The sequence below is a fragment of the Helianthus annuus genome, chromosome 5, assembly GCF_002127325.2.
Source record: "Helianthus annuus cultivar XRQ/B chromosome 5, HanXRQr2.0-SUNRISE, whole genome shotgun sequence".
Lineage (NCBI taxonomy): Eukaryota > Viridiplantae > Streptophyta > Magnoliopsida > Asterales > Asteraceae > Helianthus > Helianthus annuus.
The window spans coordinates 167,496,929-167,569,017 of record NC_035437.2 but is presented as its reverse complement, the minus strand read 5'-3'; the positions used below and the strand labels follow the sequence as shown (position 1 = coordinate 167,569,017).

General features: G+C 35.6%; 3 protein-coding genes and 3 long non-coding RNA genes across 6 annotated transcripts; 5 read left to right on the top strand and 1 right to left on the bottom strand.

The window, feature by feature from the left end:
* The first annotated feature begins 28,322 nt into the window (after window positions 1-28,322).
* LOC110939291 lies at window positions 28,323-29,304 on the top strand. Its single transcript, XR_002592142.2, has 2 exons — window positions 28,323-28,503; window positions 28,932-29,304. It is a non-coding gene; the product is annotated as an uncharacterized LOC110939291 (long non-coding RNA).
* A 1,613-nt stretch (window positions 29,305-30,917) lies between these two features.
* LOC110939292 lies at window positions 30,918-34,085 on the top strand. Its single transcript, XM_022181002.2, has 4 exons — window positions 30,918-31,139; window positions 31,699-32,804; window positions 32,906-33,372; window positions 33,442-34,085. The coding sequence occupies exons 1-4, from the start codon at window positions 31,076-31,078 to the stop codon at window positions 33,959-33,961; spliced, it is 2,157 nt and encodes a 718-aa protein (XP_022036694.1). The 5' UTR covers window positions 30,918-31,075; the 3' UTR covers window positions 33,962-34,085.
* Window positions 34,086-42,545: 8,460 nt separating this feature from the next.
* LOC110941580 (RHOMBOID-like protein 12, mitochondrial) lies at window positions 42,546-52,491 on the bottom strand. Its single transcript, XM_022183218.2, has 8 exons — window positions 51,953-52,491; window positions 46,200-46,323; window positions 45,781-45,900; window positions 45,569-45,679; window positions 44,633-44,677; window positions 44,443-44,547; window positions 43,709-43,750; window positions 42,546-42,824 (listed from the first exon to the last, which is right to left on the bottom strand). The coding sequence occupies exons 1-8, from the start codon at window positions 52,309-52,311 to the stop codon at window positions 42,735-42,737; spliced, it is 996 nt and encodes a 331-aa protein (XP_022038910.1). The 5' UTR covers window positions 52,312-52,491; the 3' UTR covers window positions 42,546-42,734.
* A 5,057-nt stretch (window positions 52,492-57,548) lies between these two features.
* Window positions 57,549-58,209, top strand: LOC118479323. The gene is made up of 3 exons (XR_004893563.1): window positions 57,549-57,613; window positions 58,012-58,040; window positions 58,161-58,209. It is a non-coding gene; the product is annotated as an uncharacterized LOC118479323 (long non-coding RNA).
* Window positions 58,210-58,900: 691 nt separating this feature from the next.
* On the top strand, window positions 58,901-59,415 carry LOC110941581. Its single transcript, XR_004893562.1, has 3 exons — window positions 58,901-58,981; window positions 59,054-59,149; window positions 59,270-59,415. It is a non-coding gene; the product is annotated as an uncharacterized LOC110941581 (long non-coding RNA).
* An 8,661-nt stretch (window positions 59,416-68,076) lies between these two features.
* LOC110870316 (ATP-dependent DNA helicase pif1-like) lies at window positions 68,077-70,293 on the top strand. The gene is made up of 2 exons (XM_022119503.1): window positions 68,077-68,542; window positions 68,630-70,293. Exons 1-2 carry the CDS (start codon window positions 68,077-68,079, stop codon window positions 70,291-70,293), a joined length of 2,130 nt encoding a protein of 709 aa, XP_021975195.1.
* Window positions 70,294-72,089: the final 1,796 nt, after the last annotated feature.

Sequence of the window (72,089 nt, the reverse complement as noted above, 5' to 3'; positions counted from 1 at the left end):
CAGTGAAAGTCTTCCGGAGTGACAATGGCACATAATTCAAAAATAAGGAGTTGGATGCCTTCTGTGTGAAGAAAGGGATTGTAAGGCAGTACAGCATCCCTAGAACACCAGAGCAAAAAGGGGTTGTTGAAAGAAAGAACAGAACTTTGATTGAGGCTGCCAGAACCATGCTTGCAGATTCAAGTTTGCCATTAACTTTTTGGGCAGAGGCAGTAAACACTGCTTGTTATGTCCAAAACAGAGTTTTAATCAACCCCAGGCACAAAAAGACTGCTTATGAAATTCTGTATAAAATCAAACCACTGATCTCATACTTTAAAGTATTTGGCTGCCCATGTTTTATTTTGAATTTAAAGGATTCCATCTCAAAATTTACAGCCAAAGTAGACTGTGGTTATCATCTGGGATACTCAACCACTGCCAAGGCCTACAAAGTGTTTAATACACGGACCAAAGTAGTAGATGAGACTTTGAATGTAAAGTTCAATGAACTTTCATTAATGAAAATCACAGCAAATCCTGCTGATTTGTTTGATCTTGATAAATTCACTTTTGAAAACACTGCTGTCAAGACTAACAGTGCAGGTCCATCAGAGGATTTAACACCAGACTATGGGTATGAAATCATCATCCCTCAAAAGTCTGTCAAAATGGGAAGAGCAGCAGATGTTCAAAACAGCTGTCAAAGCTCAACCACTGCTACCTCAACAGTTGTTGACCAAAGTAGCCCATTAACCACCGCTTCCACATCATCAAACACTGTTGATAAAAGTCCTCAAACAGTGGATCAAAGTCAGCATGTGTCCACAACTTTACCTCCTATTCCACCACCTTTTGAAGCCACTACTGGATCATCAAAGTCACCAGCAGTGGCTAGCTAAGATGATTCACATCTGCAGCCTTCACCACAAAATGCCATTGTTCCATACCAGGGAGAGTTAATCTTCTTGAAATCTCATCCACCAGATCAAATTATTGGCAACATCAATCAAGGGGTGCTCACAAGAAGTCAATACCAAAACATTTGTCTTTTTGCTGGTTTTCATCACTCCATTAGCCAGTCAAGTACCAAGAGGCACTAAAAGACAACAGCTGGGTAGAAGCCATGCAAGAGGAGCTCCAACAGTTTAAAAGACAACAAGTATGGGAGCTTGTACCACTGCCAGAGGGTGTAAGTCCTATTGGCACAAAGTGGGTCTTCAAAAACAAAACTGATGAAAGGGGCATTGTTGTCAAGAATAAAGCCAGGCTTGTGGTTCAAGGTTACAGACAAGAAGAGGGCATTGACTATGATGAAACATTTTCCCCTGTAGCAAGACTTGAAGCTATCAGACTTTTTCTGGCCTTTGCTGTCAACCACAACATCAAGGTATATCAAATGGACATAAAATGTGCATTCCTCTATGGTAAGATTCAAGAAGAGGTTTATGTTTATCAACCTCCAGGCTTTGAGGATCCATTTAATCCAAATCATGTCTACAAGCTGAATAAAGCTTTGTATGGCCTGAAACAAGCACCAAGGACCTGGTATGAAACTCTTTCCACCTTTCTACTTTCCATTGGTTTCACCAGAGGCAGAATTGATAAAACACTGTTTTTAAAATGGAGAGGGAAGGACTTGATGATTGTACAAATTTATGTGGATGACATCATTTTTGGAAGCACATGTAAAAAATGTGTGAAGAGTTTAGGCAACTCATGACAGCTGAGTTTGAAATGAGTGCAATGGGTGAACTCCAGTGTTTTCTTGGTCTCCCAGTAAAACAACTGCAAAATGGCACTTTCATCCATCAAGGCAAATATGCCAAAGAACTTTTAAAGAAATTTGATATGGATGATTGTAAGCCATGCAGTACACCCATTGCAACCAATAAACTAGTCATGTCTGATGTGAAGGATGAATTGGTTGATCAGACCTTATATAGAAGCATGATTGGGTCTTTATTGTACCTAACTGCATCTAGACCAGACATCATGTTTGCAACATGTGTCTGTGCAAGATCCCAATCACCCCCTAGAAAGTCAAACCTTATTGCTGTAAAAAGGATATTCATATACCTCAAAGGTGCTCCCACACTCGGTATCTTATATCCAGCTGATGGTAAAATTGAGCTTTTAGGTTTCTCAGATAGTGACTTTGCTGGATGTGACAAGACAAGGAAGTCCACTTCAGGAGGGTGCCAATTCCTAGGCAATTGCTTAGTGTCTTGGCAAAGCAAAAAGCAAGCAGCTGTTTCCACATCCACTGCTGAGGCAGAATATATAGCTGCTGCAAGCTGTACAGCCCAACTGCTCTGGCTTCAAAATCAGTTACTGGATTTTGGTATCACTGCCTTGAAGACACCACTCATGCTGGACAGCCTGGCAGCAGAAAATATCATCAAAAATCCAGTGTCTCATTCAACCACCAAACACATCGACATCTGACATCACTTTGTGAGGGATTGCTATGAAAAAGGTTTGATTTCTCTGCATCATGTACCAACTAAGGATCAGCTGGCAGATGTGCTAACCAAAGCATTAGACACATCCACCTTTGAAAGCTTGATCTCTAGGATTGGCATGCTAAACGTGGAATAACAGGCAAAATCCTGTTTTTCTATGAATAAAAGCATTAAAATGTTTTCAGAAAATCAAAAATCCATCCTTAAAAATAGCTAAAAATGAAATTTTCATTAAAATCCTTAAAAGTCTGCCATAACCACTGATGAGTTCAAAAGTCTGTTCTACTTCAAAAGTCTGTCCACTGCTGAAAGTCATCCCCTGTTCCCCCATACTTCTGATAAGCACTGTTGTTCAAAATCAGTGTTGTATCCACTGCTGTGCTATCCAATGATAGTAAAAATCATCCACTGTCCTTCTTTACCGTTGCAACCACTGCCTTCACCAGTAGTTTTCACAAAAGTACTGTCCTTCGCTTCATCAGGGGATGGCACGTGGACAGTACATAGTGGTCAGACCTTTTGTAACCGCTGCCACGTCAGCACTCACTTTTTCTACATAAAACCCCCTTTCACAACCCCAAACAGGGTTTTACTGTCGAATTGAATTCTTAAAAATTCTCTTCTCAAAGCAGTTTTCTTCACTTTCCATCAAATTTCTTCACAAATTTCTTCGATCGTCTTCTCCAAAAATGACTAAATCGAAGCCTTCCGCAAAATCATCTTCCAAAGGGGCCTCTCAAAAGGCTACACCCACAGAAATTCCACACAAACCCTCTCATAATCTTCTGGGTCTTCTCACAAAACCCGGCACCATAGATACCTTCGATTCCATCCTCGATATGATCACTGCATCAAAGTACAAAACTTTGCTTACAGCAGATGCTCCCATCTACCTGCAAACCCAGAGAGAGTTTTGGAAAAATTGTACCCTTGACAAACAAGGTGAAGATGTCATAGCCATTAACTCTACTCTACAGGGAAAAGCAGTCCAAATAACATCACAATCCATATCAGAGGTCTTTCAGCTCGATGATCAGGAAGGTAAAAATTCTTTTCCCAAAAATGAGTTAAAAATTGACTTCATTAAAAGAGGGTATGCAGACACAATGATGAAGAGGGATACCTTACAAAAACGTTTCTTCCCTCCTGCAACAAGGTTTTTATTCCATACCCTCCTTATGTGTGTTTCAAATAAAACCACTTCTTTTAATGAAATACCATTGAAGATTCAAAACTTGGGATATGCTATTCTACAAGAAGAAAATTTTAACTATTCCAAGGAAATCTTCAATGATTTGGTTAAAAATGTTGAAACAAAATCATTCTTACTGTTTCCAAGATTTCTAAGCTATTATTTTGAAAAGAATTCAGTAAGGATGATATTTCTGTAATAAACCAAGGTGAATTTTTCCAAATGCACAGCTTAACTGCTGAAACTTTTACAAGAATGTCAACACCTTGCAAAACACAAGCAGAGGTGCCTGAGCAGAATTTAGCAGCAAACACTGCTCCTCAGGTATCTGCTGCTGAGCCCACTGCTCAAGGTGATCAAGGTAGCAAAACAACTGCTTTGAAACCCACACCTATAATCACCAAAACGCCACAGATAAAGAAAACTCAAAAACCCCCAAAACCTACCAAAAAGGCAACTCTGGAGGATGAGATACCAGAGCAACTGCCTGTGACAAAACAAAAGTCACAACAAACCACTGCTGCTACTTCCTCACAGCAGTTGGTACAAATATCTCAAACCATAGCTGAAACTCCTCCTGTCTCTTCTAAAAGAGAACAGGTTGTACAACAAGGGACACCACTCTATGATGCTCTGGAATCACTCGTTTCCATCATCCACAGCCCACTGCCCGGGGCAAATTCTCTTACTACACCCAGCTTCACATCCATAATTCCCACACCAACTAAACTTTTGTTGGATGCAATTGATTTGAACCAGGCACAACCCAGTCCTTCTCAATCACCTGTTCATGAGAATATGCCTCAACAACAGACTGGGTGTCACACCCCGATTTCCACCTGTCTCACCGGTGGGCCCGGTGGGGGATTACCGTGACGATGTTGGCAACAATATAGTCAAACCACACAATTATATAATGCACAGCGGAAGCTTAAAGATAAATAAATATATTTCAACCTCTGATTGTAATATCAAATGTATTACAGAAGTCGAATGTATCCACAGCGGATCAAAATAAATAAATATTGTTCATTCAGATACGGCATCGAGTTTGCGAGACTATTCGTGATGCTTAGGCAGCTAATACCAGCCAATTTCGTCTAGCACCTGCACTTAATCTTTTTGGGGAAAATACGTCAGTTTACACTGGTAAATACATTCAACTGACACATTTGAAAATGTTTATTAAAATTGATTTGAATGCACAAGGCACAAACTCTTTTATAACTTGGGAAAATTATAATAAAATCTTGTGAACGTTTTACATGTTCTTTTATGCGTTCAGTAGCCCGGGTCGTGCCGGGTTAAAGATTTATAGACACACCACATTGCGTAAAACCGTAGTATAAAAACCAACGGCTACGTCTTTTAAATTTAATGTCGACACTTTATACCGGGTGTACGCCTACACCGGGATGTCGATGGTCGTGGCCATTTCGTAAAATGATGCCAAGGATATCCGGGACAACGGTCATTAAACCCCCCAAAGGCTTATAAGAAACAAAACTGTTTAAATGAGCCGATCATATTATTTAATTAACCACCTAAGCGATGGAAGAATACAATGCTCAATCAAGCGGTATTAATATACCGTAACCCAAGCCCATATAGGGGAAATAAGTTAAAGTATTTACCTTTGCAAGTATATTTCCTTAATTTGGATTAAATCACCGATAGCTTTTACTGGGGCTCCTAATCTGGAACGAAGGTTTTAATTAACCTCTTAGAATCCTAACGGGTCGTTACAATGGCCGTAGCCTAGACCGGTTGGTTCCGATATATATAGATATGGTTTAATCGCGCGAAAAGGCGAAAACCGAGAATGGAGTGTGATTCTGTCCCAACAAGTTCAGAGACTTGTTTTATATGGGTTAATGGTTCACACTCTGGATTTTGGGGTTCAAATGATATTATTTGACCCGTATCGGCTAAATTATGAAAACTAGTTTCATAAGCCGAACCGTGCGCGCAATAGGCGAAACGGTTAATCATGAGAGTCGTACGCTTATTTCCTAAGTCAATATGCCTTAAATGGGTTGTGGTATCAGTAGGATACCTTCCGTGACGCCCGTAACGAGTTTAAGTTAATATTATGCCCCGTAGGGGCTTTTCGGTCATTTTAAAGGCTTTAAAAGGGCTTTTCGAGTTCTACAGGAAATCTGAGTTTCCCGAACAGCTTATAAGGCTTAAAATACTTTATTTATTATTTAAAATCAGTAGCAACTGGAATCGGGTCAAAAGACCTTGTAGAACTCATGTTTTGGCCGAAAAGGGCATATTCGGTATTTACCGAACCGTAGCCATAACCGCAGGTTATGAGCGAGGTAAAAATTATTAAAAATCTTTAAAATTCCCAAAATATTATTTTAATACAGTGGGTAAAAGTTTTGGTGACGAAATCTTGGTTTAGATAGGTGTTATGCTAATTGCGCCGTTAATTAATAAAGTTTATTTAAATTGCGCTAATTAGCATAACTCTCATTCTAGACCTCGGATTGACGTGAAACTTTAAGGACATGCTTATAATTTAGTAAGCAAGGTTCTGGTCCGTTCACGCGTCCGAAATACTCGTTTTATTTTCAAAATGGCGTTACGGTCAACTTTTAGGCGAATGACGGAAATGCGCAAAAGACTCGGATAACTCATGAACCGATCACAGAGGTTTATACCATCATGTAACCTGGTCCTAAGAGAGTCCTAAGGTATATCTATACCTCACTAAAACGGGTCAGAACTGAAGTCAATGCAAAAGTCAAACTTTTGCGACATTCGTCTCCGAACCGGGTTAATATAGCAAATGGTCGATTCAAACGAGCGCAAACAAGTTTATATACTTATTATCATGTTTTATAAGTGTCAAAACAGGTTTCATAACATATACATTACAGATTATGCATAAATCGCTAAAATAGCTTCCTGTTGACTTTTTAACCGCGCGTTTGACTCGATATTTGACATAGTTAGAGTGGTGATCAGGGGGAACCCTTTTAGAGGTTTATTACCCACATCAATACCAACTCATAACCACTTTTGATTCGTCATAAGACTGAACCAATTGCAAGTTATTGTAATGACAACCGTTAGTTACGACGGTTGTGTTTATAGGCTAAAACTATGGAAATGTATGACCAAAATGGTTATGAACGACTTACAGAAGTTGTATCTTGATTATGGAACAGAAGAGAATGCTAGGGAGCTCTTGGAATGATCAGATGGAAGTGTTTGAGTTGTGTGAATGTTGTAACCTCAACATTGCTATTTATAGTGCTCAAAGGACCTCAAGATCATCACAACTCAGCCTACATTTGATCATGGATCATGGGCAGGTGTCCCTAAGGTGTATGGGTCGAGTAGGGGGCACCCATGCCTCATTGATTGTTGTTTGGTCGTTCAAATGCTCCAAAAGGCAAGTAGTTACAACTTTCTGCATCTGGGCGTCTAATGCGGCCCGCATGGGAGTTCCATGTGTTTCTAATGCGGGCCACCTGGGATTTAAATACCAGGCGAGTAAAAGAGGAGGCTCGCGGCCCGCCTCAACTTAACCACAAATGCAATGCGGGTCGCGTGGGGCCTGTTTTTCAGATTTTTAAAATCTTTTGAAATGATTACGAAATCCTGGTAATTAATAACGAAATCTTTCGTAATGATTTACCTGACCTTTCGGGTTTGAAGGGGTAACTTTGCGGTTTGGCCCTCGGTTATTTACCGATAGGGGCCTCGTGTTATTTACCCGCATTATAAAGTCCCCGGTTAATTTATTAATTATTTGGAAAGCCTTAACTTTCACTGTTGACGCTTTTAACCCTTCTCATACGAATTCGAGTATAACTCTCTCCTTTTAAGACGGAACTTCGCGGAATTTATACAGTATATTCTAGTGAGCGTATAATACTGTTACGAAGCCTTGGGAACGTTAAAGGGTCACTCGGAGGTATAATTAAACATGTTGACACAGTTAACCCCTGTAGCTCGTAATCTCTCACTTTCTTCCGCGTTTCGCTTCCGTACGACCTATGATTTATTCGTTTGAAGGTACAAGCGTTATTTAGGGTTACTATACAGTATATATACCCTTGTTGACATTTATAACCCTCGAATTTATATACTTTCAAGGTTTGTCAAAATTAGTCCTTTATTTATTATGGATGCCACGCGTAATCAAATGACACGTGTTAACACATCATTGGACACAAAAATTCGAGGTGTTACACTGGGCCTGATGCATCAATCTTTGCTAACCCACCAACACAACCTGAGAAGGTTACACCCCTTGAGTTACAAGTAACTCTTGGTGGTAATCCAAGTGAAGCAGCCACTACAAGGGCTGAACCCACTGGTTTACACTTGGACAGTGGTTACATCAATAAGACTTCCTTGGAGGCAATTCCTTCTATAACACCTCTGATATCTGCTAGTGAGTTTGTTCTGACCACTGGTTCCATCAAAAGATTATCAAGTGTTGAAGGAAGAAGACCCTAGTACCAAGACAAAGGGGCATCAGTAGTTGATACTTGGAGTACACTCCCTGCATCAACCACTGATACAACCACTGTTAGTGGGAAATCAGATGATCCCATTAAGTTGGGTGATGGTTTAAAATACCAGGAATTGACGAAACGAGTTGAAAAACTGGATACTTCGGTTGCAGAAATCAAAGACATGCTGCAACAGTTGTTAACAGTACAACAGGTGCAATCCCCTGCTGTTCCACCTCAAACATTTGCTCCACAAGCATCTGTTGCAAATGAGCTCTTGAACTTCTTCCAACCTTTTCTCCAGCAACAACAACAAATGGCTGATCAGCAACATGAAAAACATGTCCAAAAGCTGAGAAACACAATGGAGTCTAGGTTCAAAAACACACAAGCAGACATTAAGGCTATAAAGGCCCATCTATTGCAAACCATTGGCACTGCTCCTCCAACTGTTCTCTTTATTGATGAACTCCCCTCAGATAATGCCAAAAAGGGGGAGAAAATTCAGGAGTGGAGGAAGAAAGGGATTGATAATGGTCTGTATCTTGAGCCAGAAAAGGATGCTATGCTCAGAAAAATTCCCTTGCCAGATGGTAAGAAGGTTGATGTTACTCAAAATGCACTTGATGAAGGAGTAGCAAGTGTAAAAAGAGATAGAGCGGCAAAGGATATGTCAAGGTGGAATGAAGAAAAAAGAGCTTACATGGAGCTGAATGCGCAGGGTTGTTCTGGGCTAAAGGATGTTCAAAATCCTGAGCTAAAAAGAAATCCTACTAGAAAAGTAAGGAAACCCAAGTCCACACCATCCAGACTCACAAAGCATACTTCAAAACCACCATCCAAAAGCCACCAACATCAAACCTCCATACAAACAGCTGCTGAAATTCCTGCTGTATCAACATCTGCTGGTACTTCAGTTGTTTCAACAACTGCTATCACTATAACACACACTACAACCACTGCCTTACCACCACCACCATGACCACCTAAAACAACATCTCCATCATCTCCTCCTGCCAAAAAGCAGAAGACAACAGATGTTACAACATCTGCTGTAATGACAACAGTGGTTGAAACACCAGTTGTTTCAACAGGTGTGGAACACGTTGTGAATTCCATTGAGCTCTTCAGGCAAGTTCAACTTATAGGCGACTGACCCGACCCGTTCAATGACCTCAAAAGGTCCTATGTATCTCGGACTCAGTTTGCCTTTCTTGCCGAAACGCATCACCCCTTTCCAGGGTGATACCTTAAGCAACACTTTTTCACCTACTTCGAAGTGAAGATCCTTACGTTTTGGATCGGCGTAGCTTTTCTGCCTATCACGGGCAGCCTTGAGACGTTCCCGGATCTGGACAATCTTGTCCGTTGTCTGGAAAACAATCTCTGGTCCTGATAATTGGACCTCCCCTACTTCCGCCCAACAAACAGGCGATCTACATTTCCTACCATATAGTGCCTCAAAAGGCGCAGCCTTTATGCTGGTGTGGTAGCTATTATTGTAGGAGAATTCGATCAGGGGTAAATTCTTATCCCAGTTACCGCCTAAATCGATTGCACATGCACGAAGCATGTCTTCTAGCGTTTGGATAGTACGCTCACTTTGACCGTCCGTCTGTGGATGGTAAGCCGTACTAAAGTTTAAACGCGTGCCCAAAGATTGCTGGAAACTCTTCCAGAAGTGAGATGTGTATCTAGTATCCCTGTCGGAGATAATAGACACAGGTATGCCATGTAAGGCTACAATCTTATCAACATAAAGTTGGGCTAACATATCGGAGCTATACGTCTCCTTGATGGGTAGAAAATGAGCTGATTTAGTCAGCCTATCGACTATGACCCATATTGTATCGTTTCCTTTCCTGGTTTTGGGTAACTTGGTTATGAAGTCCATAGTTACGCATTCCCACTTCCACTCGGGAAGCTCAGGTTGTTGTAGCAAGCCAGACGGCTTTTGGTGCTCGGCTTTGACTTGAGCACAAGTCAGGCACTTTGCTACATGGGCGGCTACAGACTTTTTCAAGCCTATCCACCAATAATTTGCCTTTAAGTCTTGGTACATTTTGTCTGCACCAGGATGGACTGAGTATTTGGAACTATGGGCTTCCTGGGGAACAACATCTCGTAGTCCTCCATAAATCGGAACCCATATACGTCCGTTCAGCCTAAGAATTCCATCCTTGCTAAGAGTCAACTGCTCCTCAGTTACTCCTAACTTTTCATTAGGATAATTAGCTTCCAACATAGCCTCTCGCTGTGCAGCTAATATCCGCTCAATCAAATTGTTCTTGACTTCAATGCTCTTGGCATTGATTCGTATAGGTTTTACCCTTTCTTTCCTGCTCAAGGCATCAGCGACTACATTCGCCTTGCCGGGATGGTACCTGATCTCGCAATCATAGTCATTCAGGGTCTCCATCCAACGGCGCTGCCTCATGTTCAACTCCTTCTGGTTGAACAGGTGCTGGAGGCTTTTGTGATCAGAATAAATCACAAATTTAATACCATAAAGGTAGTGCCTCCACAACTTCAGTGCAAATACAACGGCACCCAACTCCAAATCATGGGTGGTGTAATTCTTTTCGTGCACCTTTAATTGCCTTGAAGCATAGGCAATCACCTTGCCCTTCTGCATAAGAACACACCCCATGCCCGTGTGTGATGCATCGCAGTAAACCACGAATTCATCAGTACCTTCAGGTAATGTCAACACAGGTGCGTTGCTCAGCTTTTGCTTCAGGATTTCGAAGGACTCTTGCTGCTTTGGGCCCCAAATGTACTTTTCTTTCTTCTTGGTCAAGGAAGTCAAGGGCGCAGCAATCCTCGAAAAATTTTCAATAAACCTCCTGTAGTATCCTGCTAACCCCAGGAAACTACGGATTTCGGTAGGCGTCTTTGGCTCTTGCCAGTTCATGACCGCCTCTACCTTAGCGGGATCTACTTGAATACCACGCTCACTCACAACGTGTCCTAAAAACTGAACCTCTCGTAGCCAGAATTCACATTTCGAGAATTTGGCGTAGAGTTACTCACGCTGTAGTAATTCGAGAATGCAACGGAGGTGCTTCTCGTGGTCAGCTTGATTCTTGGAATATATAAGGATATCGTCGATGAAAACTATGACAAATTTGTCCAAATACGGCTTGCAGACGCGATTCATGAGATCCATGAACGCAGCCGGTGCATTTGTGAGCCCAAAAGGCATCACTAGGAACTCGTAATGACCATAGCGAGTCCTAAATGCAGTCTTGTGTATATCTTCATCTCTGACCCTTAGCTGATGATAGCCCGACCTTAAGTCGATCTTCGAGAAGTAGCTTGCTCCTTGCAGCTGATCGAATAGATCATCGATCCTTGGTAAAGGATATCTATTCTTTATGGTAACTTTATTTAGCTCTCGGTAGTCGATACACAACCGCATCGATCCGTCCTTCTTCTTTACAAATAGGACTGGTGCTCCCCAGGGAGATGAACTAGGTCTGATAAAACCTTTCGCCAGCAGTTCATCCAACTGGGTCCTCAGTTCTTTCATTTCTGTTGGAGCTAGCCTGTAAGGTGCTCTTGCTATTGGAGCTGCTCCAGGAATGATGTCTATTCTGAACTCCACTTGTCTATCTGGTGGCAAACCAGGTAGTTCTTCAGGAAAAACCTCGGGGTATTCAGAAATGACAGGAAGATCCTCGATCTTCGGCTTCGGTTCTTCAATTATCACCTGAGCCATGTAAATTACACAGCCTCTATTCAAACATCTAGAAGCTTTCAGCATAAATACGTCCTCGGTTACCCATACTGCGTATCTCCCCGAATGGTAAGCGATTCACCACTCGGAGTCTTTAAAACTATCTGCCTCTTGCCGCAAATGATTTGGGCCTGGTTATGGGATAACCAGTCCATGCCTAGCACAATGTCAAAACCCGCTAATTTGAAGGGAAGTAGAGATAAAGGAAAAGAATAGTTCCTAATGGACATTTCACATCCTTCTAGAATAGTTGAGACGGTTTCTATCGTGCCGTCTGCTAACTCTACCTCGTATTTCATATCAAGGGTTTTGGTAGGCATATTTAGTAGTTGGCAAAATTTCTGGTCTACAAAGGATTTATCAGCGCCAGAATTGAATAGTACTCTTGCAAATATATTATTTACGAGGAAAGTACCTGTAAGCACATTGTCGTTCTGGACCGCTTCCTTTGCATCCATGCGAAAAACTCTCGCATTTGACTTCTTTGTCTCTTCCGCCTTCTTGGCATACTTTGGGCAGTTACTCTTGATATGCCCCTTTTCATTACAACCATAGCAGGTTGCATCCTTGATTTTCTTGCACTCCACAGTTTTATGATCCTTGGACTTGCATAGTCCACAGGAAGGAGTCTTTGATTGCGACTGTGAGTTTGATGCAAATCTGCATTTCCCAGAGTGGGGCTTCTTGCAGATCTTGCAGTAGGGCCTTTCACCAGTTTGCCCATCCTTCTTTGCCTCCGACCCTCTTTTGCCTTCACCGCTTCCACGGTGCTTCTTCCCTGATCTTCGTGAGGTATCATCCTCACGTTTTCTCTTCTCAGCCTCCTTGTTCCTTAGTGTCCTCAGACGGACAGCGTCTAAAGTTAGAGACAAGGAGAGGTCAGTAACTGACCTGAAGGTCGTCGGCCGAGAGGCCTTTACACTTGCCTTTATTGCAGGCTCCAAGCCCCCAATAAAACGGGCGATTCTTCGAGGTTCTGGGGTCACAAGGTACGGGACCAGACGAGACATGGTATTGAAACTCGTCAAATACGCCTGGCAGTCCAGGTTCGTCATCACCAGTGACACAAAGTCAGCCTCGATCTTTTCAACCTCATGCTGAGGGCAGTAGTTTTCCTTAATGAGAGCAATAAATTCCTCCCATGTCATCTTGTACAAAGCAGACTTACCAGATGCCTGCACCAACGCCCTCCACCATGCCAGGGCCTCGCCCTTAAAAGACTGGGACACATACTTCACCACATCCCTCGCTGCACACCCGCTGATGTCCACTATAGTGTCCATCTCATCTAGCCAGGTGATGCAATCAACAGCACCTTTCTCCCCTGTAAATTCCCGGGGCTTACATAATACAAAGTATTTGTAGGTGCAACCCTTAGCATTTGATGCATCAGTATATTCTCTATCGCGGTGAACGCTGTTCTCAGTGGACGAGTGTTTGTCGTCATCTTTCTTGGGTTCAGAGGGTGGTTTGGAGTGTGTCTTTGGTTTAGAGGGTGGTTTTGACACGGTTCTGCCTTGGGACTCAGTATATTGACGATCAAGAGCTGCCTGAACAGCATTGTCAATCAGAGCCTTTAGTTGTGCGCCTGTCAGATGCACTGGTGTATTGTCGTAGTCATCATCATTAGTATGGCTATTTTCTCCGTTGGGATCCGCCATTGTAACTTGAATCTGTTACAGAAGATAACAAAATTTTATTCAGGAGATTATTATATTATTGTCTTTTATGACAATTTGTCAACCATGGTACAGAGACCATATTTGGTTAACTTATACTTCATTAAATATTAGGAATTGAATATATCCTATTTCAGCTATATAAATAGTATTGGCGGCATAAAGCCTAATCATGATGATGTTTTATAATATTAGCCGAGATTTCAGAGAATCAAAGGCATAGAGGTTTGAACCGTAGTTCTCTTACCTCTTTCTGACAGGGAGTCATAGACCACCACTGCCTTTTGTCGTTATATGACAATTATTACGGCCCATAGGCACTACACCTCTAATGGATGTTTTAATATGGTTGGCCCGTAGGCACTACATCTCTAATGGGTGTTTTAATAATATTGGCCCGTAGGCACTACATCACTAATGGATGTTTTAATAGAGTTGGCCCGTAGGCACTACATCACTAATGGATGTGTTAATAAGGTTGGCCCGTAGGCACTACATCACTAACGGATGTTTTAATAAGGTTGGCCCGTAGGCACTACATCACTAACGGATGTTTTAATAAGGTTGGCCCGTAGGCACTACATCACTAACGGATGTTTTAATAAGGTTGGCCCGTAGGCACTACATCACTAATGGATGCTTTAATATCATTGATCACCTTCATTGGTGATTTAACCCACGATTCATAAATCATTTAGTTGGGTTTTGAAATCCTTAAAGGGTTATTGTATAAGAATGACGTGCGTGATTTTAACGAATCACATCTGCCATGATTGTTAACATGCGTACAGAGGTTAACAGGGAATCAGAATCTTTTCAATTAGGTCGTACCATCTTGACTGGATCTTAAAAGACACCAAGCTAGGTTTCACCTTTTAAGATTCTTTATATAGGCAGATTAATATAAAAGGAATGGTGTTGATTTATTTTATATTTATTAAAACAAAACTCATAACATACATTCCAAAATCTCAAATACAATTACATATTGCCCTAAACGGGTCCTTCAAATAGTACATACCTCCATAGAGGTTTTTAAAAAAAAGTGACAAGTCCACGCAGGGACTAATACAAGATAGATGTCCATGCAAGGACTAAAGATAAGTCCACGTAGGGACTGAAATACGATAAGTTGTCCACACATGGACTTATTTCAAAGTGGAAATTACATTAGTACAACTATCAAGGGCTAATGGTCACGTTTCTTCTTTTTGCCCTTTAGTAGATTCGCTAAGCCTTTGAGAAATCCTCGGTGGCTTTTCTTCTCTTCCTCGAACTCTCTCTCCACACGATCTAGTCGATGGAGTATTTCTTCCTGTTCAGGAGGAGAGAAACGTGGTTGTGGCGCTTGATGCGGAACTGGAGGTCTGGGAGGTATTGGATACCCATGAGCTGAGTAGTCCGGTGGTCCCATGTTTCCATGTGCTCCGTCAGGGTAGCGCGCATTATATCTTGCCGACACCACATATGGGTCGCGCTCATAGCCGTAGTTGTATTGTGCTTGTGACGGTTCGAACGGGTTGTAAGCCGTTGGACCCGTGTAAGCAGGTATGGGTTGGTCATACCCAAATGGTGGCGAATTTTGTGCAGCTGGTGCGGAGTTCGCCTCCTGTATAGGACTTGAAGGTCCTTCTTCTTGTAGTGGCGGATAGTGGCTACTACTAGAGTGTCGAGGAGTGCTGAAGTGGATACCCCCTCCTCCTCGTGTAGACATACAAGCATTTGTCCTCCTACGCCTTGGCGGATCAGGTATTACTGGTTGCGCCAGTGGCGGAGGTGGTGGCGTAACTGCCTCAAAGCGTGAATCCTCAGAGGGATCCTGTGGATGTCGCGGTTGTTGAGATGTCTGTTGAGGTGGCGTGTAGTACTACTCATGTCGGTCAAACAACGCTTGGAAACTGTCTGGTCCCTGATAGGGTGTGCCATGGAAGGATGACCCATCAGAGACTTCTATCGGATGCGTGGGCGTACCACGAGCAGGTTCAGTTGGATCCTCATCTTCCTCCATGGGATCTTCAGAGAAGTGGTCTTGTGGACCTAGTGGAACAAAACCTGAAGGTTCCTGTATGTAGTCAGCCGGATTAAACTGACCTATGTAGTATGGAGTAGGGTCGTCATAATTCCGGGTCGATACCGAACGTTGTAGAGGTATGAAGGAAGGTTGTGGGTTGTTGGGATCATTTTCCGAGTTTGGCCCAAAGGAGTGCCGATAGGATGGCGTCGAGCTGTGTGAGGTGGAATGCCTCGCGGGTTCGTAGAGATCTCTCCTTCGTTGTGGTTCTTCGCTCCTTGTCATCGAAGGATGTCTTGTACCAGATGGTCCAGCTTCGTTATCGTGATGTGTCACGACTTCTCCTCTGCCTCTTCTTCCCCTTCCTCTTCCTCGGAATATAACAGGTGGCATTTTCCTGCTCCAAAACTTATTAAAAATCGAAATGAAAAATAAAGACAAAAAGGAGTATCAATCCGAATTTGTCCTAAGTTCTTGTCTAGACTCAAGTATGTGCAATTGTGTCATTGAGATTAAACACAATAAGATAGTGTTTAATTCACTCAATGTTGGCTCTGATACCAACCTGTCACACCCCGATTTCCACGTGTCTCACCGGTGGGCCCGGTGGGGGATTACCGTGACGATGTTGGCAACAATATAGTCAAACCACACAATTATATAATGCACAACGGAAGCTTAAAGATAAATAAATATATTTCAACCTCTGATTGTAATATCAAATGTATTACAGAAGTCGAATGTATCCACAGCGGATCAAAATAAATAAATATTGTTCATTCAGATACGGCATCGAGTTTGCGAGACTATTCGTGATGCTTAGGCAGCTAATACCAGCCAATTTCGTCTAGCACCTGCACTTAATCTTTTTGGGGAAAATACGTCAGTTTACACTGGTAAATACATTCAACTGACACATTTGAAAATGTTTATTAAAATTGATTTGAATGCACAAGGCACAAACTCTTTTATAACTTGGGAAAATTATAATAAAATCTTGTGAACGTTTTACATGTTCTTTTATGCGTTCAGTAGCCCGGGTCGTGCCGGGTTAAAGATTTATAGACACACCACATTGCGTAAAACCATAGTATAAAAACCAACGGCTACGTCTTTTAAATTTAATGTCGACACTTTATACCGGGTGTACGCCTACACCGGGATGTCGATGGTCGTGGCCGTTTCGTAAAATGATGCCAAGGATATCCGGGACAACGGTCATTAAACCCCCAAAGGCTTATAAGAAACAAAACTGTTTAAATGAGCCGATCATATTATTTAATTAACCACCTAAGCGATGGAAGAATACAATGCTCAATCAAGCGGTATTAATATACCGTAACCCAAGCCCATATAGGGGAAATAAGTTAAAGTATTTACCTTTGCAAGTATATTTCCTTAATTTGGATTAAATCACCGATAGCTTTTACTGGGGCTCCTAATCTGGAACGAAGGTTTTAATTAACCTCTTAGAATCCTAACGGGTCGTTACAATGGCCGTAGCCTAGACCGGTTGGTTCCGATATATATAGATATGGTTTAATCGCGCGAAAAGGCGAAAACCGAGAATGGAGTGTGATTCTGTCCCAACAAGTTCAGAGACTTGTTTTATATGGGTTAATGGTTCACACTCTGGATTTTGGGGTTCAAATGATATTATTTGACCCGTATCGGCTAAATTATGAAAACTAGTTTCATAAGCCGAACCGTGCGCGCAATAGGCGAAACGGTTAATCATGAGAGTCGTACGCTTATTTCCTAAGTCAATATGCCTTAAATGGGTTGTGGTATCAGTAGGATACCTTCCGTGACGTCCGTAACGAGTTTAAGTTAATATTATGCCCCGTAGGGGCTTTTCGGTCATTTTAAAGGCTTTAAAAGGGCTTTTCGAGTTCTACAGGAAATCTGAGTTTCCCGAACAGCTTATAAGGCTTAAAATACTTTATTTATTATTTAAAATCAGTAGCAACTGGAATCGGGTCAAAAGACCTTGTAGAACTCATGTTTTGGCCGAAAAGGGCATATTCGGTATTTACCGAACCGTAGCCATAACCGCAGGTTATGAGCGAGGTAAAAATTATTAAAAATCTTTAAAATTCCCAAAATATTATTTTAATACAGTGGGTAAAAGTTTTGGTGACGAAATCTTGGTTTAGATAGGTGTTATGCTAATTGCGCCGTTAATTAATAAAGTTTATTTAAATTGCGCTAATTAGCATAACTCTCATTCTAGACCTCGGATTGACGTGAAACTTTAAGGACATGCTTATAATTTAGTAAGCAAGGTTCTGGTCCGTTCACGCGTCCGAAATACTCGTTTTATTTTCAAAATGGCGTTACGGTCAACTTTTAGGCGAATGACGGAAATGCGCAAAAGACTCGGATAACTCATGAACCGATCACAGAGGTTTATACCATCATGTAACCTGGTCCTAAGAGAGTCCTAAGGTATATCTATACCTCACTAAAACGGGTCAGAACTGAAGTCAATGCAAAAGTCAAACTTTTGCGACATTCGTCTCCGAACCGGGTTAATATAGCAAATGGTCGATTCAAACGAGCGCAAACAAGTTTATATACTTATTATCATGTTTTATAAGTGTCAAAACAGGTTTCATAACATATACATTACAGATTATGCATAAATCGCTAAAATAGCTTCCTGTTGACTTTTTAACCGCGCGTTTGACTCGATATTTGACATAGTTAGAGTGGTGATCAGAGGGAACCCTTTTAGAGGTTTATTACCCACATCAATACCAACTCATAACCACTTTTGATTCGTCATAAGACTGAACCAATTGCAAGTTATTGTAATGACAACCGTTAGTTACGACGGTTGTGTTTATAGGCTAAAACTATGGAAATGTATGACCAAAATGGTTATGAACGACTTACAGAAGTTGTATCTTGATTATGGAACAGAAGAGAATGCTAGGGAGCTCTTGGAATGATCAGATGGAAGTGTTTGAGTTGTGTGAATGTTGTAACCTCAACATTGCTATTTATAGTGCTCAAAGGACCTCAAGATCATCACAACTCAGCCTACATTTGATCATGGATCATGGGCAGGTGTCCCTAAGGTGTATGGGTCGAGTAGGGGGCACCCATGCCTCATTGATTGTTGTTTGGTCGTTCAAATGCTCCAAAAGGCAAGTAGTTACAACTTTCTGCATCTGGGCGTCTAATGCGGCCCGCATTGGATTTCCATGTGTTTCTAATGCGGGCCGCCTGGGATTTAAATACCAGGCGAGTAAAAGAGGAGGCTCGCGGCCCGCCTCAACTTAACCACAAATGCAATGCGGGTCGCGTGGGGCCTGTTTTTCAGATTTTTAAAATCTTTTGAAATGATTACGAAATCCTGGTAATTAATAACGAAATCTTTCGTAATGATTTACCTGACCTTTCGGGTTTGAAGGGGTAACTTTGCGGTTTGGCCCTCGGTTATTTACCGATAGGGGCCTCGTGTTATTTACCCGCATTATAAAGTCCCCGGTTAATTTATTAATTATTTGGAAAGCCTTAACTTTCACTGTTGACGCTTTTAACCCTTCTCATACGAATTCGAGTATAACTCTCTCGTTTTAAGACGGAACTTCACGGAATTTATACAGTATATTCTAGTGAGCGTATAATACTGTTACGAAGCCTTGGGAACGTTAAAGGGTCACTCAGAGGTATAATTAAACATGTTGACACAGTTAACCCCTGTAGCTCGTAATCTCTCACTTTCTTCCGCGTTTCGCTTCCGTACGACCTATGATTTATTCGTTTGAAGGTACAAGCGTTATTTAGGGTTACTATACAGTATATATACCCTTGTTGACATTTATAACCCTCGAATTTATATACTTTCAAGGTTTGTCAAAATTAGTCCTTTATTTATCATGGATGCCACGCGTAATCAAATGACACGTGTTAACACATCATTGGACACAAAAATTCGAGGTGTTACACTGGGCCTGATGCATCAATCTTTGCTAACCCACCAACACAACCTGAGAAGGTTACACCCCTTGAGTTACAAGTAACTCTTGGTGGTAATCCAAGTGAAGCAGCCACTACAAGGGCTGAACCCACTGGTTTACACTTGGACAGTGGTTACATCAATAAGACTTCCTTGGAGGCAATTCCTTCTATAACACCTCTGATATCTGCTAGTGAGTTTGTTCTGACCACTGGTTCCATCAAAAGATTATCAAGTGTTGAAGGAAGAAGACCCTAGTACCAAGACAAAGGGGCATCAATAGTTGATACTTGGAGTACACTCCCTGCATCAACCACTGATACAACCACTGTTAGTGGGAAATCAGATGATCCCATTAAGTTGGGTGATGGTTTAAAATACCAGGAATTGACGAAACGAGTTGAAAAACTGGATACTTCGGTTGCAGAAATCAAAGACATGCTGCAACAGTTGTTAACAGTACAATAGGTGCAATCCCCAGCTGTTCCACCTCAAACATTTGCTCCACAAGCATCTGTTGCAAATGAGCTCTTGAACTTCTTCCAACCTTTTCTCCAGCAACAACAACAAATGGCTGATCAGCAACATGAAAAACATGTCCAAAAGCTGAGAAACACAATGGAGTCTAGGTTCAAAAACACACAAGCAGACATTAAGGCTATAAAGGCCCATCTATTGCAAACCATTGGCACTGCTCCTCCAACTGTTCTCTTTATTGATGAACTCCCCTCAGATAATGCCAAAAAGGGGGAGAAAATTCAGGAGTGGAGGAAGAAAGGGATTGATAATGGTCTGTATCTTGAGCCAGAAAAGGATGCTATGCTCAGAAAAATTCCCTTGCCAGATGGTAAGAAGGTTGATGTTACTCAAAATGCACTTGATGAAGGAGTAGCAAGTGTAAAAAGAGATAGAGCGGCAAAGGATATGTCAAGGTGGAATGAAGAAAAAAGAGCTTACATGGAGCTGAATGCGCAGGGTTGTTCTGGGCTAAAGGATGTTCAAAATCCTGAGCTAAAAAGAAATCCTACTAGAAAAGTAAGGAAACCCAAGTCCACACCATCCAGACTCACAAAGCATACTTCAAAACCACCATCCAAAAGCCACCAACATCAAACCTCCATACAAACAGCTGCTGAAATTCCTGCTGTATCAACATCTGCTGGTACTTCAGTTGTTTCAACAACTGCTATCACTATAACACACACTACAACCACTGCCTTACCACCACCACCATGACCACCTAAAACAACATCTCCATCATCTCCTCCTGCCAAAAAGCAGAAGACAACAGATGTTACAACATCTGCTGTAATGACAACAGTGGTTGAAACACCAGTTGTTTCAACAGCTGTTAGTCAATCACAATTCACTGCCTCACATATCACCACCACTGTTCCACCCAAAACATCATCTGCCTCTCCTACAATAAAAAGGAGAAGGGTTATCATACCAGATGATGATTCTCCATCACCACCACTAACATCTTCAAAACCTCTAGCACTTGTCACAATTCCAAATCCCATTCCTCTCTCTTCAGCTCAAATTCAAAAGCCATTACCTCCTGCAGGTGTTCTATTTCCTCTAGAACTTATAGCAGTTAGGGAAGAAATCAAATCTTTCTATTATGAGGATGACCCTGCTAAAAGGAGTTTGCCATCAGTTGAAGGATATCCCAGGCCAAACAATATTGAAGAATATTTGAAAATCAAGGCTAAGCAAGCAGAGGATATCTCAAACAAGAATAAACAAGGGAAATCTGATAGAGAATTTCAGCAAAATTATCAGTTTCTACTCACACAGGTCAGATCTTTGGAGCAATTTGCTAAAAATTTATGTCAGCAAATCCCAGAAAGGGCAGATGAGTCCTTGAGAAAAGACTACATTGATAACATCATGGCCTACAAGAAATACAAAGGAGAGAAATATATGTACAAAAACTGGACCATCTCTGAGCTTGAAAATGAAGCAGCCAGGATTCAAGAAATGATTAAAAATAAGGTCAAACATACTCCTCCTGAAAAATTCAAAAAGATTGTATCTGACAAAGCTTTAGAGTTGAAGAGAATGAAAGAGGAACTGATAGCAGCTGATTATGGGTCAAAGAATTCTGTGTCAAAGTGGGGAGAAGATAGGGTCAGGGCCACCTACAAAAAGTTGGAGGAACTTAGGAAGAAAGATCCAACAGTTCCACAAAAGCCTGACTATTCCAAAGCAGAGGTCTCAACAAGACCACCAAAGCTGCATGTCAAAAGAACCATTGCTCCAGCTGGTGCTGCCATCTACAAAAGAAGGAATCAAAACCAGATGGGTGCTGAAACAATCCAAGAACTAATGGCTGGTGATGCTCTTGTAAAAGAGGGCATTAAGATAATGATTAAAGAAGAATCTGGATTGGAAAAATCAGCAAGTACTGTTCAGACAGTCATGAATAGGCCTGCATCACCAAACTCCTCATCCAATAAAAATCTCCCATGAAACCCACCAGGCTCAAAAGTACTAAAGTGGAAAACTGATAAACAGACCCACGTACTGACAGTGTTCAAGTCTAGTGGAGAAGTGAAGAAATTAACAAGGGAACAAGCTCTTGGCCTGAGTCTTGAAGATTTGCAGGATCTCCTTGATCTTCCACTTAGCAGGGATGATGATGACACAGATGCCTTAACCTTTGAATTACAACTCAAAGGGCAAATAAGGGAACTGCTGATGAGGCAATAAAGATCTACTAATAATGGAGAGTTTTGGCATTATCTGTTCCAGGGGGAGATTGTTGGGATTGAACCCTGCCAAAGGAACAGATAATTAAAGCCAAAACTGGATCAGAGCAGTGGATCCAGAATAAGCAGATGTTATGCATACAAGTCTCTCCCCTTGAAAGTGGTTTCAACATCTACTAACCTCCTATCTACTGATTATACAAACTGCTGACCTACAACTACTGTTCAAGTCAAAGACTGATGAAGAGCTAAAGCCCTGCTGCCCAATCTGCTGCCTTGAGTCAAGCACTGCTGATAATGACAAGTACTGTTGGGTTCACAACAGTGGAAGGATGCAGCAGTAGTTTTGTTTACTTTATGTAATGAATTGTAATAACAGTAGTTAGTATAGCAGAGGTTGTATAGATCAGAGGTTAGAGTTTGTTAGGAAGTTAGATGTCACTTTCATGGTGACGTCAGCTTAAATGCTTCAGTGGTTTGCTCGTGCCTATAAATAGAACAGTGCTCTGTACTGCTCTGTTTAGCTCATTCACCATTCTCTTTCTGCACGAACAAATTACTGAGCTCGGGCTGAGGGGGAGTTTGCAAAGCATACATGCAATTGTAATCAAAGTTTGAAATAAATTTAAGCATTTGGTTCTTTGTTGAAAATGTATGTTTGAAAGCATTTCTTCTGTTTGATTGTGAAAAGTTTACTTCCATTTAATTTCCGCTGCATTACTCTTTCATTATTCATTTTAAATTAAACACAAATCACAATCAATCCAAACTCAGATCCTAACAACACCAAATTCAGAAAAAAAACGCCATGAAAATACCCAGTTAAAACGCCATAAAACACTCAGTTCAGAAAAAACGCCATGAAAAACTCAGTTTAAAACGCCATAAAACACTCAGTTCCGAAAAACGCCATGAAAATACCAAGTTAAAACACCATAAAAACACATAGTTCAGAAAACGCCATAAAAATAACTAGTCTAAAATGCCATAAAACACCCAGTTCAGAAAAACGCCATAAAACCCATTTCATTTTTTTCGAAAAGTATATCAATAGTATACTCATTGGAAAGATAAAAAAACGCTGAGTTTTATGGTGTAATTTTTTTAGAAAAATAATCACGTATAAAAAAGTTATTGGCGTTTAAATATGATGGGGGGAAATGGCATGTGATTAGCATGTGCACCATTGTTTAGATCTTCCAATTTTACCCCCTCCTGGTACTTATACGGTTCCCATTATTTACAAAAATGCCACCACATCATCTTAGCCACAAATCACAAAGATCCTATGGCTGAAAATCGTTCCCACTGTTCTCACACTTCAAATCGTTCTCTTCTGATCCCATTCCTCTATATATATATAGGGTAAGGTTCATGAGAGAAACACCTTTATTGCGAAAACCGCGAGAACCAATGTGAACACAACCTAAAATAGCTAAAAAAAACCTAACCCCCCCCCCCAAAGCTAAATGCTAAAAACTAAACCCCTCAAAAAAAACTAACACTCCCCCCCCCCCAAAAAAAAAAAAAAAAAAAAAAAAAAAAAAAAACCTAAACCCCCCAATCTAAAATGCTAAAAACTAAACCCCCAAAAAACCTAAAAAATATAAAAAAATCTAAAAAACACAAATGTTAATTTAAGTATTTTTACATTAAAATCGCTACTTTTATTAGCCAAAAAAAACTTTTTTTTGCTACTAAAAGTAGCGATTTTATTATAAAAAATGTTTAAAAAAAATTTGTGTGTTTTTTTTAGCTATTTTTAGGTATTTTTGGTTATGTTCACAATGGTTCTCGCAATAAAATGTGGTTCCTAACGAATCCTTCTTCTATATATATATATATATATATAGAGAGAGAGAGAGAGAGAAAGAGAGAGAGGAAGGTTAACGTACATTACGGCTTAACGTACATCACGTACGGCAGGTAATTACGCACGTTCATTTTAAAATCACGCACGTTATAACTCAAAAATCCAAAATCACGCATGTTGAAACACAATAATTACGCATATTAAAAACACTAATCACGCATGTTATAGAACAAATCACGCACGTTGTTGTACGTGAAGTACGTTAAGCCGTAATGTACGATATACTTTTTCTATATATATATATGGTAGGGTTCATGCGAGAACCACCTTTATTGCGAGAACCGCGAGAACCAATGTGAACACAACAAAATAAACCCACAACACCTAGAGGTGTTCAAAACCGGATATCCGAAAATTCGGATATCCGAAATTTTCGGATACCAGATTTCATTATCTGAATCCGTATCCGAAATTTCGGATATCCGAATTTTCTGATAGTGAATCGGATATCCGAAAATCCAACTTTTTATTTAATTTTTAATTTTTTATTATTTTTTCATATTTAGAACCGGAAATTTCGAATAGTTTCGGATATCCGAATATAAGTTTTCGGATATTTTGGATATTTTCAGATATTTCGGATATTTTCGGATACATCGGATACTTCGGATATTTTCGGATATCCGAAAAAAATAAAAATTAAAGTTTCGGATATCCAAAATATCCGAAAAAAACAAAAATTAAAGTTTCGGATATCCGAAAAAATTTAAAATCACTATCCGAATCCGAAAAATTCGGATATCCCCCCAAAAAAACCTAAAAAAATTTAAAAAATACACAATTTTTTAATATTTTTTTTATAAAAATCGCTACTTTTAGTATACAAAAAAATTTGTTTTTAATTTTTTTCATATTTTTTTTATTAACGAAAAGTAGCGATTTTTATAAAAAAAATATTAAAAAAATTGTGTGTTTTTTAGATTTCTTAGGTATTTTTGGTTGTGCTCACACTGGTTCTCGCGGTTCGCGCAATAAAGGGTGGTTCCTAACGGATCCTTCTCTTATATTATATATATATATATATATATATATATATATATATATATATATATATATATATATATATATATAGATAGATAGGGGGAGGATCAAATGAGAAGAAATAATTAAATGAGAATAATGTGAAGAATATCCTAGCCATAGATTAACATGATCAATGGTTATAAATTAGTGTGGCAAAGATGTAAATAAAACAATCTTTTTATGAGTTTTCTTAATTGAAAAGGGTATTATGGTAATGTTAGTGTAAGATTGCATTTATGTTAATTTGGTGGTTACATTATGTTATTAATTTGGTGGTTACAATATTTTAACTAGTCTAAGAACATTTATGTTAATTTGGTGGTTACATTATGTTAATGTTTGTGTAGGATTTTATCATGTTTCTACATAACAAAAAAAAATGTTACTACACACCTCATATATCAAATAGGATGTTCCTACACACCCCTTAGATGTTCCTACACACCTTCTGGATATTCATACACAAACATATAATATTCGTACAACCTTTTTAAAGGATATGTTCCTACACAAAAAGTTAGAGAAAGTTGAATTATATATTTGTGTAGTAAGTATGTCATATGAAGTAGGGTGGTTAAATAAATTAATAAATTAATTAATTTATATATCTTGTTTTATTTTTAAGTTATAAAGTAAAAACCATAAATGAACTAATTTGAGTAGCTAGATTATAGGAAATTATTACATTAATTATAATGTTAGAATTACCTCATTACCCTTATGAATAAAGCATTCTTATTGGTTAACTTTTCTTCTTTTTTTCTCAAGATTTTTTTCTTCTCATTTGAACTTCCCACTATATATATTTATATATATATATATATATATATATATATATATACAAACACATATAACATCCATAGGTGATAAATTTTATAACATTACCAAACCTAATGACAAATAGCTTATACTACTTGTTTTTTATTTTTTACATAACTTAAATCGCTATCGGTAACCAATCTATATTCTAAATTTTGGAGTTTTGACATATTTATGTTAAATATAATTAGCTTGTAGTTGTTCTAAAAACTGAAAGTAAAACAATTATCTGTTTAGGGTGCATTTGAATTAAATCGAATTTATTCGAATTCGAATTTCAAATACTAGTCGAATCGAATCAAATCGAATACGAATTCAGGTAAAAATTCAAAAACTTTGAAAAATTCGATTCAATTAATTTGAAATTCATTATTCGATTCAATAAACACCCATATAACAAGTCTCTCAAATATAAGAGTTAATTACTGTTTTCGTCCCTGTGGTTTGTCAAAAATCACTATTTCAGTCCATTAGTTTAAAAAGTACGATTTCAGTCCCTGTGGTTTCACTTTCCTAACCATTTCAGTCCACATTGTAACCATTTCAGTCCCTGTACTTGCATAATACGTGGATTGAAATGGTTACGAAAGTGAAACCACAGGGACTGAAATGATTACGAAAGTGACACCACAGGGACTGAAATGGTTACGAAAGTGACATCACAGGGACTGAAATCGCAATTTTTAAACTAATGGACTAAAACAGTGATTTTTGACAAACCACATGAACGAAAACAGTAATTAACTCCAAATATAATATCAAAACAATGATAAATATCGGTCATCTTGTCCTTGCTCTTTGACTACTGCAAATCCCTTTTGACCAACATGTAGAAAGAAGTGATAATTTGCAAATATTGAAAGAATATACAAAAACTGATATTATCAAACAAGTTATGATGGAACCTAGAGACCCCCAACTCTTTTTTTTTTCTTTTTTACAAAATCAACCAAAAGATCATCACAAACAACAAATCCTTCAGTCGGATACTCCTTAGAGCATTCACTGGCATCAAATTGTGTGTGAAATGTTTTTAAAATATAAAGAATATAAAAAGTGGTTGTGAGTGGAGGAGAGAAAAAATGTTACTGTTCATCTGTATATTTAGAAGGACAGTGTTCACCCCTATAATTTTTAATATATTTTGAAAGTGATTGTGAGTGGAGGAGAGAGAAAATGTAATAATAAAAGTATAAAAAAATATTATTTAATTGAAAAGAAGAGAGAAAATGTAGTGTTTTTTAGTGTAGTTTATGGTGAAAATATGGTGGGATGGATGTGAATGCTCTTAGAGCATTCACATCCAATCCATTATATTCTCACTCTAAATTACACTAAAAAACACTACATTTTTTCTCTCATTTTCAATTAAATAATATTTTTTATACCTTTATCATTACCTTTTCTCTCTCCTCCACTCACAACCACTTTCAAAATATATTAAAAAATTATAGGGGGTGAATAGTGTCCCCTCAATATACAGATGAACAGTAACATTTTCTCTCTCCTACACTCACAACCACTTTTTATACTCTTTATATTTTAAAAACAACACACACATAATTTGATTCCTTGAATGTGAATGCTCACACCACCCAATGACCACTTTTTACACATAACCACTTTCATCATATTGTTGTCCTAACTATAGAAATACAGATCAATATATGATAAATATTTAAGATAGTTAATAACACCTCATAAATATTAAACCATCTATGATTACAACAGAAGTATGTTACGTGGATAATACGCTCAAATAAGTACACAAATAATGTTTTGATAATGATTGAAAACTAAATGTATAAAAAATAGAAATTCTTTTGTATGTAAAAGACCAAAACTTATAGGGACCCCTAACCTTACAAATTATATATTTACCTCAAAAATAATTTTGAATGCATAGTGTACGATGTTCTTTAAGCATTATTTGAAGAAATATGTAACTTTGCAACTTTAGATCGAGGGTATATCAAATTACTCCTAAACATATATATTAAGCTTAAACGACTTGGAAAACAAAAGGTGATAGCTAATATGGACAAGTCACAAGTACTAAAATGTATTTGGTCATATTGTAAAATCGGTGATGATAATAAACAGGGGCGGACTTATGTATAAAGTACGGGTTCCCGGGAACCCAGTCTTTTTTTAATTTTTAGTATAAATATATATAAGAAGCTGAAAAGGAACCCATAAGTATATTATAAAAGGAACCCATAAATATAAAAGGCCTTGGTTCCACTGGTTCTGCTCCCGCTTTTCTTCCTAACCCACCCGAGTTCGAATCCTGTAATTGCTGTCCTTGTCCGGTTTTTTTTTTTCAATTTCTCTTTTAATTTTTTTTTATTTAAAATAATAAAACATTAAAACCCATTTAGGGTTATCAAAAACCTATACGCCGCAAACAACTAACAAGCGAACAGAGATCATCAAACAACATCAGCGCAGGAAGCAGCTCCGCCTGGAGTTGGACCGCCTCCGCCCTCGCCTTCCGACTGCTCCGCCTCCGCCTCCGGCTGCCGAAACTTTGTTTTTCTTATCCATTTATCATCATCTCAATTAAGGTTAGTTTTGATTACATTAGTGAGTAACTGATTACAATTTGTGATGATGATTAACAGCTAACGACAATAAGATTTGTGTATTTGATCTGCATCTGCTCTTAAATGGTTTGGAACATCAAACATGTAGATAGTAAGATTTTGTGTATTTGTATGAAGTGGGTCTCTATGTAGACATGTAGTGTCATTGTTCCAGCTTTTATTGTTGAGAAGTAGTCAATTAATCCACTCTTTGGATTGTTTTATGAATATATTAGAATTTAAAAATCATTCAACTAGTTTACGAAATAATTATCCTACAAGATATGTATTTTGATAGATGTAGACTATATATATTCCATAACCCTTAATTACTTGTATCCATCTTAGTGGGTCATTCGATGAGTTTAACTTGCTGATGAAAGTTAATATTGAATCTGTTTGGTATTTAGGCATTATCAGTTATGCAGAAGAATATTTCAAGTTTTTTTCAAAGGCAACCACCACCTAACATTGAATCGTCATCTTCAACTAGTAAACCCTTGAAAATCGTTTTGGATACATGAACGATTCTTGCATTTGTTACATTGAAAAGGAGTTCTTACAACAAGTTTCCGTTGAGAGTGTAATGCAACGTTTTCAAAGATGAAAACTCGTCGTCAACAACTTTAGGTAGTTTTTTTTATTTGTAAGACGATCGTATTTTATATTGTGTTTTTAAATTTCTAATGACAATTTTCTTTTCATCATTGTATCATACTTTTATTATGTGATGAACCTTACCCGGTCCGAACTATCGAACCGACCCGAAATTCTTTATGTTAATTGGAGTATCTAAAAAAGTGAACCCAGTGAAAAATATTCCTGGATCCGCCACTGATAATAAACTCTATCAAAATAGAAGTTCAAGTGTTTCACGATGTGTTCTTAACAAATACGTAGTATCTTTTTTTTTTTTTTTTCTAGATTTTGCTTTAAGTACCAAGAACCGACTTTGCCTAAACAAAAGTTGGTCTCTAGTGTTGATGGTTAAACTAAACCTACTAAGGTCAATATATTCACTTAAAAGGTGAGTTGCTCAGTAAAGATCCGCTCAAGCTAAAACAGTTGATAAGGTAGGGTCTGGAGAGGGTAGGATGTAGACAGCTTTACTTCTACCCTGTAGGAATAGAGATGCTGCTTCCAGTAAGACCCTCGGCTCGATAGTAGTTTTGCATCAAGCCTTAGACATAAGACACATAACACTCAACAATTGAGACAAAGGCCGATTAGTGCATGTACCACCTTGTCTTTCGACTATCAACGCTACCACATGATGCATGATTAACCATCCCCCTCTTTTAACGTTATTTTTATGAAATTAGTAAAATAACGTTAAAATTAATACTTATATATGTTGATAAGTATTTAAACTTTATGCCAACATTTCTAGGACTTCACTCTTCATTCGTTTAACGCAAAACACCACTGTGCCCTTCTATAAATTTATACATCTTTGGGTTATCTTTTTGTGAGAATACTTAGGAGAATTTCTTATTATTTTAGAATAAGTCTCTTTATTGTTTAGAACTTGTATGTTTTCATAAGATGCCTTGTTTGTTTCTAAAATAAGTAAAAAATATATACATATAACTTGAAGATCGAAAAATCCTACATAAAAGAAAGACCAAATAACACATCGGAACCAAAATAAAAACCATTCTTTGGTCATAAATTCGTTTTGTGGTCGGGCAACAAAAGTATTTTAATTTGATTTTATATAATCGGTGATAAGGGAGAGGATCAAATAGAAAGTTTATTTTGGCTAGGAAGGATATGAAGCAATAGGATTATAACATGTTGCAAAATTTAAAATAAAGAGAAATAGTATTTTAGTTAATTTTATCCAATTTTCTCCTTTCTTCTCTCTGTAACTTCAAAATCCACCATTTTCAAAACTCACCTTCTTCAACCTTTTCTTCAATTTCTATCTCAATAATCACTACATTATAGTGCGATATCCGTCACCAATCAATGATTCAAATACCCAATCAACGTGTTCTTCAACTTTTTTTGAAGAAACCCAGTTTAATTTCATACAATATCTCATTTTTTTCCCGTGATTTTGAAGCGAATTACGCGATTCGTTCGATTCGATCGCTGATAAGTGTTTTTAACATTCAAATTTCGTCAATCGTTGAAGAAATCTGAAGAAATCGGCTTCGATCTATGTAAGAAATTTTTGAATTGCATTTTTATGATTTGGGTTTTTGAATTAAGTGATTGCGTTTACAAAGTAATGAAAAAACACTGTTTTTTTTTTGTATTTTCAGTCCATTGGGTTTTAGAAAGGGGAAATGCCACTAAAATGTAACTAAGTTTGTCAAGTGTCTCAATTAAGTCATCCAAACTTTTTTTGTCTCTCTAAAGTCATTAAACTTTAATTTTGTGTTCTAATACGGTGTAATTATCAGGTCATCAGGTTACCATGTTTTTCTTTTATTTTTTATTTTCTTTTTAATGCTTATGTGGATATTATTTATATTAGATGGAATTTATAAAATAAAAACACATTAAAACCTACGACTGGTTCATTCCTCCCAAAACCCTAGACGACATGAACAACGGCAACGACGACGACGGACCTTCAATCTTTGATGATCAGATTCGTGATTCGTCAGGTACGATTGCTTCTATCGTTTTTGTTTCATAGCAATGATATATATTGTTTCGACGAAGACTCGGAGACAACCTGTATCGATTCGTTTTTGTTTCATAGCTTCTTTCGTTTTGTTTCATAGCAATAATATATTGTTCATAGCAAGAATACCTTGTTTCGATCAAATATGCCTAATGAGTAGAATAATATATATACAGATTATCACATAATATATAACGAGGAGAATACATATGTAGACTTGCACGTGTAATGATAATATTTAATGAAGAAATTGGTTATGGACTTTTAAACTTGGTCATATGAAAGCATTTAATGAAGAAAATGATGGGTTTCATTTATCGATGGTCATGGATACATGTTGAAAGAATTCTCACTTAAATATCAAAGTATATTGTTCACAGCAATAATAGATTGTTCACAGCAATAATATATTGTTTTGATCAAATAATAGATTGTTCACAGAATTGATTCACTTAAAGATCAAAGAAATTGGTTTTGATGTGATGTTGGGTGATCACTATTGATTTACTAATTTGTATTTTTTTGCTATTTATATTCAGTAATAAACAGTACGGAAGTTGGGTCTCAAACAACATTACAACATGAAGATGATCAAATCGAAAAGGACCCTTTTTTGAGTCTACTTTGTTATGACAGTGATAGCGAAAAGGATGATCGTGTTGAAAAAGATGACGAGGCCAGTTCCGCTGAAGATTGGAGTGCAAATGAAAAGGATTATGATAGTGATGGTGTTGAAAATATCGAGCGTGATGTTGTATATCCGAGCTACGATCCAACAATTAATTGGAGATTGACCAAACCTATTCTAGGAATGAAATTTGAGAGTCCTACACAACTAAAGGAGAGTTTAATTGACTACGGAGTATCAAATGGTTATAAATTAGAGTTTACAGTCAACGACTATCGTAGGTTGCTGGTGGTATGTGGGGAAGAAAAAACCGAAGATAAAGAGGATCATTCAGGAAAAAAGAAGAAAGTCAGGACGTGTCCATTTAGGCTTTGGGCCTCAAGGCTTACAGGTGAGGATTCATTCCAAATAAAAACACTAAACGAGAAACACACATGCACAAGAAAGTATTGTTTGGGCTCTCTTGTTACATATTCTTGGATTGCAAAACGATATTTCAAACAAATAGTTGAAAATCCGGAGATTAGTTTAAGGCAAATGCAGACCGATATCATGAGAAAATTTGAATGCAAAGTGAGTATTGGTCAATGTAGTAGAGCAAAAAAAAAGGTTTTGGATGATTATGAAGGTGGTTTAAAAGAACATTATGCTAGACTTTCAGATTATAAAGCCGAGATATTAGAAACTAATCCAGGGAGTACTGTCATGATGGCTGTGAATCAAGTGGAGAATGGAGAAGTTTACTTTAGTAGTTATTATATTTGTTTTAAGGGTGTCAAAGATGGATGGATAAATGGGTGTAGAAAAGTTCTTGGTTTAGATGGGTGCTTTCTAAAAAACAGTGGTCAACTACTAACGGCTATGGGAAGAGATGCCAATAACCATATTTTTCCTTTGGCATGGGCTGTTGTGTCTGTTGAGAATAAGGAAAACTGGAAATGGTTTCTTAGTCTAGTGAGGGATGACATTGAAATGGAAAGTGGACTTGGACTAACTCTCATTTCAGATCAACACAAGGTATGTGATTACTATTCATATGCAGTTTAGTTAGTTTTACTTTTTTGTTTAACAAGGGATATTATAATCAAACTATTTTATATTGTTATTGTTTTCATTAGGGAATCATAGAAGCCGTGAAGGACGTGTTTCCTTATGCTGAGCATAGACAATGTGTAAGGCATATTTATGCTAACTACAAGAAAAAATATCGCGGAGAACAATTTAAAAATTTATTTTGGAAAGCTGCAAATGCAACAACTGAGGAATATTTTGAGAAGAAAATGGAAGAATTGAAAAACATTAACAAAGGGGCGTATACCCATCTAATGGAAAGGAATCCGGTTACTTGGTCAAAGGCTTTTTTCGAGCTTAATAAGGCATGTGATGCGTACGAAAATGGCATGAGCGAAAGCTTCAACTCACGCATTCTATCAGCACGACGGAAACCTATAATTACTATGCTAGAAGAAATCAGAACATTTGTGATGGAAAGAATATTTTTAATGGCAAAAAAAGCTGGAAGATTAAAACGTGATGTCTGTCCGAAAATTAGAAAAAAGTTAGAAAAAATCAAAGAAAATCAAAGGTACGACAAAAGTAATTATTACTTTTACATTTTTGGTATTTTTTATTAATTTTTTAAACTTTTCGGTAGGTATTGGAAGGTAGTTCCAAGTGATAAGACCGTATTTGAAGTGAGAAGTGAAAAATATGCGTGCGTGGTGAACCTTGATGAAAAAACTTGTAGTTGTAGATTATGGCAGTTGTCAGGCATACCTTGTGTTCATACAGTGGCAACGTTGTCCTTCGTTAACAAGGACGCAGAAACTTTTGTTAGTTCTTGGCTTAAAAAGGACTTGTTCAGAGAAGCATACAAATATCCAATCAAACCACTGAGAGGAAGTACATTTTGGCCCAAAACTGATGATATAAAACCTTTACCTCCAAAAGAGAGACGGATGCCGGGTAGACCAGCAATAAAGAGGAAAAGAAGCGCTGATGAAAAAGAGAAAAAGAACCCGAAGGTTGGAATTGGAAGAAAAATGTCTTGTCAAAATTGTTATGGAACGGGGCATAATGTTAGGTCTTGCAAAAATGAGAAAAAAGACCCCCCAACAAAGGTGAAAAGGCCAAAAGGTAGACCTAAAAAGCGTGCTGCAACGATGAAAGTCTAACATGATTTCGTGTTTTTTTTTTTTTTTTTTTTTGTGAGTTATCTTTTTGAGACATGAATTTTGGACGATGTTGCCTACGTTTTTTGTTTATCTTTTTGTGACGAATAGATACGATGGTATTGAAAGTTTCGGTTTATCATTTATTTTTCATTCATAATAATATTTTATAGTCTTATTAGTTTAGTATGAATAAAAAAAAACCAATACTATTTTTAAAATAAAAAAAAACCTCAATCGTAACAATTTTTGTTACTCACTCAAAAGTAATTTTTTTTTGCTTTAAAAACGTAACACTTTATATTTTATTAATTTTAGAATAAAAATGATTTTTCAATTTTTTTTAGAGAAAAATCCATGTCATTAATTTTATTTTCCACATCATATTAAAAATTAAAAAAAATAATAAAACCTGACACATCATCGTTACTAACCTGGTAACCTGATAATTACATACTATTAGAACATCAAATGAAAGTTGAGTTATTTTATAGAGACAAAAAAAGTTTCAGTGACTTAATTGGAACACTTCTTAAAGTTGGTTACATTTCTACGAAGTTACCCCGTTTTAGAAACAACACATTTTATTGTGTTTTTAGTCCATTACGCTTTAGGTAAAACACATTTTATGTGTTTTTAGTACATTTTGTTTTAGAAAAAAAAAAACACTTTCTTTTGTGTTTTTATCTATTGCGTTTTATGAAAACACATTTTTATGTGTTTTTTGGTCCAATGCGTTTTAGAAAACACATTTTGAAGTGTTTTTAGTCCATTGCGTTTTAGGTAAAAACACATTTTTATGTGTTTTTAGGCCATTGCGTTTTAGAAAAAAAAACATTTTTATGTGTTTTATGGTCTATTGCGTTTTAGAAAAACACATTTTGAAGTGTTTTTAGTCTATTGCGTTTTAGGCAAAAACACATTTTTATGTGTTTTTAGTCTATTACGTTTTAGAAAGAACACTTTCTTTTGTGTTTTAAGCCATTGTGTTTTAGAAAAAGACATTTTTATGTGTTTTTTGGTCCATTGCGTTTTAGAAAAACAAATTTTGAAGTGTTTTTAGTCCATTGCGTTTTAGGTAAAACACATTTTGAGGTGTTTTCAGTCTGTCGCGTTTTAGAAAGAACACTTTCTTTTGTGTTTTTAGGCCATTACCTTTTAGAAAAAAAAACATTTCTTTGTATTTTCTGACTATTGCGTTTTAGAAATAAGACATTTCTTTGTATTTTCTGGCATTGGGTTTTAGAAATAAGACAATTTCTTTGTTTTTTTTGTCCATTACGTTTTTAGAAAAAAAACAGTCATTTTTTACGCTTTTTGTCCATTGCGTTTTACGCAACTTGGTTTTCGAAAATATAGCAATAGTATACTCGTTTTAAAGATTAAAAAACACTCGTTTTTTGGTGCAATTTTTTATAAAAATAATGTCGTATGAAAAGTTATTAACGTTTAAAAAAATTGGGAGAATTGGAGGAGAGAGAAACTATCGCATTGGATTGACTAAAATGCCCTTACACAAACCCACGCGCCTCTTTTTTTTCCTTCAATTTCACTCATTTAATCCTAGCCCTTGATTAATAAATAGACGGTTAAGATTACTTTCTAGCATTTCTACCCAAATAAACTTCATATTATATGCTGACTCTAACATAATATTTATTTTGGCTTATAAATATTTATTAAGCTAAACATTAGTCTTGTTTACAATAATAAGAGACCCCAAAAATTAAATTGATGATAATCAAATCAAATCAAAGCCAAAATGATGTGTGGTTCAATTCAATTGCAAAGCATTCCTCAAACAATAATTTTATGCTTGATAATTGCACCATCTTACATGATAACTAATTATTTATGACATATCTCCTAAATTAGGAGCGACAAAATGACTTATATCTTGGCCCAAAAAACTTTAAAGATAAAAAGGGATGTGTAAATTGAACCACGAATTATAATAATCGAACCAAAACAAATTAGAACTATAATATTTCGGTTTTTGGATGTTGGTTTTAGGATTAATATAATATTTCGGTTTTTGGATGTTGATTTTAGGATTAATCGAAAACTTTCGGTTTAGTTTCTTTGTTTTCGGTTTAATTTCGGTTAACAATACTTAAAATTATATTTCTTAGGTTGAAGATTAAAAATTATACAAACCCAATATAAAAAAGGTAAAGTTTGTTGAGCCAAATACTTGAATAAAACGAACCAAACATAAACCAACCTATGAGCCAGGAAGGACATAACCGACAGAACGATTTTCGAATTATAAAAACTAAGCTTTCCATTTCGGTTTTAGATTTATACAAAACCGACTTAAACCGAACCATGTAACATACTAATAAGCACTACTATTAAGAATGTGAAACGTTTTGACTTTTGACTTCTAGTTTTGTGACAAACATGATCTTCTTTCTTTATTTAGGGTATGTTACATTGGCACAACTTTCTAAATATGGTAACATTTGAAGGTACATATACTATTTGTGGAAATACCAGGAAACAAAAAACTCTATGTGAACAAATTTCTTGTCTAAATCAATTTCAATTTTGCCTCTCAATTGAGAGACATCAACAACAATTATTGGGAATTAATCAAGTTTTCACTCTAATCCGGTTGTTACTAAATCAAAATCAAAGAATATGATCGATGTTTCAGTGATGAGACATGGTGTTAGTAGATGCACGGTTGTTAATCGACCCACATGATATTTTCATGTCGCCTTTTTATATCGTGCAAAACTTTTGTTTTATTCGTTTAAATATAACCAGGGGCGGACCCACATGGTCCGGTCCACGGACCCCAATCTTTTTTTAGAAAATAGTAGTTACGGTACGTTAAATTTTTCAAGGACCCCATAAAATAAATTAGTTGGACCCCATAGTATTAAAGATAAAGATGGTGTGGTGGTAAATCCTCTTATGTTCTAACAAATAGATCCCAAGTTTAAGTCTTACATGTCTTTTTTTTATAGTTTATTTTTCCCATGAAAATTAAACTAGTGTTTTAAAACAGCACAACCACCTATTGACCCTCTAATTTGCTTCTTTAAAATGATAAACTGAATGTCGATTTTATTTAACACTTGATTACCAATAATATTTAACACTTGATTACCAAATAAAATTTCCAACATATAATGTAATGGTTTCATGTCCACTAAATGCTTTTACATTATTTCCTAGCCCTGACCCGACTACGATGACCGGCCCGAAAATTTTAATGTTTGGTTGTAAAAAATTCTTATACGAAAAATAGAACCCAATGAAAAAAAATCCTAGGTCCGTCACTGAATATAATGCTAGACGTGTACATACACACATCTTTTGTTTTATTTGTGTAAATATAACGCTAGACTTGTACATGCACACATCATGCGCACAATTGTCTCATTTGTGATTTTGTCACAGAACCCTTGTTTTATTTGGTATAACGCTACAGTTATACATGGTTCATGGGCACATCGCCCACACAATGGACACATTTGTGATTTTGTAATAATACCTTTGTTTTATTTGTGTAAATATAAAAAGATAGTAGAAAAAAAGAGAACCATTTAAGTCATATAAAAACGGCTTATGTTAATAAGCAACATTTGTTACTAGTGTTCATTGTCTTGTGTCTTTTAATATACTCGTTACTGTTCAAAGACTTCAATTGTTAATATATAGGAGAATATAAAGTGAGTAACGAATATTGAATAAATATACATAGCTACTAGCTAATAGACTTATGTATTAATCGGGGTTGTATAACAAAAACTATATAACTATATAATTTATAAAAAAATTCATATAAAGAAGGTATTTTTATTATCATTTAACAATTCACACAACTAACTTGAATTTATCATAAAAACGGCTTATGTTAATAAGCAACATTGAAATGCCATAATAGGTCGTGTATTACATATGTTGAATACATAAAAATATGGGGAAATGGACTGTATCACCCTAAACTATGCAAAATTGGCCAATGTCACGCCCAACTTTCAAATTGGCTCTCACCACCCTCTACTTGACAACTTGGTGTCACTGTCACCCCTTCGTTAAAAAAACACCAACTGAGTTAGTTTTTTAAGCCTATGTGGCATGCAAATGATGACTTGGAAGCATACGTGGACAGAGCCTCATTAAATACCCATTTCCCTCTTTAATCAGTTGCATTTCATCATCACCCAGTTCACTGCGATGTTGGCGATCAAACCCTAATTCGCTGATCATCGACGATTGCAGCCAAAATTCAGACAACCAAGAGGTAAGGGTTGATTGCATTGTGGTTTTACACACTGATTTAACTTATGGATCGTATAGATGTTATGCTTTGGTACGGTGGTTGTTTAGATTTCTCTTTTGATCAACCTCAGTATATTGGAGGTAATTCTAAGTTGTTGGTAATGGATTTTGACCATCTCGCATACTTTGAGCTAGTTGATTATGCACTGGAAACCAGCCAGTATGAAAGTAGGGATTTTTATATGTATGGGATGGATGCGGATAATGGTGATTTTAAACTGTTTCGTGATGATAAAGATGTGTTGGAACTTGCAATGAAGGCTAAAAATTGGACTGAACCGTTCCTTGAAGTGTTTGTTCAACATAGCCCAATTATGTCTGAACATAAGACCCACTACTGTTCCCAACCCAGTAAACCACAGGCCCAGTCCAGTTCCCAGCCCATTAAACCTAAGTCTAGTTCTCAGCCCATTAAACGACAAGCCCAACCCAAAAAACTAGTACCCAAGCCCAGAAAAAAAAGTAGTAGATGTGAAAGTGGGTAGGGCATCTGGTAAAAGTTTTACAACTCCTGAAGTCCCTAGATCTGGAAGTACATCAGGTGTAGAACCTGGTGTTAAACAGGTTGTGGAAGAACCAATACACGAGGCTTCATGGGCATTTGATATAGATAAAGAAACAAATCTTAAAGAGGTTGTGAAAGAACCAGTAAAAGAGGTTGTACAGGAAGAAGTCTTTGGTCAAGATAGTGATACTGGTGATAAAGAAGCTGATTTAGATAGACAGGACAGTGAAGACAGTGATTACAATGAAGAGTCCAGTTGTGATGATGATGAGGATTGTTATTCTGATGAGGATGAGGTTCTGGAAGAATTGGTTGGCTTAAATTCAGACAGAGAAGATTTTGAATGGAAACAGTCACAAGATGCAATTAAACAAGCTACCAAGGATGAAGAAGCAGCCACAAAGAAGATACTTAAAGAGTGTATGAAACCTAATGAAAAAGAAGGTAATTTGCATGAATCTAATGATGCAGGTTATGCACATGTAGAGGGATACAGTAGTTATGAAGAATCAGATGGTGATATTGCCACACCAGGTGATAGTGAAGAAGATGATGTTCGAGGTAAAAAGTTTAAAGAAACTGCTCCTAGTGTAAGTGCACACATTAACCGGAAGAAGTTTGTTTGGAAAGTTGGGACAAGGTTTGCTTCAAGGGATTCCTTTAAGGAGGCAGTTAGAAGATATGTTGTGTCTAATGGCAGGAATCTTTTCATAGCAAAGAGTGATAGCAAACAAGAAGGTCGTGTAGTAGTCAAGTGTGTAGCAAGGTGTCCTTTCTATCTATTTTGTTCAATACACACAGGGAAAGAGTGTTACATGATTAAAAGTGTGAAAAACAATCACACTTGCCAAAGAAACATGATAAAGAATAGGCAACTAACTGCTAAGTTTATAGGTGATGAGTTCCTACCTTTATTTAAGGCCAAACCACACTGGTCTGCTAAGGAAATCATAACTGTTGTCAGACAAAAGTACAAGGTGATTATAAGTAAGTGGTTGGCTTATAAGGCTAAGAAAAGTGCACCTAAGAAGCTTCATGGATCAATGAGAGATCATTACAGTAAGCTTGGTTCATATCTGAATGCATTAAGGAAAGCAAATCCATCATCAACTTTCAAGTTAGAAACTGCTCCACCAGGTTTCATTAATCTAGATCCAGAGGCCACATGTGAAGCATTCTTCAGACTGTTTGTATGTTTTGATGGTCTTAAAAAAGGGTTTCTAGCTGGATGCAGGAATGTGTTGTGCTTAGATGGGTGTTTTCTAAAGACCTTCCTTGGAGGAATGTTGTTAACTGCTGTTGGGAGGGATGCTAATGACCAAATGTATCCTTTGGCTTGGGCAGTTGTTGAAGGAGAAAACAATGACAGTTGGGAATGGTTCATGCATGAGCTACTGCTATGTTTGGAAGTAAATGATGTTGGGCTTTCATGGACATTCATTTCTGACCAGCAAAAGGTTGTTACTCAATTCTGTCTTCCTAAATCAGTTGTTTGTTATTCATTACTTATGTTTAAATACTTTCGCATGGTCTGTTAAATGTTGTTTCATTGATTTGGCCCTATGCAGAGCATAGAAACTGTGCAAGGCACATCTATGCAAATTAGTTATTCATTACTTATGTTTAAATGCTTTGAGTCACTTGAAAGTGCAGTTGCACTTTGGTTTATACTTTGGCCAATTCTGCACCTAGTTGCAGTTTGACTGCAATTTGGTCAAACTTTGGCCAATTCTGCACCTAGTTACAGTTTGACTGCAAATTGGTCAAACTTTGGCCACTTTTGCTTTACACACTTTGTCAATTTTGGTTCAAACATTGGCCATGTTGGCTTCATGTGCAGTTTGAGTCACTTGCAAGTATGGTCAACATGTACATTAACTTAGATGTCCAGTTGAGTCAAAGTAACAAAAGCATAACTTAGATGTCCATTTCATAACAAGTGGGCACAAATGGTTACAAACACTAAATACCACAGCAGTTCATTATCAATAAATACTAATTCCACAAATACAACAATATGGCAATTGCAATTACAAAGGTTAGCACATATGGTTTCTTCGACTTCGTCTTTGTGTCAAATCTCATTGCTTTCAAGTTCTTGTTCTCATCTATTAATAACATATTGTGTAATTCAAGGTTCTTTATCTTCAGGTCTTTAAACGTCACTGGAGTTGAGGTGCCGTATGAACGTTCAACGAACATCTTATCAACATCTTCTTTCCACAGGAAGAATTTGCAATCCCCTATTGACAAAACACAAAACTATAAGGAAATTGCAATGGACTATCTACAAAACACCAAATTGATCTGCAAATTCAACTTACAGGCCAGTGAGAACAGCCGTAAAATTCTTCACCATGTCTTTCACTTTTAAGTCCAGCTACTCGAAGAACCGCAACAATGTCGTGATGACAGTACACATTTCCATCCAAATCGACCTTGAAGAGTTTAGGTTTTCGAATTAGACCAGAGGTAGAAGACGAGGACATGTTGACTGAATGTTTCAAGGGGCAATTAGGGCAAGAACGGCTATGGGGAGGAATTAGGGCAAGAACGGCGATGGGGTTTAACAGGTGCGATTGATCTTCGTCTGCAATTGATGGGGAGAAGATGAGTTTGTTTTGAAATTAGGGTTAAATTGATGTTAAAGAGATGATATAACAAGTCTCTGTCCACGTACGCTTCCAAGTCATCATCTGCATGCCACATAGGCTTAAAAACTAACTCAGTTAGTGTTTTTTTTTAACGAAGGGGTGACAGTGACACCAAGTTGTCGAGTAGAGGGTGGTGGGAGCCAACTTGAAAGTTGGGCATGGTATTGGCCAATTTTGCATAGTTTAGGGTGATACGGTCCATTTCCCCTAAAAATATTCAACACATAAAAGTATATATTTTTTTCATATGACCGAATCTACGTAATAAATTTTACATATAACAATACGTATAAATAATATTATTTTTATTATTATGTATCTTTTAAATATAACTTTTATTTAAAGTAATACGTATTAAATTTTACATATAATAATATGTATAAATAATATTATTTTTATTATTATGTACCTTTTAAATACAATTTTTATTTAAAGTAAATAAACATAATTTTATTTGTATGTCACAAACTAGATTTGTTATTCTTATTAATAATTATTGTCCAGATTTAATTAATTATTAGTTGTTATAAAATTATGATCTAAGTTAACGATGACGAACAAAATATTTTCATAAGCAACGGCGATTTATTATGCCACAAATGGGTAAAAGATAACAAGAATATTAAAATAGGTTAAATTACTTTATCCTAATTTATAAAGTATTTCTTTGTTTAATGTCATGGGGATTTAACATGAGATAAGTTATTCCCATGGGCCATAAACTACAAGATAAGTTATACCCATGGTACATTCATTTTCTAATACAAATTACCAGATAAGTTATACCCATGGGCCATAAATTAACTTATGATAACCAAATTCCAGTTAAGTCCAAGCCCAGCCAAAGGGGTCTCTAGCCGAAGGGGTCTCTACTCTCTTTGATTAAAATTTGAATGCATTATCTTCCTCAAAGAATGAAAGTATTTTCCCAATGAAGTTTGACTTTCAATCCAAGTCCAAATTACGAATGTCGAAACCATTGACCATTTCACCTAACCTAACCCGATCAGGCTGGCTTGCTAAACAGGTCAGAGACAGCGCGATTAACACAAGTATCAAACACAAGTACCACTCATTTAACTACTTTATATCTAATGTCTATAACATAGCTGTATGTACCAAGAAGAGGAAATGACGTCTAACCTCATAATTTAATTATTTAAAAAAATGTATAAAACTACATAGTGCACTTTTTATAAAACAAGTTTAATCATGTCTTGTTAGCCCTACAACCACCCAACAAGCTCAATGGATACATTCAGTTTATGAAAGTAAATACGGTTAGACGTAGCACCACAAACGGGTGGGAAAGTATTTAAGTTTAAAACCGCCCCTTCCTAAGCCGTGCCCAAGCTATGGCAGCAACCATAGCACCACCCAAGTGAGCAGATCCCGAGATTTGACTATTTCCCTGAAACAGTTAACCAAAATAAAAATTAGAGAAAAATGTTAGATAGTCCATGTGGTTTTCTCCATTTTCACCTGTAGTCCCTACACTTCTAAATTACAGCTATAGTCCCCAACTTTTGCACATAGCATGGATGGTGGTTAGTTTTTGGTGTTAAGTGGGTGTGAAATTACTAACATGTCCTTACTGTTAAATTACTAACTAAACTAAAAAATTAAAATAAATATAATTAATATTTAAAGATTTATGGGGGCCCACCACCCACCTCACCACTTCATCTTCTCCGCCTTTCACTACCACAACCATCCACCTTTCACCACCATCTCCACCTTTCACTACCACCACCATCCACCTTTCACCACCACACCATCACCACCACATAAACTAGAGTTTTAGACTGTTGTATGGTGGTGGTGGTGAAAGGTTGATGGTGGTAGTAGTGAAAGGTGGAGATGGTGGTGGTGGTGAAGATGGTGGTGGTGGCTGGGCGGTGGGTCCCACATAAAACTTCACATATTAATTATATTTATTTTAATTTTTTAGTTATTAATTCAACAGTAAGGGCATGTTGGTAATTTCACACCCACTTAACATCAAAAACTAACCCCCATCCACGCTAGGGACTATCCGAGAACGAATGTGCAAAAGTTGGGGACTATAGCTGTAATTTTAGAAGTGTAAGGATTATAGGTGTAAATGGAGCAAACATAAGGGACTATCCGGGCATTTTTCTCTTATAATTACACATAAAATGTTAAAACCAGCAGGTGGCTTTCAATTTCTCATGACTTTTGGTCAAAGAAAGTCAATTTCTCTATTTTGAAAACAAAAATAAGATCATTTCAGTTATAGATTGTGATTTCAGATTTAACATTTAGGAATCATACCTCCAATATTCTCATCATATCATGGCCAACTAGAAATATCCCCTGAAACAAACACATGAAACAAATGGGTCACAAACACGCAAAAAATAGATTTTGCATGATATTTATGAAGGGGTCATTTCGTATATACACAGTTAATATCGGTGAGATATCGGTTATATCGGTCATATCGGTCCCCTAGTAAAATATTGGTGTCAAATATCGGTCAGAATATCGGTACCGATATTATCGGCGATATTGACCGATATAACCGATATCTCACCGATATTTGACCGATATAACCGATATATCACCGATATTTGACCGATATATCACTGAATTATTATTATTAAATTGCTATATATGTAAATTTTGCATTATATTAGAATTACCGATATCCCACCGATATCTCACCGAGATAACCTATATCTCAAATATCGGTCCTTGACCGATATCCGATATTTTACCGCATTAACTGCATAGATATACCACTGAAAACTTGCATAATACTTGAAATTTCATATTTACCCATTTCATTAAATAGAGATTGTAATATGGCTGTTTTACCCTTCAGTTTCACTCACACTCCAAACTGTCATATACTAATGCAAGTTTTAAGGGAAGGGTATAAATGTAACAAAATTTGAAAAAATGGTGTTTTTGATTTTATGATTTTTTTTTTTCGTTGGGTAAATATGATATTACACCAAGTTTTATGAGGATATATGAACTTCAGTATACGAAAGTCGATATACCAGTAAGACAGCAGGGACAGGTATTATGAACTCGAGATATATAGTTTTTGTAGGGTTAAGGAATATATCAAGTAGCATGATAGCATTCACTGCACCACTGGCTCCCTAAAAATATGACAGAATCAGTGTTGCGAATCATATATGTCAAGTAAATTATCAAAATTTTGAAGGAAAAAAAAAATTAGCGTACCAGCCCTGGTACTTTTGAAGGGTCGGGTTCAAACATTCGTCTGTCCTGCAGTACATAAACATATAATAAAAATTATATAATGCATTAATATTTTATACCTTGGTTGTGAAATTTGCTTTACTTTTTATTAATAATTATTATTTCATTATTATTAAAGAATCTAAGTTCTTTTAATCATGGTTGTAAGAATCTCGACTAGCCTCCGATTAGTTGCCGATTAACCACTAGTCGGAGGTTCACCGAGTAATTTTTATCTAATCGTTCAATTAATCAGGAGGTGGTCAACATTGGTCAAACCCAGTCCTAGTTGGCCAAAAATCGGTGGCAGTCTAGCGATTCCGGCCAAGTTCCGACCAGATTCTTAACCAAAACCTGTAAATTCCGGTAATTAATCCTATCTACTTGAAAATATCGGTCGAAGAATGGGTTAAAACATGTCTACTTAAAAAAATACATATAAAGATGTGTGTATATACATTTAAAACTGAAAATTACATATAAAATCCCAATCCGATTAATCCCGATTAATCGTTAGTCATTAGTCGATACCCCAACGGCCGACTAGCGCCTAACGATTCTTACAGCATTGCTTTTAATATAGGCTTTACGAGATTGTATGCATTCTGAATACACTTTGGGCAACTTTCAAACCATTTCTCATTTTAGCCAAGTTTTGAGAGTTTACCTCTATACGACCCGCTGTAAAAATAAAATCTAAATTGACTTGTTATGGGTCGAAGTTGCCACCTCTATGTATATCAAGAACAGTCACGGTGTAAAAATATGTACTTAGTGTGCCATATGTAACAAAATCATTAAAACAAATGGGGATGGGGAGAAGCAAGTGACAATCAGAACGTGTCGTATTATTAGGGTTTAACGTATTCACTCTTAAATTAATTATTGGAACGGTTACTGGTTAGAACAAGTGTACACCTTTGATGATGGGGCCAAAAAAGCATGATGCACCAAGAAGAAGACTGAACCGACAAAAGCCCCAGCTAGGTATAACTTGAGCAGAAATTCAGGCCCAAATTGGTATCCAATCTGTCCAAATAAGCAGCAAAACGTACTACTAAATCAAAATTGTTAATTGAAGTAAGTGTAACCCAGTAAACATAATTTCTAACGGAGGGACATGAACTTACACTCTTCCCAAAGAAATAAAGCCCGATCATGTTTGAGACAATATGTCCCACTTCAATATGACTGAATGCAGACGTTATCATGGTATGGAACCGTCCGCTTTTAAAGTTGTCCAGTTGTATCTGTGCTGATGAAATGATTAAGAAAATAATAACACTTATGCAAAATACTAGCGCCATAACGGGTCAAGACGAGTACTTTTTTGTTCAGGTTCAACATGTTAGATCTGGTTGACCAGCGAATACTTATTATTCTTGTTTTAGGGACAACTAATGTTAGGAGATTCTCTGCATTCAAAATACACTTTTGACAACTTCCGTCTTGACTTTTGACCCATTTGATATAATTTTTTTTTGAATTCAACCCATTTAGTATAGGTCAAGATGTTCGAAGACCAAAAACATAACCATGAAGAACTCACCATGAAATTCTGCATCATGAACCTACGGTCAGCAACCCTCCATAGCAGAAACACAGCTACATTTGTTACAATAAGGCCTATTATAACACCATCAGTTGTGAGTCTCCTTCTGAACTGTGACAACCTGTTGAACATAATAACGAACATCTTATCATATGTAAACATGCTTAAACTGATTCCACGGGCCCAAATAAGCTTCACACACAACCAGAAGATGCATCTCTTTTACATATCAAATTATCAACCTTTTGGTATCAAAAGTAAACCTTTCATAATTTCTTCTTGCTACATTTATTTTTACATATCAGCGTCTCACGTCACATACCCTAACTTTGACCAATTTTGACCCAGATGTGCATCAGGTGCCGCCTCGGGGTCCTTCAGTATTAGACAAATAGTTAATTATGATTAGTTAGAGGGTGTAGATGTAAATATATTCCTTATATATTCCTGTAACCTATTCTGATTATACAACAATTGAATACAATACGTATTTACCAAGTTTATCTTGGTATCAGAGCCAAGAATCCCTAACCCTAGCTGCCGACTTCCTTCTTCATCGGCTACAGCCGATCACCCTCTTCTTCCACCCTAAATCGATCATCGGCAATCCTCAAACATGTCAACCGATATTATTGCCTTCACTCAAGTCGAGAAAACAACACACAATTCTCACAAGTTCGGTTTCACATTGTCACCAACAAATTATGGCTTCTGGAAACTCATGATTCAACCGTTCCTCGTTACTAATGGCCTGTTCGGATACATTGATGGTTCAATTCCCTGCCCTCCATCTGTGATCGCAACTTCTGGAAAAGAAAAAGAGGCACCCGCATCATCCACTGTGAACCCTAATTATGATGCATGGCTTGCAAACGATGCTCATGTACGTATGCTTCTTCTCTCTACAATCTCAGAGGCTGTTTTTCAACATGTACAAGGTACAACTTCACGTGACCTTTGGCTTTCCCTTGAACGTGCTTATGCCCCACACACCTCGTCTCGGGAATTTACGTTAAAAACACAATTGTTGAAGATTCAAATGAAAGGGGATGAATCCTCTGCTGCTTATTTGGCCAGAGCACATGAATATGCTACTGCTCTTGCCAATATTGGCCAACCAATGCCGGAAAAGGATATTATCATGCTTGTTGTTGCAGGTCTTCGTGAAGAATACAATGGAGTCAAACAAAATCTCCTTGCTAGAGAATTTACAGCTGTTTTTTCAGAGCTTCCTGGTCTTCTTGCTGATCACGAGTTCCTGATTAAGAAACCCGTTCCTGATGTTTCTCCGGCTCAGGCTTTTACGGCTAGTACAGCAGCCCAACCCTCTCCAGCATCAAATGACACTATTCAAGCTCTTCAACAGATTGCTGGACGTCTTGGTTTTCAGCTACAACCAACCACTGGTTTGTCTCCGGCTCCTACGCCACAGCCCTTTTACACAAACAGATCGGGTCCTAACAATCGGGGCCGCGGGGGTCGTGGTCGTGGAGGCCGGGGCGGCAACAATCGCTCACAGGTGAACAACAACCGCAATCAAGGTCAATTTAGTTGGGCTTCAAATCAGAATACAGTTTATGGCACTTGCAACAGGTGTGGTATTGGTCACTTGCCATCTCAGTGTCCAAACCGGGATCCGTCTACCATCAGATCACGACAACCTTCAGCTAACTATGCTGATTTTCGTTCCCAATCTGACACACCTGCTTGGCTCAATGACACAGGTTCCAACAATCATGTAGCACCGGACATGTCGGGTTTTGACTCAGCTACGCCTTACTTTGGTGAGGATAATCTACGCGTTGGTGACGGTAAATCTCTGCCCATTTTACACATTGGTTCTGCCAAAATTTTTTCACCCTCACGAACCTTTCATCTTAAAGATGTCCTTCATGTTCCAAAAATCAAACGACACCTTCTTTCTGTTCAAAAATTTTGTCATGATAATAATGTTTATTTTGAATTTCACTCTACTTTCTTTGCTGTGAAGGACAAGTCTACACACACTACCCTCCTCACGGGTCCAAGTGACGGTGGTCTTTATACTATCCGTTTTCCCTCTGCTCAACCACTTCCCAGAGTTGCTTTCTCCACGTATCGGGCTTCGACAACCACATGGCATCAACGCCTTGGACATCCACATGCTCAACTGTTTAGTTCTATGCTTTCTAGCTTTCATTTACCTGTTTCAGACAAGAATTTTGACTTTAATTGTTCTTCTTGTTTAGTTGGAAAATCTTCCAAACTTCATTTGTTATCTTCGGATTATCACAGTTCTCATGTACTTGACTTAGTTTTTTGTGATGTTTGGGGGCCTTCGGGTGTTTCCTCTTTTGATGGTCATAACTATTTTCTCTTATGTGTTGATCATTTTTCCAAATACATGTGGTTGTTTCCTCTAAAACGGAAATCTGAGGTTTTCGAAACCTTTAAACGTTTTGTTACCATGGCCGAGAGACAATTTTCCACCAAGGTAAAATCCGTACAAACAGATTGGGGAGGGGAGTTTCGTAATCTTTCCTCCTTCTTTGCCTCCATTGGCATCATTCATCGTCTCTCTTGTCCGCACACTAGCGAACAGAATGGGACAGTTGAGAGACGTCACCGCCATGTTGTTGAAACGGGGCTCACTCTCATGGCTCAAGCTCATGTTCCACAACGGTTTTGGCACTTTGCCTATGACACTGCCGTGTATCTCATTAACCGAATGCCCTCTCGCAATAACTCCAACATATCTCCTTTCGAGCATCTTTTTAAACATAAGCCTGATTTTTCCTTCCTTCGTGTCTTTGGCTGTTTGTGCTTTCCTTATCTTCGTCCATACAACCCACACAAGATGGATCTTCGATCCACTCCTTGTATCTTTCTTGGCTACAGCACCTCTCATCATGGGTATCGGTGCTTTGATCCCGAATCTGATCGCATTTATATTGCCCGTCATGTTCGATTCATTGAACATGTTTTTCCGTTTTCAAAACAAACTTCAAACACTTCCCCGATACCCGACCCCACTCCCTATGTCTCGGCCTATCCTACACCCGATCTCTCTACAACTACACAACCTACCCCGCTACCACAATCATCCCCAACACTCAACTCACCACCACAACCTCCCGATTCTACACCACCGTCGTCCAATCAACCCACTTCTACACCACCTACACCACCACCGCCCCCACCGCCACCATCACCACCACCACCACCACCACCACCACCGCCTCCTGCCTACACTTACTCACGAAAGCCCACTCGCTCTTCCACCACCTCGGCCTTTGATCAATATTCTACAAACCAAGCTGCTCCTATCCCTCCATCATCTCCTACTCCACCGCCACCTTCTTCCACCACAACTAGAACCCGTCCACCAAATCTTCGTTCCAACCCCAAGCAAACGAAGCCTTACAATGCCTCTTTCCACACCTCCACTGCTGAATCCGAACCTACTACTTTTACCGTCGCTAATGCAGACCCAAACTGGCGTAAGGCTATGGCTGAGGAGTACTCGTCTCTTATGCGTCATGGTACTTGGACTCTTGTTCCTTATGATCCTCGTTCAAATGTTGTTGATTGCAAATGGGTCTACAGACTTAAAAAGGATCAACATGGTTGTGTTCAACGCTACAAGGCACGCCTTGTAGCCAAAGGTTTTCATCAGCAGCATGGTATTGACTACACGGAAACGTTTAGTCCGGTGGTAAAGGCTACTACTATCCGTGTAGTTTTGTCTCTTGCGGTTCAACACAAATGGCCATTACGTCAACTTGACGTCCAGACCGCCTTCTTGTATGGTGATTTGAAAGAAACAGTGTACTTGAAACAACCACCGGGTTTTGTTGATCCACGCTATCCTAATCATGTGTGTCGGTTACGCAAGTCTCTATACGGTCTCAAGCAAGCTCCGAGGGCGTGGTTTCATAGATTATCCTCGGCTCTTTTGGCACTCGGGTTTAAAGGATCAAACACCGATCCTTCCTTATTTGTTTATTGCGCCTCTGACACCGTCCTATACATGTTGGTCTACGTTGATGATATTATATTAACAGGAAACAAACCCGAGGCTATTGATCATGTGGTTCGACGTCTTGGCAGCACCTTTGACATTAAGGACATGGGGCCACTGTCTTATTTTTTGGGTATCTCGGTCACGCGTAAAGATGGTGATCTCCATCTCTCTCAACAGAATTATATAAAGGAACTGCTGGCTCGTGCAAATCTGTCTCACGCCAAACCAGTTTCCTCTCCTTGCACTACCTCTGCTATGTTATCTCTTGGTGACAGTGATCCCTTTGATGATCCGGTCAAATATAGACAGCTTGTGGGTGCTTTACAATATGTCACTCTCACTCGTCCAGACATTACCTTTGCAGTCAACAAGGTCTGCCAATTTATGCACTCTCCCACCGTTAATCACTGGGCTGCTGTCAAACGTATTTTAAGATATCTTCTTGGTACGGTGGATCATACTCTTCTGTTTTCTCAATCGTCTACTACAGTCTTACATGCTTATACAGATGCTGCTTTCAACTCCTTGAGTGCTTTCTCTGATGCGGATTGGGCTTTCAGCGTTTTCAAAATTGCCTCGCACGCTCTTATAAAACCAAGGTTGTAAAGGTAAAAAAAACTTGAAGATATTATGTGTGCAAGCTGTATCAACTATTCAAGACTAGATAATTGCTACCAACTACCAAAACCATATCGAAAAGAAATCGTAAGTCGAGATCACTATTTTTAAAAGGAAAAAGAAAAACTTGTTTACGGTTGCGTATGCTAACAGGATAAAAACTACAAATGGTTATTAATCACGGTTGTGTATGCTAACAGGATAGCAACTGCAAACATTTATATTATATAAGCATGTATGCTAACCTTGGTTTAAAAAAGCGAGCTTAAAGCGTGAGGCGATGAAGCGCTAGGGTTGTCGCTTTTTTTGCTCTGAGGCGACAAATCACGTGAAGCGTTTTGAAGCGCGCTTTAAGCCCGAAGCGCCATTGGTTTGAAGCGACGCTTCAACCCAATCAGGTCAGATTTGGGTTTTTTATTTAGGCCCAATAGTCTCTAATAGGGTTTAATGGAGGCCCGCTACTTCTTTACCCTAAAATAAAGAACGTTAGTAAACATCTTCAGCCGCTACCTCCCTCTTCTCCATCAATTCTTCATACTTTCTCCAATAATCGACTTTAATTTATGTTTTAACTATGTTTTTTATGTGTTAAGTGTGTTTTTTTATCATGTTTTTGTGTTTATTATTGATTAACAGGTAAAATATGTCATATTGACGTGTACAAATATTTTTTTATTTTTTTTAATTTTGAGCGCTTCGTATAAGTGAAGCTATCGCTTCGCGCTTGAAGCTTCGCTTAAAGCTTTTGGAACCAAAACGCTTTGGAGCGCCTCACGCTTTTTTAAACCAAGATGCTAACTATCCCACCAACTCACACATATCCACACACTTAACAGGATCTGTACAACAAAAATCTGTGAAAACTATCCCACCAAACAACATTGAACGTCCTATTCTTTCTGTCACATTGGGTTTACAGAAGCTATGATATGGTTTATGAAACACAAACACAACAATAATCAGTTATGCCCTTTATTCAAACAATATACAATAACATATATAGTGTGATCATTGATCAGTAATAATACCTAAAAAGTATGATTCACCCATTCCAATTATAACCCACTTCTCAAATATTGTTTAGGAGAAGAAACAAGCAATAAAACAGAAATAAAAAAGAAGAAATTACCAATTTTTTTGGTAACCAACTGTTTGATTGAATTGAATATTATGTCTTCTAAATTGATCTCTCAGTGATCCAAACTTTCCATAATCCACAAACAACTTGTTTGATGCTTTAAAATTGAAGAACCCATCAGGTAAAACCCGCTTAAAAACAAGTGGGTTTGAGAGGACTTTCATCAAACAGTTGGTGGGTGCTTCTCGAAATGGCTGTACATAACCAGTGTAGTGAGAGAAACTGTGGTGGTGATGGTGTGGGGTGACATTGGTGGCCCGGTGAACGGTAAGTGGGTTCGATCGTATGGTTTGTGAGACGAATTTTCTTGGATTTTGGGAGATTAGTTTGAGGGTGAATAGGTTCTTCATAGTGTGAGTTTTTTTGTGCAAACGAGCACAACCCACTTAAGATGTTTGAAAGTTTTGAAATTTAGAGTTGAATTTGTTTGTTAATTGTAGAATGATAAAATGATTGGAACATAGATTGCAAACCCTAGTTCCCAAATGTAAACGAAGATCATTTGGGGTGACATTGAATTGAATTAAACTGAATCGGTAAATGTGAAAACTTACTTAAAAAGGGAAAAAAATAAAGGGCTTGTAAACCTACCCACAAAGTGTCATTTGCGTTTTCCTAAACTATTTTTCAAATTAAATAGTTTCCAATTTATATTTATAAAAGGGGCTACTAAACTTACCCCACTTGTTACTTTTTATACTCCCTTTCAATAAAATCACATTTAAACTTGTCATATTTACCCTCTAAACAAGTCATATTTTTTAAAGTATTCTTTTTTGTTACAAAACAAATTCAAAAGTGTAAAAATATATTATGGACGTTTTTTTAAATGTTTATTTTTATGTTTATTTAAAAAACCATATTTTCTAAAAGGTTTTCTGATATTTTTTACACTTTCTCAAATAGTATTTTGATTATGTTTTCTTTTATTGAACATCTTTACAAATTACTAATAACATTTTTCATATAAAAACAATAATAAACAAGTTTAGAATTTTATTTTTGAAAAAGTCTACATTATATTTTTTTTCCTCGTCTAGTTTATATTTTAAATGTCTTATATTTATTGTTTTTAATATTTTAAAATGTTTTTTTATATATTTATTTTGGAACGACTTGAAGTGGGTATCTGATGCGTGGTCGAAAACCGATGATTATTCGTAATTAAGTTTATGCTTTTACGTGACTTTTGATTTCAAATACCTACTTTTGATTACAAAAAAATCCACATATATTTTTTAAATCAACCAGTTTGATACATTTTTTAAATGAAGAAGAGAAAAATATTTGTGAATTAACCCTATCCATTTGTTTTGATTTAGAAAAGTATTCACTTCGATTCAAGTCTTAAACTGGGTTTAACTTGTTTATAACATATTCTTTACACTAATTAAATTTGAATTTATATAGATTGTTAATTTATAGTTTGATAAAATAGTTTTAGTGTCTATTGTTTATTTATTCACTTACATAGATGGGCTGTAAACGCTATTTTAAAAGATTCTTTTTTTTTTTACTTTTTTGATAAATAAAAATTGTTAATTATTTTATCAACACGTCTAAAGTATTAAAAAAATATAAAAGTAAGACCTTTAAAATACAAACTAGACGAGGAAAAAACATAGTATAGACTTTTTTTCAAAAAGAAAGTTCAAAACCTTTTTTATTATTTTTATAAGAAAAAATGTTATTATTTATTTGTAAAGATGTTCAATAAAAAACATAATCAAAATATTATTTGAAAAAGTGTCTTTAGAAACAATATATGAAAACTTTTAAAAAAATATGATTTAAATAAAAATTAAAAAATAAATATTTAATAAAACGTCAGTAATCTTTTTTTACACTTTTGAATTTGTTTTGTAACAAAAAGAATATTTTTTAATATGATGATTTGTATAGGGGGTAAATATTAAAAGTTTTAATATGATTTTATAGAAAGGGGGTATAAAAAGTAACAAGAGGGGGTATATTTAGCCTACCCCTTATAAAATCTAATAAATTACAAAAGAAAAAATTTAATTAAAAACATTAGACTATCTCCAACGCCGCCTGATTCCCTCGTCCTTGCCACGCTGGAGTCATCCTTTGCATTGGAGCTTCACGTCTGATGACCTTCGAAGATGAGGAGCCCTTGCAGAAGGGCGTGGAGTTACCTCGGTCCAAACGTTGGGGTGGGCCCAACTCCGGCTGAAAAAGAACAAATCACCGAGAACTCTAGTATTTTGATTTGTTTTGTTTATTTGAAGTATATGATAAAAAGAAATTGGAGTTGCAGGTCTGTCTCATGAAGGTTTGTTGAGTAGATGAAGAGAGAGAGAGATATTTTGAAAGAAAAAAAAAACATCATCTCTTTCTCTTTTGCAGAAGGTTTGCGTGAAGAAGAAGCAGAAAAGTCAAAAAGTTATTTGAGGTTAAGATATTATTTTATTAAAATAAAATTAAAACTACACATATGTATCAACTAAAAATGTTATAAAATCTAAACTGAATTAATATTTTAAATATATTTCATAATTTTAGTATTTATATTAAAAGTAAAATAGGTGATGATGTGGAAAGTGTAAGGATATGTAAGGATGTTTGTAGGGTTTTGAGGTTTTTAATGATTTATAAGGATATGACGTGGCAGCTGACTAAGCAGCTAAGGGCACCTAAGGACGCCCTTAGCATTGGAGATAGTCTTACATCTCTTGTTCATTTAATACAAGTAAATAAATTAGAAAAGTTACATAAGTAAAAGTTATGTTTCACTAAATAAAACTAAGATATCTTTAACTACTCTTGATGTTACTATATATAGGTGAACGAGATGTTTATGAAATTGTATCAATCATTACGGATGTTCAAATGATCGACTTTACTTGCACCAGGTTGTTGAGCAACAAGGTTGTTGTAAAGAATATTAAATCTCATAATACTTAGTTTTAAATCCAGGCTTCTACTTAGAGATAAATTGATAGCGAGAAACATATTGAGGTTGTTGCATTAGGGTATAAGGAGTGGTTAAACAGTTTAGAGTGGCAAAAGAAAAAACTGACCAATCAGAGCGCGCCATGTCAATTTGGCAAAAGTGTTTAAACTTTGGTGAAAAATGTTGGCAATGGTTTAGACACTTGGTGAAGTGGTAAACTATTTTTTTAAAAAAAAAAGGAAAAAGGTGTGATTGGTTGAGATAGGAATGGACCCCACCCACAATACCCCCTCTCTCTCTCACTACCCTCTCTCTCTTCTTCTCGCTTCGGTAATGCCTCACCGCCGTTGATGTTTTGCCGCATTCGATGTTGGTTGGCGGCGGTGTTTGCCGCGCGGCAAACGGCTTTGCCGCTGCTTTGCCGCTGCCACTCCGTATCCCCTTATGTGGTGTAAAAAATGTGAAACGCGCTCCCAAAAACTATTGGCACTTTGCGAGACAACTAATAATAATAATAATAAATAATAGCATAAAAAAGGATGATAAACGTTATGATATCAACATCCTCCGAAATGGTGATTCATGCACGTGCTAAAGCAACTTCCTCGATCGTAGTCCACGGTGAAGAATTCCATTACAAATTATTTGGAACCATTTTGATTGAATAGAAGTGTAAAAAAGGTTGAAGTATAAGAGGAATATTGAACTTGAAGTGAGTTTGGTGTAGAAAATTGTGTTGTTTAGATGATATTTATATAGGTATTTTAATAAAGGATATTTTTTAATGACTTAGCCCGAATCACAAACCATTTTTGGCTGGTACTTATATGGAGGGACCGGCCGGTGCTATCATCGATGCCATGCAATACAAAGCCCTCTCCCACATTCACATTGTGTTCATTTAGGAAAAGGTTCAAAAGGTATATGAGTTAGTTCTTCTAAATAAAAGTTAAAAGTAAATGAATATTGCAATAAAATTTAGGATGCCAGTTTCAGCAACCTACCATAGAAACTAGAGAAGAGATGACAAACCCTAGAAAAAAATTGGGAGAGAACATCAAAAGGTTTTAAAACCCCCTCCGATAACCAAAAACAATCAACGTGTGGCCCAACAAACTCACACACATGCGACTCGTGTCCTCACAAAGTTAGTGTATCCACTTAACGAGTTGTGAAGTTGCTGTTCAAATTATTGAACATTTACTATATAGTATAATCTATATATATATATATATATATATATATATATATAAATGAGATGGATTTGGGCAATGTGGCATTTGTCTTTGGCCATCTAGGATGATGTGGCAATGTGATTTAGGAGGGAAATCCCATTCCTCTGTACATTCGCAATTCCAAACAAAATGTAGGCGGCATCCGAATTTAATTGGGTCGGGTTATGTGTGCTCCGAAAACAACCAGCTATTATATTCGGATCATTTATAACCTAATTGAAATCTCATTTTACTATGTAATCTCCTTCTTTTCTTCTTGATTCGGTTATCTTCTCTCCCATTTTACAAAAATTAGGTCAACATCAAAGGTAAATACACTGATTTGAACCTAAATTTATGTTATTATAAGTTTTGTATCAACAACAGGCTTTGATTTTAACATTTGTTTTGTTTTGATTTTTGTAGATCCAACCGTAGATCTTTAAGGTATGTTGTTTATTCCTTTATCCCACCATAATCTGATTTATTTTGGTCTGATTTTTTGTAGATCCCACCATAATCTCCTTCTTTTCTTCTTGATTCGGTTATCTTCTCACCCATTTTACAAAAATTAGGTCAACATCAACGGTAAATACACTGATTTGAACCTAAATTTTTGATATTATATGTTTTGTATCAAGAACAGACTTTGATTTTAACATTTGTTTTGTTATTGATTTTTGTAGATCCAACCGTACATCTTTAAGGTATGTTTTTTATTCCTTTATCCCACCATTATCTGATTTTTTTTTTGTCTGAATTTTGTAGATCCCACCATAAATCACATTTGTTTTGGTCTGATTTCTGTATCTCTCACCATAAATCTTGAAGGTATGCTGGTTATTCATTACCTACATTTTGATTTATACTATTCTCATTTCTGTACATCCAAATATATTTATCGCATTTAATGATTTTTCTTGATTTTTGTATTCATGTCATCCCCGAACTCTGGCATAACAATCGGAATTCCATCTTTCTGCAAGCAAGAAGGTTAATTAAATCTTTTAATTTTGTTTTTTAACTTTTATAAATTTACCATCTATATTTTTATTATGTTTTATGTTATGTTTTTATTAATTACCAGTACGGTATCAATTTATAAGATTAGTGTAGCAAATTTTTAATATTAATTATAACTAATATGTTATAAATTTTAAAAAATAATTATAGACATAAATTTATAATATTAGTTAAATTTAAATTTTTTTTAAAACAGAGTAATGTTCTTAACCTTAATTTTGGAAACTAAAGGAATAAATTTTGGTTGTCTAAGTAGTAATTGTTTCTATATTTATGTTTACGTTTTTTTTTTAAAGATTTTATGTCCTTTGCAGTTATGGTTCCAGTCAACTCTTCAACTTCCCTCCAATCTTCTTCCAAGAATACCATCGGTTTCCATATTACAACTTATTTCTTCAGCGGATCTATATATATAGATTGTTTTACATTCCTCACATTGTCCATCTACATCTACTTTTTATTCAATCCATATCTGAGGTTTACATATCGCTCTACAAACATGTAAGTTGTTTATGTTTAATTCATTCATTAATCATTATTCATGTGTTCTTGATTTTATTTAATTTTTGTAAACTATGTTTATGTTTATTTACTATGTTTATTTTGTAAACATGTAAGTTGTTTATTTACTATGTTTATGTAATCTCTTGCGGAATATGATTTTTATAGTAAACCCCGACTCCAATTCTATTCTTATATGTGACTTTTTCAATCTTATGTTTTGTTTTATGTGATATGTGATGTTAATTTGTTAATTTTTAATGTGATATCATTTTATTTATATCATCGGTTGCCTAATTTTGTTATAGATTTTGTAATACAAGATATATATTTTGATGTTTTTAACCTTTTTAATGTTAGTATAATATGTTGTTAAAATTTTTTTTTGTTGTTTGTAGATTATTGCTATGGCTGAAGGTTCATCAAGGTATTTTTTTGTTCGTTTTTGTTACTTTATGTAACATCTCATCTACGTTCAATCTCTGTTGTTTTTATTTTTTTCTTATTTACACTACCATTAACATCTTATTTTTTAAATCATTTTCAGTCTACCATGGTTCTTAAGGCTAATGAATGTAGCAGATACAGTTATTTTGGTAAGTGACAATTTATTACATAATTTTTGTTTTGTTCATATTAAATACAGTTTATTATAATTGTGTTATTTATAAATTTAATGATATTGTAATTGTTTTTTTTTTTTAGTGCATTCCAGATGATGCTGTTTGCAAACTATGGGGTGTTTATAAAGGTCCTACCAATGTTATGATACACACTCAAGATGGCCGAGAGTTTAATGTTTGTTTAAGCGGTGCTAAAGGAAAGTTATTCCTCTTCCATGGTTGGTCCAATGTTGTAGAACATTTGAGTCTAACGAAAGGTTGTTTGGTAGTATTTAATCCCGTATCGTCTACTACTTTTAAATTAACATCTTACGTTGATGGCGTTAGTCGTGGCTCTTTTTGGACGTATTTGCTACCTCCATCATCGCATTTTTATGTAAGATATATTATTTATTTTTTCTTATTGTATGTATGATCAAATACTTATATTCTAAATAGATTTTTTTTTCTTTGTTTCTTATTCCCACAGGTCATTCCTGAAAGCATCCTGCCAAAAGTTTATGAATATTCATCAAATGATGTAATATCTACTGTAATGTTGGGTAACAAAATTTTTAACGTTGCCATTGAAACATCTGACGGTAAAGTTGGATTTACCGTTGGTTTTGACGTAATGGTCAGTATGTTACATTTGAAGGTTGATTGTATTTTGTTATTTACAAAAGGTTTTGGCAATTTTTTCCTTTTAAAAGTTTTTGGAGAAAACGGACTTGAAGTCGATTTTTCTGATCTAGACATCGAAGTGGTAAGTTTAATTTCGTTACTTTATAAGCTTTTATATGTTAATGTTATACAATTTATATGCCTTAATTTGCAGCCTGAAGTTGCACCTATCGATGCTGAAAATGAAGGTGAAGTACAAATACATGGTTCTGTTCGTCGTTTTAGACGTATGGCTGGTGAACGTTATTTTGTAAGTTTTAATATCAATTTTTCAACATTTCTAAACATGATTTGCATTTTTTTGTTACTTAATATACATTGTTATTTTTCTTTCATATTTATTATTATTTTTATTTTTACATCTATACAGAGGATTCCGGATCCTGTTTCACGGATGGCTAGACTTCATGAAGGTTTAAAAGATATCACTGTTAGGCTTATGCATCTCGATCCACCTAAGCAATTTACCAACGGTACAAGACGGGAAAAAAAAACAGGAGGAGGTTGGCGATACGCGTTGACCGGTTGGAAGAAGTTCATGAAAGCTGCTAGAATTAACGTCCTTGACACGGTTCACTATTCTTTTGATGAGAATGAGCAGGTGTTGAGTGTTGAACGAGTTGAACCTTACGATAGCCGTACTAATTAGTTATATCACATTGATGGAAATTTTTTTGTCTTTCATATGTTAGATTTTAACTCTATATATTGTTTTTTTTTGGTTTTGACAGTCGTTATGGTTTTTATGTTAAACAGTAATTTCTTAAATTTTATAAAGACTTGTCTGATGCTTCTATATGTTACAAATTAAAAAACCTTTGTCTGCTTCTAATTTCAATTAATTACATTTATTCCGTACTGTTTCTTTTTGTTTAACCACTCATTTGGATTGTCTTGAAAGTTTAATTTCTGTGTTAAATACTAATTACTTAAATGTTATAAATCGTTGTATATTGCTAATGATGTTACAAATTTATTCAAAAATTATATGTAAAACAATTTAATTTTAATGAATTAATCATTTAACATGATTTTAATTAATTTTGTATTCCATTCTTGCTTTAATATTTAAAATTAATCTACATCTACATATAGTATATAGTTCTTATTATTATAACATAGTATTATGAATCTGTAGTACTACATATATAATACATAGATTACACTCTGATTATCATTTGGTCAGCTTGAATCTTATGTTTCCCAACTTTCATTCTAATTTTTTTATATAACATTTTTCAAAAGTAACAATTATTATAAACATTATAATTATCGAAAGTCAACTGGATCTTAGTATATAACAAATTCAAAATTTAGTCTTTATTTTCCAATTTATTAATCTTAGTTTACAGTTTGTATATTATAATTTTGGAAACTTATTATTCATATAAAGATACACAAAAATATTTTCAATATTTTATTAAAGGTTGTCAATTATATAAAATAGGTTTCCAATATAAGATTTTACTTAAATTACTTAAATAATTTTAAATAAGTTTTAAATTCTTAATGTAAACCCGGATTAATATTCTTAATATATACAGTTTCCAATTTTACAAATTTGAATTTATGTTAATTGTTGGTATGTAATTATAAATTATATCGTTTCCTTACTTATGCCCTGATAGAAAGACTATTATTTTTAGTAGAAATAATGAAAATATATTTCTTAAAATTAGGACTTTATGAATTTTATATAAATTGATCATTTTGTTGACGAACGGTAAGCAAACAAGTAGTACTTGTCCAACAGTCGATTGCTTATTACCTATCATGGAAAACGTTGATCGGATCACATTGCTAAACGATATTGATGTTCTTACCACAAACTACACTATCAAGGTTAAAATTGTTAGTTTGTGGAGGAAGAAAATGAGGGATAATGAAAGGGAGACATATCGGATAGATATGATACTGATGGATGAAAAGGTAAACTAATGAAATTTTTGTTTGTTGTTTATTTTTAGTTGATGTTGTTAGCCTTTTAACATATCCTTTTCATGTTATTCTTTATGTATACATAGGGTAGCAAAATTCAAGCTTCTTGCATGCACAAGCTATTTTCAAAATTTGAGAGGCATCTTAATGTTGATGAATGCCTTATCATTAAACGGTCATCTCTTGCTGCTAACACAGCATCTTTCAAGATTGTTCCTAACAACCAGAAGCTAACTTTTTATTATCATACCTTTGTCGAAAAGTGCAATGTATGGGACGGTCCGCAATACGTTTTCAATTTTGTTGAGTTTAATGATGTTCTTTCAAAGAAAATAGAAGAGGGTACGACAGTAGGTATGTTGTTTTTTTTTATATTTCCAATCTTTATATACGATAATATTTTTTACTTTATATATAGATTTTTTTTTTTGTATATGATGTTATCTCATTATTTGATTTTTTTGTAGATTTCATTGGCTATGTTGGTGTTTGTTATAACATTGAGGATACTAACAAGAAGGATGGTAGCAAAGGGAAACGTCTTAATCTTAAGCTTCAAGATCTTGAGTAATATACGAAACAACTATGACTTTTATTTGTTTATTTTCCATTTTATGCATTTAAATATTCAAAATGTTTTTAAACTTAGTATCTTCTTATATTATATTGTAGAGATGTTCAGATTGATTTAACTCTTTGGGACGATCACGCTAAGGACATGTATTCTTACATGATTAGCGAAAAGCGTGAAGCACATGTTGTCGTTGTTGTCCATTTCGGTGCAGTTAAATCATACAAAGGTATTTAATTCATATTGCATATTTATTAACAATTCATTTAAATAGAATTGTTACCTTTTTTTTTTGTATTTCTTATATTATCTTTATCTAAGAATAGGCAAATGGGGATTATCCAATAACTTTGATGGTTCAAGAGTTTTCATTAACGACAACTTTGATGACATGCTATTGTTCAAGCAAAAGTAAGTTTTCTTATTTTAACAATATTTTAAAAATTTTATCAATTTTTTCGTATGTTTTATGTATTACTATTTTTTTATTGAACATTTTTATTTATTCAAAATTTATTATAGGTTTCTTGCTAAACTTTCTGCTTCAAGTGAGTCAAGTAGCCATGCTGGGTCATATATGATGTGTTCTGTCGAAGATGAATTTTTAAAGAATGATGTTTTTCACCACTTGCTTATCTTCCATCAATCTTAGAGGTTTTCCTAAACATTTATTCTTTTATATTTTATATTTTAAAAAAAATTGAACCTGCATTTTTTGACTACCTTTGTAATAATAAACAGCCAAAGAAAGTTGTTGTTGTTGGAACTATTGTGGCAATCGTTTCTGATAAGATGTGGTATTATGATGGTTGTAACTATTGCAAGTCAAAAGTTGAGAAAAAGTTTGAAACCTATGATAAAGATGATGGAACAAGTGATGTTAGAGATACGCAGTTGTATCAATGTTCTAACAAGGATTGTAATGGAAATGAGGTTTTCCCGATGTCCAGGTATACCTTTTGTTAGTAATACTTTATCTTATTTTTCGTTCCACAACAACGACGTAGTTCGGCTATATGATCTATTCTCATGTATTTGTTCATTATTTAAAAATCGTTTATAAGGTTTAAAATACCGGTTCGCGTTCAAGATTCAACTGGAACTGTGACGCTTACATTATTTGACCATGAGGCGATGAAGTTTGTTCGGAAAACTGCAAAGGAACTTATTCAAATTCAGGACGAGGTTATGTTTAGTTATACTTTACATTTATTAAAATCACATGTTTTTATATTTATTGTAATGACACATTATATTTTTTTAATATAGTTATTGCAAACTAATGATTTCCCAAGAGAATATCCCGTTGAATTTGAAGAGTTGCTTAATCAAAAGTGTGCTTTTGTGATTAAAGTAACTGACTTTAATATTGCAAATGGTGTCGAGAATTATGGAATATCAGTTGTTACAACTGATGATGACATCTTGGATAAGCTCAACAAAAAATTTAAAATAGATCAAGTAAGTGATTTTTGTAATCTATATATATATATATATTACCACTTTCGATAACCTTTTAATCTAAGTTGAAGTATTTGTTGTTTGCTTTTCATGTTTTTACAGATTGATGCTTATGAAAATTTTGGTATGAGTCAGTCTGAGTTGCAAACTTCTGGTGCTGAAGGTTTGAAGGTATATATTAAAAAATTAAGTTATCTATAACTTTAATACTTGCCTTAATTATAATTTGTTTATTTTTTGTAAGGATGCCGATTCTTACACTGGGGATAACACCACACCTATTTCAAAGGATTATGCGGTTGACTTGAAACAATCATCCTCTGACATGAAGCGTAACCTTGATGATGTTTATTTGAATGAAGTTGGATTGGCGTCCTCAGCAAGTAAGCCTCGCATGTGTGTTGAGAAGGAAGCTTAAAGGAGATATAGGAGAGGTTGATTTGAATAATAAGAACTATTTTTTTGGTATTTCAATATTTGAATGTTGGTTTATTCGTAACATTTTTTCATGTTTCAAGACAATTTAACTTTTGCCTATATATTGTTACCTTTTAAGTTAACGTACAATATTTTTGGTTGAGAGTTATGTTTGGTTATATTGTTTATTGTATGATGGTATGCTGTATGATTATTTTATGATACTACGTTGATTACTGATTTTATATTTGTAATCTAATAATGCCATAATGTAAATATTGGTAAAATGTAAAAATTTTACGGTATTAGTTCTCATCTATCTATAGATCTATAGATATATATCGATTTACTATTTACTAATAATTTTAGTATTAACAATTCACTTACAACTCCAAAAATAATTTTAAGAAATATGCTAATCATGTCAATTTATATTATTCAGTTACGTTTATAAACATCTTCTTTTTAAAGTTTCTAACTTTAGCAATTCTATTTTTATAAAATGACACAGTTTCTTAAAATATCGAAACTAATAAATATAGATTTCTTTTATATTTATGATCATTAATTTTGTTAAAATTCATTTTGGTAATGTATAATATTAATTCCATAAATAACTTTTAGCTTAGTTCTATAAATTCATATACTTTTCATACTTTTCAAACATCATCATGGTTTTCTGAGTTTGCATTCTTAGCTTCCTTATGCTTTTGAATAACTTTTTTCATTATTATTTACATTTCCAGTAATTTTTGTATGTAGTTTGTTATAAATCTTTTAATTCTTGCATTTGGTTTTCATTCTAAAGGTATTATTGTTCTTTTTTTAGTTCTTTCTATTGTTTTAAAAATGCATAATAGGTTTGAACAACTTAAGTCGTATTATTCAGAACGTCCACATATTGACCTTGAAAATAAATGTAAGTTTTTTGTTCCTGTTTATGGTCAAAAGTTATAATATTCTTCAATTTATTTTTTTCAAAAGTTTCTATGTTCTAAATTATTCATTTCTTTAATTTTTTTTTTATTTTGGTGTATTATTTTTCTCATTATAGCTGAGCAAGCTAAATGTAGGCGTTCGTTAAGAAAGCTATATATTGATAATAAGAGATCAAATGCAGCTGCTTTTCCGGAATATGTTGTCAGAGGTAATATTTATATAACTTATATTTTTTTATTATTGTTAATGTTTGATTTTACATATGTCATATATTTAAATTCTTAATTTTTTTATTACTTTTAGCTTTAGAGGCTAAACACAGGCGCAAGTTAAGAAAATTATACCTTGATCGTAAGAGATCAAATGTTACAAAAAAATTCATTTCTAGAGGTGGTACTTCAACATCGTCATCATCAACACCAATCCGGTTAAATAACAAAGAGAATTTTACTCCCAATATTTCAAACACCACCTTTCCTACCGAATCTTCAACTGGTATTGGGACAAGTAAGTTTACATTTATGTTTCGTAATGTTATGTATATTAATCATTACTAATTTTGTTCGTCAACTTCACTTCGATTATATTACATTTTTTATAATTACTGTTTATATTTTATTAGGTAATCATTTAAATTCGTCCTTTAATGTAAGATCATCTGTTATTACACAATCAACTTTGAAGAAGAAAGGAAATGTACTACACGATCAGTTTTCAACACCCATCCGTACACCACTTGCAAACCTATCAAACACAATACCAGGTTTGTAAAACAAAATCAAATAATCATTACTTGCTGAAGTTTCATATTTTTAATTGTTTTTACTACATATAATGTTTGAACAAATTATATGCAAAATACTTATTTGTAATTAATTCCCTAATGTAGCATATTCATCTGGAGCTTTTTCAAATCATAATAGAAAGACAAATGTTATTCATGACTCTTCTACCTCAACACGACGAATTACGAGGTCAAACAAAGAAAACATAACACCAACTTCGTGTGTTACAAACATACGTTCTCAAGTTCAAATTGAACCGCAGTTTTCTAATGCTATGTCTTCTTTGAATCGTATATCCTCTGGTAAATTTCATATTTATATTATTACATACATTTTTAATTATTTAATTCAAAAAGTTTACGAAAATATTATTTTGTTTTTTCAGACAATATTGCAAGCTCATCAACGTTACCATTGAATGATTGCTTTTCTCTTCATCCTAGAATATCCAATAAACGTAACACAACATTTTTGTCATCTGAATTAAGCTCGATAAAAAAGATGTCTTCTGGAAAGCGTAGACTTATTCATAAACCAATTGAAATACAACCCATACCAATGGCTGTTCTTGACTCTGATGATGAAAATCATGTTAACGAGGTTGTGTTAGACGCCACAAAAGGCGTTTCTAAAGGTAACTGATTAATGTTATTCATTGTTGTTTCATATTATTTTTTTTCCTACTGTATTATTTAATTTATGTTAAATCTTCAGATTACGTTGACCATGGTGACCAAACTCTTACGTGTGGTTTATGCTTTGCAAACTTATGGCCAACCGAAGGTGGAAAGGGTCGCATTACACTTCAAAAGCAAACATATAGCTTATGTTGTGGATATGGTAAAGTTGATTTGCCTGAATATAAAGATTCTGATCCATCTTATCAGATGCTTTTTCGCGGTTTAGATCAGGAAAGCAAATATTTCTTAAAGAACATAAGACGTTACAATTCTATGTTTTCCTTTACTTCGATGGGAGGAAAAGTTGATACTAAAATAAACAAAGGTAATGCTCCATTTGTTTATAGAATCAGTGGTCAGAATGCACATAGTATGGGTAGTCTTCTTCCTAAGCATGGAGCCCAGCCAAAATTTTCACAGCTTTATATCTATGATACTGAGAATGAGCTTTCTAATAGGGAGTTGTTATTTAGGTATTTGTTTCCTTTTTTTACTTATCATTATCTTAATGTTAACTTACAAATTATACTTATATGTTTTCCATTTCATCGTTTGAAACTATTATTTAATACTGTTTATTTTCTTACAGTGATTCTTCAAGCAAAGCTTCGATAAGGGCAAAGGAACTTGATGTGAAGTTTATAAAGTATATTACGAACATGTTAGATTCTACGAATATGTTGGTTAAAACTTACAGGATGGTACGAGACCATCTCCATGACAATCCTAACGTTACTCTTAAACTTCGTATAATCTCACAGAGGGATAGAGACGGTAGGACTTACAATTTACCTACGTGTTCTGAAGTTGCTGCTTTGATAGTTGATGAACCTGATCTCCAGATTGAAAGCCGTGATATTATTGTTGAAATGCGTTCTGGAGATCTTAAGCGTATTAGCGAGTTACATCCTTCTTATCTTGCTCTACAGTATCCAATTCTTTTTCCGTATGGAGACGATGGATATAGGATTAACATTCCTCATAGAGAAGTTGGTCCTAATACAAAGAAGACAAGACCAACTTGTACTATGAGGGAGTTCTTTGCTTATAGAATTCAGGATAGGCATAACAAGTTTTCTCTAATTCTTAATGCAAGAAGGTTGTTTCAGCAGTTTTTAGTCGATGCCTACACAATGATTGAGAGTGAGAGGCTAAACTACATACGTTTTCAGCAAATCAAACTGCGATCTGATTCGCTTAACAGTCTTAAAAATGTTCAAGACGTTGGTCAGAGTGATTTGAGTCATACGGGACAACCTGTTATATTACCTTCATCTTTTACGGGTGGTTCTCGATACATGATGCAAAATTACTTAGATGCTATGGCGTTATGTCGGAAGTATGGGTATCCTGATTTCTTTATCACAATCACATGTAATCCGAAATGGCCTGAGATTGTAAGATTTCTTGGTGACTCTTCAATTAAGCCTGAAGACAGACCTGACATACTTTGTCGATTGTTTAAGATGAAACTTGATGAATTGATAAAAGATATGAAGCAAAAAAAAATTTTTGGCGATATTAATGCAGGTATGTCAATACATCAGCTACTTTCAATTTATACAATTATTTGGTCTTTCCATACATTATATTTAACTTTTATACTTATCTTTAAAATGTTTTTTGTTTTGTAGTTGTTTATACTGTTGAGTTTCAAAAACGTGGTTTGCCACATGCGCATATTTGCTTATTTATGAAAGCTGATCATAAGCTTCCTACGGTTGAACACATCGATCCCTTTATATCAGCTGAAATTCCTGATAAGAATGAGGATCCTGAATTGTATTCTCTTGTGAGTGACTTTATGATTCATGGTCCTTGTGGATATGCGAACATGAAATGTCCATGCATGGTTGGCAACCGTTGTTCAAAGAATTTTCCGAAGAGGTTTTTGGATTCCACTTCCATTGATTCTGATGGTTTTCCAGTTTATAGGAGAAGAGATTCTGGTCACACAGTTGTCAAGAAGGGCGTTACTTTAGACAATAGGAGTGTAGTTCCGTACAACAAAAACCTACTCAAAAGATATCAGGCACACATTAACGTGGAATGGTGCAATCAGGCTGGCTCAATAAAGTATTTGTTTAAATACATTAATAAAGGACCTGATCGAGCCACTGTTGCTGTTTTTGATTCAGACAGAGGCCCCGATGAGGAAATTCCAAAAGATGAAATTAAAGAGTACTACGAAGCTAGATATGTTTCCGCATGTGAAGCCAGCTGGAGAATATTTGGCAATGATGTTCATTATCGGTATCCATCTGTTATGAGGTTACCATTTCATCTTCCAGGACAACAAAATGTTGTATTTAGTTGTGACGATGATATTGAGGATGTCCTAAACAAACCTCAAGTAAATTCCTCTATTTTCTTGGAATGAATGAAGATGAACAATTCTAAGCCTGAAGCAAGACAACTTACTTATGTTGAGTTTCCCACAAAATATGTGTGGAAGTTAAAAGATCGTTGCTGGCAGCAACGCCAAAATTATGTTGTTATTGGAAGAATTTATTTTGCGTCTCCATCTCTTGGTGAGGCTTATTACCTAAGAATTCTTCTTACTAAGGTTAAAGGCCCACGATCATTTGAAGAAATAAGAACATATGATGGTGTTGTTTATCCTACATTTCGGGATGCGTGTTATGCACGTGGCTTGTTAGATGATGACAATGAATATATCGAGTGTATTAAAGAATCCAGTTTCACAGGAAACGGTCATTATCTTCGTTCTTTGTTTGCAACACTTCTATTGTCTAATACGCTATCTAGACCTGAAGTTGTTTGGGAGAAAACGTGGGAGCTATTGTCCGAGGACATTTTATACAATATGCGGAAAGATTCTGGCATGAGCGGTATCTTTTTTATCCTTTTGTTATATTTTGTGATGTTAAATTTTCAAGTATTTTCGTTATATTTAATAATTTTTCTTATCATTGTAGATTTCGTTGTTTCTGAGGAACGTTTAAAGAATATTACGTTGTCAAAAATCGAAAAATTCCTTCTTCGTAATGGATCCAGCTTGCACAGGTTTTCACCAATGCCTTATCCTGATGATGACTATCTGATGTCCGAGAGCAACCGTTTGATAAACGAGGAGCTTTCTTTTGACATGGATGAAGTTACGGCTGAGTTCAATAATCTTCACAGCTGTCTAAACGGCGATCAAAGAGCCGTGTATAATGAAATTATGGATGCTGTTCGGATTGGTAAGGGTGGTGTGTTTTTTGTGTACGGTTATGGTGGTACGGGAAAGACTTTTCTGTGGAAAACTTTAGGTGCTTCTATTAGATGCAATGGACAGATTGTTATTAATGTTGCTTCAAGTGGTATTGCATCTTTGTTGTTATCACGCGGTCGTACTGCTCACTCGCGATTTCATATTCCAATTAATCTCAATGAAGATTCGGTATGCCATATAAAGCCTAATACTGAAATCGCGAATCTTTTATATGAAGCAAAGTTGATTATTTGGGACGAGGCACCGATGATACACAAACATGCTTTCGAGGCTCTTGATCGTACAATGAAGGATGTTTTGAGTGTTTTTGATTCACAAAATTCAGAACTTCCATTTGGTGGGAAAACTATTGTATTTGGTGGTGACTTTAGACAAATCCTACCAGTTGTACAAAATGGAAGCAGGCAAGATATCGTAAACGCCTCATTATGTTCATCCCACATCTGGTCCAGTTGCAAGGTGTTGAAATTGACAATCAACATGCGTTTGTCGGTTGGATCAAGTAGCTCAAACGTTATGGAGATAAACGAATTTGGTAAATGGCTTCTTGACATCGGCGAAGGTAATGTTGGTGATTCTATCGACGGTGATGGAAATATTGAAATACCTGCTCATCTCTTAATAACTGATGAGAATGATCCAATTCAAGGTTTGATTGACTTTGTATATCCTTCAGTTCTTCATCGTTATAAAGACCGTGACTACTTTTCTGAGAGAGCTATACTCGCTCCTAAGAATGAAGTTGTTCATGAGATAAATGACCGTTTGCTTGATTTGTTTCCCAGTGAAGAAGTAGAGTATCTTAGCTCTGATAGTTTATGTCCGACTGAGGAAATCAACGATCCGTTACATCAAGATTTCTATAATCCAGATGTGTTAAATAGTGTAAAAGTATCAGGGTTACCAAATCATAGATTGGTATTAAAATTAGGCGTTCCGGTTATGCTTTTGAGGAATATTGATCAGCAAAACGGTTTGTGCAATGGTACGCGTCTTCAAATCACACGTCTTGGTAAACGTGTTATTGAAGCAGAGATATTATCAGGAAGTAATGTTGGATCAAGAACTTACATCCCAAGAATCAGCATGATACCATCTGACAAGAAAATACCCTTCAAATTTCAAAGAAGGCAATTTCCAATAACCGTATGTTTTGCGATGACTATTAACAAAAGTCAAGGACAATCTCTATCTAGAGTTGGTATATACCTCAGAGACCCCGTGTTCTCACATGGTCAGCTTTATGTTGCGTTGTCCAGGGTAAAGACTAAGGATGGCGTTAAGGTTTTAATATTCGACAAAGATGGGAGGCCAACAAATAGAACTGCAAACGTTGTTTACAAAGAAATATTTGGGAAATTGTAGTTTAAAATTTGTATTATGACGTGTAATCGGGCAAGATGTTCTGTTTTTTTGTATTGTTTTATTGTATGTTGGGTGTTTTCAATTCCATGTCCTTATGTTACTTATTTAAAGACTATGTAATTTGTTTTAATTTTTTGTATGGTATTTCATTGTTATATCAATAGAAGATGTTATTACTATGTATTAAATATAACATATAAACAAAAACTACAACATGTAGATATTTATAGACATTCGTACATAATAAAAGTCCAACGTACATGATTATCTTAACTATTAAACATATTAACCTACTAGAATACCACTTATAACACTACATAACTTACATAACTTTTTAAACCTTTCCCAAAATTACTATATATTATGTTTCTACCCTGTTTCATAATTTCAAACATCACCTTTAGCGGATAACGCCGGCAAAGAAGAAAACACAAATATCTTCAAAGTACTGGAACTTGCAATGATCACCTTCTTGTATGTTGTTATCTTTTAGCCATTTCGCCCAGCCTTTCACCACATACTTTATACTGTTTTTATTTGTTTCTGCCCTAACATCATGTTTGGTCTCCACATTTTGCCTGTTTGCTATTCTAACTTTCAAGGTTTCGTCAATTCCTGTTATCCTTGCTACTTCCACTGGTATCCGCTATAAGTTACAAGACATAATTATAATTTCAATTATGATGGTCTTTAAAAAAATAGAAAAGTTAACCAAAATATGTAAACATATTTGATGCTAATTAACATAGTTGTGTTGTTGGAACTTACAAATCGTTTCGTGTATGGCACAATAAATGTCAGCGGACCAATATCATCATCATCAAAATCCTCCGAGTCGTCCGAAGAATCTTCAGAATCCGATAGGACGATAACATCGTTTTCAACTCCAGCCATTCTATGAGAGATATAAAACTTTAATCCGTTTAAAATAGAATATCAGAGTATAACAAATAATGCAGCATACATTTAGTACTTTTAATCAGTGACATGCATACGTTAAGTACGTAAATGTGTTTTGATGATTCATGTATATTGTATTACACTTACTTTAGTTTCAGTTGTTTCATTTATATTATATCCTGTAGTAATCATTTTTAATCAATCTAAATTACACAAATTTATAAAATAATACATAGAAAAACAAAATTATCTTAAACGTCTTTGTTGTTACATCTTTTATTATCCAAAATTACAAATAAACAATGACTCATTTTTGAATATGCAGAAATACACCTATTGTAATTCATGATAAAAAATAAAAATACATAAATTTAATAAAATCTAATGTCATAAGCCGATGAAGAGAAAATAATCTAAATCCTAATTTAGTTATGCAACAACCAAATACATTTAATCATCCAAATCAAACTATAAACCAATAAAATCCATTTTTTAAAAATATTTCGAACAGAAAATTTAAACCATATATCATTATATAACCAAAAAAGTAAACTTCCGATCAAATCCAATACATATAATCCCTTTTAAATCGACATCACAAACTAATATTGATTTTTCTTAACAAATACTGACACTCCGATTACTTATCTACTTACTCATTAATCACTAAAAAAAACATCATATGTGTTATTTGGAAGAAATAAGGCAAGTTCGTGTAGAGATTAACAACATAACAGTCGGATTATAAGATGACGGAGATGAAATCGGAAATTTACCTTTACTAATTTCTTGAAACTCCTTTTGGGTTATTCTTGAGCAATGTGAAGATTAATGAAGGATATGATGCAGTAGTTTTGTAGGTTAATAAAGTGTAATGATGAATTTCTTATAGATAT

Excerpts from the sequence above, each read along its gene's own strand:
- LOC110939292 (XM_022181002.2), top strand. The coding sequence starts at position 31,076 with ATGAACAACGGCAACGACGACGACGGACCTTCAATCTTTGATGATCAG. Across the intron at positions 31,140-31,698 it reads TCAGATTCGTGATTCGTCAG|TAATAAACAGTACGGAAGTT; the intron begins GTACGATTGCTT and ends ATTTATATTCAG. Across the intron at positions 33,373-33,441 it reads AAAATCAAAGAAAATCAAAG|GTATTGGAAGGTAGTTCCAA; the intron begins GTACGACAAAAG and ends ACTTTTCGGTAG.
- LOC110941580 (XM_022183218.2), bottom strand. The coding sequence starts at position 52,311 with ATGAAGAACCTATTCACCCTCAAACTAATCTCCCAAAATCCAAGAAAA. Across the intron at positions 44,678-45,568 it reads TTTTGGCCCCATCATCAAAG|GACAGACGAATGTTTGAACC; the intron begins GTGTACACTTGT and ends TATGTACTGCAG. Across the intron at positions 42,825-43,708 it reads ATATGATGAGAATATTGGAG|GGAAATAGTCAAATCTCGGG; the intron begins GTATGATTCCTA and ends TAACTGTTTCAG.
- LOC110870316 (XM_022119503.1), top strand. The coding sequence starts at position 68,077 with ATGAACAATTCTAAGCCTGAAGCAAGACAACTTACTTATGTTGAGTTT. Across the intron at positions 68,543-68,629 it reads GAAAGATTCTGGCATGAGCG|ATTTCGTTGTTTCTGAGGAA; the intron begins GTATCTTTTTTA and ends TTATCATTGTAG.